The sequence below is a fragment of the Equus przewalskii genome, unplaced genomic scaffold (genome assembly GCF_037783145.1).
Source record: "Equus przewalskii isolate Varuska unplaced genomic scaffold, EquPr2 contig_12893, whole genome shotgun sequence".
NCBI lineage: Eukaryota > Metazoa > Chordata > Mammalia > Perissodactyla > Equidae > Equus > Equus przewalskii.
In genome coordinates this window covers 4,888-75,266 of record NW_027227115.1, presented here as the reverse complement: position 1 = coordinate 75,266, position 70,379 = coordinate 4,888, and the positions used below count along the sequence as shown (strand labels likewise).

At 42.8% G+C, this 70,379-nt stretch overlaps 1 protein-coding gene across 1 annotated transcript; it reads right to left on the bottom strand.

The window, feature by feature from the left end:
* Nucleotides 1-10,211: 10,211 nt before the first annotated feature.
* LOC103544746 (Fc receptor-like protein 5) lies at nucleotides 10,212-66,478 on the bottom strand. The gene is given in 15 exon segments (XM_070606758.1): nucleotides 10,212-11,215; nucleotides 11,418-11,500; nucleotides 12,490-12,517; nucleotides 13,195-13,302; nucleotides 13,762-14,040; nucleotides 16,888-17,166; nucleotides 20,156-20,434; nucleotides 26,056-26,334; nucleotides 29,185-29,463; nucleotides 32,057-32,341; nucleotides 33,907-34,191; nucleotides 34,491-34,745; nucleotides 35,704-35,958; nucleotides 37,206-37,226; nucleotides 66,324-66,478. Coding segments are annotated over 15 exon segments (2,868 nt in total). The 5' UTR covers nucleotides 66,397-66,478; the 3' UTR covers nucleotides 10,212-11,135.
* Between the last annotated feature and the right edge of the window lie 3,901 nt (nucleotides 66,479-70,379).

Sequence of the window (70,379 nt, the reverse complement as noted above, 5' to 3'; positions counted from 1 at the left end):
GCGGACAGGATTCACGCTCGTGTTTACAAACTCAAACAGTAGATGAAAGTACATGATAATAGTAACGTTCTCCTCCCTCTTGCTCCAGTTTTAGTCCTGCAATTACCAACTTCTGGTTTTAGCCACCTAGTTATTAGCACACAAATATAAATAGCATACGATATATATGTAAATTATTGCTTTATCAGCTTTAGATAGTGTCTGTTAACTATGTTGTAGGAAAGATAAAGAATTTAGGGCATTATACGACCTTCCTTTCTTCCTGCCCTCTCTGCTTGCTGGTTTTGATCTGTAATGTTACGGAGTTTTCTAGTGGTTAGATGCATGCTTAAAACGAGTGTACTTAAATCTCTATTTCTTGATGGATCGTCTTTGCACAAAATCTGTTGATGCTCCACTACCCAGAACAAGGAAATTAGCGCACGTAGACTTCTCTCCGCTCTCCCCTCCAGATTTCCCTCAGCCATACTATCCTTTCATACTGAGCGTGTTTATAGCATTTAAATACTGAAGCAACTATAATTAAGTATTCTATACTTTGGGTTGATTCTGAAAACTGAAAACCCTTAAACAGTGTTTAATGCATTCTGATTATGTAAACATCATTCACTGCAGAACCAAGTCCTCTGATTAGACTCATGGAAAAGGAAATAAAGGACCATGTAATTAAACTTTGGGCACTCAAGGACAATGTTCTGTGAATGAAGGTCTCTTTTCTTCCACTCTGTCATTTACCCACAATTACCGCAGGCTTCAGTTTGCATCAATTTGAACCATGACTTTCTTAAACTGTCTCGTTTTTCCCAAGGTTTCTAATTGCCATTTTATTTGTTGTTTTTAGAGAATCACATATATCTTCATTTTATCATTTCGAATTGACTAAGACCTGCTTAGGACCTTTATTTTGAGTTCTTATTCATGTAACTTGCATAGTGGAAATGACTTGCTTTCTGAATACAATCTGTACAGAGTCCTCTGACTGTTTTGGGGCCATTTGCTTCCTAGGGCTGCTGTGTGGCTGTCAGCTTGGGAGTTTTTCATTGCCCACTTGAGTCCCACATTTTCTTGGATCTGGGGTCATTTTCTTTTTTGGAATTCATTATCATTGCTGAAATTTAGATTTGCTGGGTGCATACTCCATCAGTGTAGCATAGCAGTTAAGAATGGGTCTGCTGAGTCTGAAATCTGTCTTCACTACTTATTAATTCTGTGCTCTTGAACAACTGTGTGCTCAGGGCCTTGGTATCCCCATCTATAGAATGGGTGGACTATAGCCCCCACACTGGGTATTTCAGGATGGGCTAACAGTGACCAATAAACAATACAAATTAATATTTTGGTGGATTCTGGGAGGGAGAGGAGTAAATTGGTGTGCTCATGTGACCATCCTGGAACCTGGCAGAGAAGCGTATTTCTGAAGTAGTCATGAAGGACTGCTCTGCCACGATGCACTCCCTGATTATCTCATGCTGTATTTTATGCCCAAGAATCCCACACGCATGTGTCCAGACCTCCCTCCCAAGCCCAGACTCCCATCGCTGTCTCCACTTGCATGTCCAGTACACATCTCAAATGCAACAATTCAGAACTAAAGTCCTGATCTTCTCCCCCAAACTGGTTCCACTCACTATCTGTTTTCCGCTGCTAGAATGACAGCTCCCTGAGGACAGAGTTTTGATCTGTTTTGTTCACCGATGGACCCAAGTGCCTAGCACGTGCCTGGCTCAGTTGTAGGCACTAAACAAACACTTGTCGAATGAATGAGTGAATGGCATTGGGGAGAGCCAAGGTTCTCCCACACTGCCTTGCTCCACTGGTGCAGCTCTTTGAAGGTAACACCTGGAGGGGTCCATCTGGTTAATAAGTCCAGAGAGCAGAATCTCCTTAAGGATAAGAGTCACAGGGAAGTGGCTTCCAGAGTGCAAGAAGGGAGACAAGAAACATGAGGATTTCCCACCCCAGCCATCACCAGACCAACTGGTCTCAAGGGTTCTCTCCAGCTCTAACCTTCTGTGACCTCACACCCTGCTGAGCTCCCTGGCCCTGGAGGTGTTCCAGCATAGGCTGGATGATGTCTCAATAAGGATAACAAGGGGGGACTCAAGCATGAGAAAAGTACCAAGAGTGGATGACCTTCAAGTTCTCCTCTAATAATAAGATTTGATAATTAGGTGACTAGCCTCCCGCTTGTCTCTGCCATCTCCCAAAGCCAGAGTCACAACCCTGGAATCCATGGCCTGCTGGGTGCTCTTGAGCCCTGTCCTGACCCTCACTACTCCCCTATTACTCCATGGTCACGGCCAAAGAAGCTGGTTTCCATTCCCTACAGAATTTATTCTATGTTTGACGAGCAATATGGAGTGTCTTTGACTGAGAGAGGACATACTGGACAGATGGAGGGGAGGCTAGAGAGGGACATCTGCCTCTCAGTCTTGCTTTTCCATCTCTTCTCCCAATTCTCGCCCCTCCTCACTGACATGGCCACATGGCCAGCTCTGGAGCAGACCTATCCATCAGGATGCACTGTGGCTCTCCACGTGGAGAGACAGGTGGACATGTGGGTTCAGAGGTGTGGAGCAAGCCTGGGAGAGATCTGGACAAGAACAGTGATGATCAGGTGGGAAGTGAAGCTGGGGGCTGGGGTGTGGAGGAACCGCCCCGAGGGTCCCATTAGCCTGAGTACTCTCATTTTGTCTCTTTTCCTCCTAGTTCTGGGTCCTTCAGCTTCCTGGTGCCAGGAAACCTAGCGCTGCAGGATATGCTGCCCCTTGCCCAAAGAATTGGTATTTATTCCAAGCCCTCTTGAGAGCAAACGGCATGCTCTTTGGTCAAGAAGAGACCTGGAAGAATGCATCTAGGGAATTCACTCCTTTGCTCTTATTTCTCTGGAAAATGGCCAGATAACACCCAAATCACAAAGGTCAATTCCTGAAATGCTAAACACCCATATTCCCACACCTCCCGCCTAATTATCCCATTCCCCTCGTGTTAAAAAGGGTACCAAGTGATTTTCCACCATTTTTCTTCTGGAGTGTCTTTTTGCCAGTTCAGCAGCTGCTTCACTGTAATGATAGGATTGGGACCAATAAAGCAAACAGAAACCAAGGCGAACTCTGTAATGAGCACATACACCTCACCATCTGCTTCTGAGGACACCTGCTCGGTGTGTACACAAACCTCCTCTCCTTCGATATGTAATCCAGTCAGCAGCTGTTATTATTTTTCCCATTTACAGATGAGGGAACCAGAGCGTGGAGAGGCTAGATGGTGAGTGATGGACCCTTACAGGAGCCAGGCCTTCTGACTCCAAGGTTCATGCGCTCCTCTGCTTCTGCACAAATGCCTCTGTCCAAATGGGACTAGCGGCCCGTGAAGCCCATCCAGGCCATTTGGTGAAGTGGTTAAGAGCATGGACCTGGGCGCAGGGCAGTTCAAGCTCCAACTTACTAATCTGTGACTTTGGGTAAATTGCTGCATGTCTGTAAACGTCAGTTTCCTCATCTGTAAAAGGGACAGCAATGGTTACTCATTGTGTAGGTTTGTTGTGAGAATTAAACGATGTATGCAGAATGCCTAGCATGATGCCTGACACATTAATTCTTCAACAAATAGTGACTATTCTTATGAGCTAGGTCTCTGTTGAGTGGGCAGAACCGATCAGAGGGGCAGGAGGAGGGGAAGACAACAAGGTTGGCTAGTGGAAGTAGAAGGACTTAAATCAGGAGACGTTGTGCAGGTCGGACAGATGTCAAAAAGAAAGATGGACTTGAAGAGGGCTAGAGGCGAGAACAGAAAGAGAAAACAGGTGCACCGTTGATATGATTGACATTCTTTTAACCACAAAGTGAGGGAGGCCAGGCAGGCACCTCTCCTCCTTGAGGAGACCCCCAAATAATGCCCCTCTTTCCTGTCAGAGTTCTGAGCCGATTGAGAAACAGACCAAAAGATTTAATGGTGCCAATAGACCACCTTTGTGACTGTGACGGTGAATTTTCTGTGTCACCTTGACTGGGCCATGGGGAGCCCAGACATCTGGACAAACATTCTGGGTGTGTCAGTGCAGGTGTTTCTGGATGAGATCAGCATTTGAATTGGTAGTCTGAGTAAAGCGGATTTTTCTGCCTAATGTGGGTGGGCCTCATCCAACGGGTCAAAGGCCTGATAGAACAACAAAGGTTGACCCTCCTCCAAGTAAGGGGCAATTTCTCCTGCCTGACTAGCTTCAAGCTGGATAATCATTTTCCTTCCCACCCTGGACTCAAACTGAAATATTGGCTCTTTCTGGGTCTCAAACCTGCTGGCATTTGGACTAGAGCTACAGCATCAGCTCTTCTGTGTCTCCAGTTTGCCAAATGCAAATCTTGGGACTTGTCATAATCACATGAGCCAATTCCTTATAATAAATCAATCTCTCTTCTCTCTCTACATATATATTCTATTGATTCTGTTTCTCTTGGGGAACCCTAATGCAATGATTAATAAAACTGAGTTGTGAGAGCCAAATGGACTCGCTAACTGCCTACTCTCCAGGGTGACCTTGAGACAGCCCACCTGAGGGAAAATTTCGGTCTTCAGAGAAGATACGCTTCTCTAGATTGCAGGCTTATGCTGGTCCTGGGTAGAGAGGAAGGAGAAAGAGAGCAAATCCTCACGCTTAGGACTTGGATAGAGTAGATTCACCAGTGAAGACGAGTGAACCAATGGCCCTCACCCACTAACTGAGGAAGAGTAAGGGGTGTTTAGAGAAAATGCTAATGTTCTGTAGCCTTTGTTCAGACCATTGTGCTCATCCATTAAGCCTGTGGTTGATCAGGGGTGAGGTCAGCAGAAAGAATATCTAGACTGACCACCTATGCAGGGCTGCTCCTCCAAATCAGATATTCCGTTTCTGTGTAGCCTCCTGGGAACGCTGCTGGGCAGGTGGGGTTTTGTCCCTAGGGAGCTCTGAAATGAGTCAGAGCAGTGAGCAAGTTGGAGTCCACTCCAGGTCATCGGCACCTGACGCTGAGCGCTTCCTCTCTGTTCTATTACCCATCCTGAGTTATTTCATCCATATGTTCCAGCCATTTATCAGAGGCTCTGCAATGAGATCCGATGACATCATCGAGCCCTCCAATCATAACATGCCAGCAGATAGATACTCTGATGATGAAAACAAACTCCATTCCATTAGGGAATCCTCAGGGAAGAAGACAGTTCAAAGGTTAAATTCCCAAGGAAATTAAAGCAAAATATTTTAAATTAAAAAGCCCAGCAGTCGTCCTCGAATGAAGTCTTATCTGGCTACATCCTTCGGGGGCGTCCCAGTGCCTGAGCCAGGCAGGGCTCATTCCACACTGGGAGTGGCAGACGGTGGCCCCCAGGACAGAGGGAAGTTCTATCGGCAACTTGGGGCGCTATCAATTCAACATTGAGCATCTGAGGGGCTCCATCCTCCCCAACCCAATGTTTTAATTACAGAATTTTCAAATTTCGGAAAACTCGAAAGAGAACAATGTAATGAACACTGGTGTGCCCTTCCTTGCATTCACCAATTGTCAATTTTCTTTGGGTTACGTTTGTACTCTTTCTCTCTCTCTCTCTCCACACACACACATTTTAAAGATTTTTACTGAATCATTTGAAAGTATTTCAAATATTTTCAAAAATATTTCTAAAGTAATGTCAGATTATCGATTCAATAGTATCAGTAATACATAGTCCATATTCAACTTTCTGTAATTATCTCCAGAATTTTTCCGATGTTTTTTCCTCTGGATCCAGAATCCAATCAAGGTTCCTCTGAGGTTGTTGCGTGTCTTCAGCTTCCCTTAGTCTCGCTGCCCTTTTGTTTTGTCTTTTGTGACTTCCGCAGTTTCGAGGAGTCTCTCTCCGAATGGCCCACGTTCTGAATTTGTTCATCTTCTCCCATAGGTTCTGGGTGAGCTTCTTTGACAAGAGCACTCTAAGGGGGAGCCTGGACTCGCCCCTGCTCCCATCAGAGGGCACATAGGGTCAGTGGCGCCCACTACGGGTGATGCCATGTCTGATCACATCATTAGGACTGGCCCTGCCAGCTCTCTCCATTGTAAAGGTACATCCCCCCTTTTGTGTTTTTTTTTTTTTTTTTTGGAGGAAGATTGCCCTCAGCTAACTACTGCCAGTCCTCCTCTTTTTGCTGAGGAAGCCTGGCTCTGAGCTAACATCCATGCCCATCTTCCTCTAGTTTATACGTGGGACACCTACCACAGCATGGCTGCCAAGCAGTGCCATGTCCGCACCCGGGATCCGAACCAGTGAACCCCGGGCCGCCGAGAAGTGGAACGTGCGAACTTAACCGCTGCGCCACCGGGCCGGCCCCAGGTACATCCCCCCTTTTGATCGACAAGTACTGAGAGTGGTGATGCATTGAGATCCTGTGGATCGCCTGTTGCCCAGCAACCTCTCATCCAGTAATTTTAACATCCACTGGTGATCCCTGCCTGAAGCAATTGTTACCAGGGGATTGCAAAGTGATTTCCTAAGGTCAACATTCCTTCAACACTTACTATCTGTTTTCTTCTGTAAAGAAGAGCTTTTGCCTACCCTTTTTTTCTTTTGAGAATAGTTATCTCATGAATTCTTTTCAAATTCAATGTTATAGCTTGTTACTACCAACATTCTTTTTCATGCTCACGTTATCCCAAGGTTAGCTAGTGGATGATTTGTCTTACAATTTGCCACATACTGAATGTTTGTGTCTCCTCCAAATTCATATGTTGAAAACTAATCCCCCACGTGGTGGTAGTAGGAGATGGGGCCTTTGGGAGGTGATGAGGTCATGAGCACAGGGCCCTCACAGAGGGGATTAGTGCTCTTATAAAAGAGGCCCCAGGGAGCTCCCTTGCCCCTTCTGCCATGTGAGCGCATGTCTATGAACCAGGAAGCAGGCCCTCACCAGACACTGACTCTGCCGGCAACTTGCCTGTGGAAATCCCAGCTTTCACAGCTGTAGGTAAGCAATTTCTGCTGTTTGTAAGCCACACAGACTAGGATGTTTTTCTTACAGCAGCCCGGGCAGACTGAGACACTATTTCAAACAATCTAGAGAGTAACTAGGGCACCCCAGACTATGCAGCACTGGCCCTAGACTCACCAACTATAGAAAAGTAACCGGTCTCAAGCTCCTGAGTAGTTATCCCAATAAAATCGTGGCCCCAGGGCCCGGCATTTAGCGTTGCCAAAGAGACTGTGTCTGAATCATGGAGGGGAGATGGAAAACATCTCTTTAATGTTGGTCTTGCCAGAATGACCACAATCTTTATATCTGTCTGGAGTCTACAATTGTAACTCAAGTGGAAGAGGTCTTTCCAGAAGAGGTTTGCTTTGCCAGGATGCAAAGGGAGGGGGAAGGAGAAGACATCCACCTGGGAGGAGCCTTCCTCTCCCATTGAGGAATTTTAACATTTCCTATCTTGAGCCTGGTGCTTCTGAGTTCCCTGAGCCACACAGAGGCTGACCTTTATTGGGTCATGTGGCCTCCATAATAGAGTGGGACAGAGTTCTTCCTCTGGTCCTGGGCTACTCTTGCCATTGGCATCTCTTGATTTGCAATTAGGCCTAAAGTCCTGCCTCCCAGGGCCTGCTTGCCCCCGCTCCACCCTTGGTTAGCTGCAGTTCTGTGGTGGAGAGCAGGTCTCTCCCTCGTACTCTGCAAGGCAGCACAGGGTGCGGTTCAGGCTCCTGTCTCTGGTGTCTGGTTTCCTTTTTGAAAGGCTCAGCTGAGGCTGGGGCAGCAGGTGCAGCACTGCCTATCTTGGCAAGAAGCTAACACCTAACAGTTTGAAAAGCTTTAGGACACGCAAGAAGTCAGCTGCCTTAGATTAAAAGCAGAAAACATTGCCCTGGCTCCCAATATGTCAAAGGCCTTTCTTGAAAAAGTTCTTTTTTATGGTTGAATCTTTGTCGCAGCCACAGCTGTTCAGGAAACCCACATCTGTTGAAGCAAAAGTGGGTATTTTTCAAGGCCCTGGCTTTGCTGAGGCTCTCACCACGCCCTCCCACTTGCTGAGGCCACATGCTGGGCATCTGACTGTTAGGTCCCACATGGCAACCATTTGGCTGAAACTCTGTGTGGCTTGAGGCCTATGGAACCTGCTGTCTTAGCTCTGGTTCCCTAGAAAATAGCCTGAAGAAAAGCTCACGGACTAACCCATTATGAGTGAGTCCAATCCCAGGGAAGCAGGAGTGAGAGGGGATGGGGAGGCTGGGGGAGAAGGAGGACACATGTGAGGGTGTGTGTACCTGACTTGGCCACAGCTTACAATAGGTTAATGGCTTGTTCTCTCAGGATGTCCTCCGAGAGGTCACATAAAGCCTTTGTATCTCTGAGTAGTCCATTGAGGAAGGGTTTAGAGTGGAGAAAAGGAGCAAAATTTATTCACTGATTGCAATATCCCATTGCTAAAGTCAACTTCTGTGCACGTCTGCACTTCAGCCCAAGAGAGGAGCCCCAGGGTGGAGCTGGAAGGTGCATGGTGTATGTGAGGGAGGTGCTGTCAGGTCATGCCTCCATGGGAGGAACTGGGACCCTTGCTTGGTAGAGGAAGCTGTCTGAATTCATAACCACAGGAACAGCGCAAGCCACATCTAGGGCCGCTCCAGCCTAAAGAGTCCAGTGCACCTGCTCACCACCGCTTAGTGGTCAGTGTGTGCAGCCCCAGCCCCAAAGCCCTTGGTCAAAGCCGGTCCAAGCTCTAGAAACTTGCCAAAGAACACTGCAGCCTAAGGCTTGGAGCTCCTCCCCCCAGTTCAGCATCCAAAAGCCCACTTCATTCCAAACAGATTGATGGCTCTTAGTCAATTGCCATGAAGAACCACAGTAAAACCCACATGGACTGTGCGGGGTAAGCACCTCCAAAGCGTGAAGGCACCTGCCCTGGCTGGAGCAGAAGCCTCCATCTCTCGCTGTGCATTTTGCTCCCCTGACTCCCCTATTTTTATTTCTTAAGGTTTGAAGCCTCATGAGTCAAATATTGAGGTTAGGATTATGGCTGTGAAACCATAAGCAGCCCTCTGAGATGCATGTCCTTTTCAAACTTAGAGCAGAGGAGAACACAAGCTCCTGTGGGCTGCTGTTGGCCTTGAGGACGGGAGACCGAGAGGCAGGGCCGTGCAGGCCCGTGTTCACCTTCTAAGCCCACTAGAGACATAAGGAACTGTTCCTCCTCTGGGGAATGAGTGAGGGCAGGAGTGTTACACTCACGGAACCCCTTCCCCATGGGAGGAAACAACAGGAGTGGAGAAGAAGACATTCCTCTATAATGTTCCCAAACTCCAGGGACCTTGTGTCAAGATCTCTTAAAAGCTTTCTCACTGGGCTTTGATCTGGGGTCCCCTCCAGGAGAGCCAGTGAGTTCCTGATGCCCAAGAAATCTCCTTGAGTGGTGAGGGACTGTCTTCCCTCCTCTAAGCAATTATCTAGGGGTCCTGTCTTCCCCTGGCTGGAGTTCAGATGGGAGGTAAAATGCCCAGCGCCCCTCACTGGATCACCATCTCCTTCCCTATCATCATCCTTAGTGAACTCTAGACATCAGCTCATAAAGGATATATGAGGAGCCAGGGAAGTGCTCAAGAGTGGTGTGGCCACTTCTTAGTTGATCCTGTGGGGGTGTGTCTAGAAGCTGCTCTTCAGAACATGTGGGTAACTATCAACTGTTGAGCTCAGCATTGGGGCTTTAAGTGTTACTCTGAGAAAACAGGAAACGTCCCATTCCACACCACTGCCCATTCATTGTTTCACTAGGAATTGAGCATCTGTGATTTATCAGACCCTGTGATGTGCATTGGGGTATGTGAGGATGCGGGGAGGATTCTAAACTAGAGCAAGTCATAACACTCGATACTGGAGAGGCTTTAAATAGTCCAGGAAGGGAAGCAGACACACACACACACACATGCACATGCACACAAACACACACACTCCTGCAAGGACTACAAGAAATGTCGATTCAAAAGGCTATGGAAACCCAGAAGGAAAAGTGAGGCTTCATTTGACATTTGAACTTGGTCTTGAAGGATGAGTGAGTTCGACAGAGAGGAAAAAAGGGAAAAGTTAGTAGGAAAAGGCATGGCATGTGCAAAGTCACGGCTGCTTGAAAGGAAGTGGTACAGACAGGAAATCGAGAGGTTTGTGTGGCAGCAGCACAGGGTGTATGTCCTTGTTGGTTCAAAGCCAGGCTGGGACCCACTACCGAGGACCATCTACCCTGAGTAAAGATGACAACATGGCCAGACAACCAGCATAGAGTCATCCTCAAAGCTGCTTACTACACCGCTGTTGTAATAGCATTTCCTCCTTGTCTTCTCATTTGACCCTCACAGTCACCCTGTGAGATGATGTGGTGGGCAGAATAGTGCCCCCTTCCCAAAGACGTCCATGTCCCAATCCCTGGAACGTGCGAAAATGGGACCTTAGAAGGGAAAAGGGGCTTTGCAGATGTGACTAAGACTAAGGACCTTGATATTTTCCAAGTGGGATTTTAAGGAGGTCTTGAGAGTCAGAGAACTCCTCCCAGCTGTGGTCAGAGGGAGATCTGACCAGGGAAGATGGTCAGAGAGATGCAACCTTGCTGGCTTTGAAGATGGAGGAAGGGGCCATGAGCGACGGAAGGGGGTGTCCTTTAGAAGCTGGAAAAGGCAAGGAAATACATTCTCCCCTGATGCTTCCAGAAAGGAACGCAGCCCTGTTGTCGCTTTGTTTCCTAGCCCAGTGAGACCTGTGTCACACCTCTGACCTACAGCAAGGTAAGATAATAAACTTGTATTGTTTAGTCCCACCAGGTTTGTGGCCATTTGCCACAGCACACTAACAAACTGATACAGATTGGGAGGGAATAATAGTTTTGTCTCATTTTCCAGATGGGGATACTGAAACTCTGAGAGGTTAAGTGACTGCCCAAGGTGATGGCCTTGTGACTCGGCTTATGCTTAGGTATCTGTGGAGAATGGAGAAAGCAGCACTCCATGGTGGGCTTGGATCAACACCTTAGTGTGGGTGGGCACCAGTTAAGAAGCCCAGGGACCCAGCGTGAGAGGCGGCTCTGTGTCTGGCTGGCCCAGACCTGTTGAAAGGGTGGAGACTGAGCAATTGGCTGGGTTGTCAAAATCAAGGGTCCTCAGGCCTTACCTGCATTTTTGTTTCCCTTCTGAATGCTCCGGACTTCCGTGTATATCACGTCTTCTCCTTCAGGATTTACTTGGAAAGAAGTTGAAGTTTGAGAGGATTCTAAGGTTCTTGCCTCTTGTCTGAGCTACTTCCTCCTCCCGCAGCTAGAGCTTGTCCTCTGTGGGGACTGGAGCCCTACATGCCTCTACATAGTCCCATCTTCATCTCCTGTCCCACCCCTTCCCGGATCAACCCTGCAGTCCCTGCCCAATGGAGGGTCCCCGCTCCTCACCATTGCTGTACACTGGTTGCAGTTCTACCCAGGCTGGTACACTGTGGTAGGTGGGCTCTTGGGGGTCTGAGTTTGAAGGGCTCCTATGAGACAGAAACTTTGATGTTTCCCAGGAACCCTGACAAAGTAGCTATAATGATCATTCCCTGTTAGTGAGTCTTTACCACAGGGTGGCTGCCAAGGCTGGAAACATAGACGAGTACATAACAAATGGGCTATTATATTATGGACTACTATGGACTAATATCCTATGAATTATGATAAATTAATATTATCTGTGTTTCCAGACTTTACGGACGCTTGGTATATACCAGGCACTGAGCTAGTTCTTGTTGATTCTATCGTTATCCCTATTTTATAGATGAAAAAGATGGAGTTTCCAAAAGGTGAAGTGACTTACTCAATGCTATGTAACGAGAAAGGGAAAGAGCAATATTCAAACCGGGCTCCAATGCCTCCACTCTCAGAGAGATGAGGATCTCAGAGAAATCAGTAATTAGAAAGGCTCTGAGGAAGCCTGTATGTTTTGGATGCTGCTACCATGGGCTTGCCCAGGGATAGTTGTGAGCTATGGTGTGCCTCCTAAAGTCAGCCTTTGGGATCCAAGATGGCAGCTTCTTCTCCACAGGCACCACCTCCTGTTGGCAGAGTGGTCTCTCTGAGTGGCCAACTTGTGTTACTCCATCCTCTTGGGTCTCATCACAATAGGTATTGGTTAGGTTGGCCATACCCTGACTTTCCAGGATGATTAAGCTAAGATCATCTGAAGACTTGGGCAGATTCAGTGGTCATAGTGATCACTCAGGCAACCAAGTAACAGTGGTACAAGCATGTAAGTTAAAAAATAAAAAGCATCAATATTTGATGCAAGAAAAGGTCCTACGTGGCTAAGGCTGTGGGAGGTCCTGGGAATTGCCTTAAGATATCCCAAGAGTGGTGGCAACGTGAGATTGACACAATCCATCTCAGTGACATGAAGCAGTGACTGTGCTCTCAGCAGTAACCAGACTCAACTCCATTTTTATACCCTGTGGTCATTTCATTAAACACAGGAATACAGCCTAGCTCTTACCTGGAGAGGTCAGAGGTAGGCCTTCTTCCTGCAAAGGAAAGCAGAGGGGCATTGGATCCGGGAGAAGGAAGACTTCACAAGGAGCACAGCTTGTAGGAGGCTCGCCCAGAACCTGCCAGGAGTCGCTTCACTCAGGTGTGAACCCTTCTTCTCTACATCCAAGGGAGGAGGCAGATTGGGCAAAAACTATGGCCCCTGACTTCCAGAGGGGTAGAGTTATAATGTGAAAGGGGAACCCACAATCCATAATCCTTCAACCTGGAGTTTGTAAAGAACAATGGTCAGTAGCTACAGGTGGGAAAGCAGACTTGATCAGCTATGAAAATAATGGACATTTAAGAAATCAGTAAGTTATCAAATCCCATTTGGTTCCTGTTTTCACTCCTGTTTCTCAGAGTCTTTCTTCTCCTCTTCGCGTTCTTTGGGGATGATCTTGTAAGTGGAGAGAGGTAAGTACACTGCAGCTTATGGTGTTGAATAAACTACATCTAATCAAGTCATCTTCTGCTCAATAGGGTTGTTTTGGAAACTGTGCGTTTGGTAAAGACAAATTCTGGGGGACCTAGAGGGAAAGTGGGGACTGTGGGACAGTGGTGGGAGGAGCTGTTGAGAGCTTGGGGGCGGTTACAAAGGCAGCAGGAGCCTGAGGGAATGGAGATGGGAAGGGCGTAGACTCAAGCACAGGTTAGCCAGGGAGTTACCCACCTGCTTTTCTTGGGAGCCAGTAATAAAACAGCAGTCCCGCAGCAGCAAGGCCCAACACACTGAGCAGTCCGCCGGTGACACCTGTGGCAACAGGGCCACTTCTGCTCCCTGTCAGCCATGAAGGTGAAAACCGGTGCATGAGCCAGAGGGAGAGGCTTGTGGTCTTGGACTCCTGCTTCCCCTGGGTCAGAACGGATGCCTGGGCATGGGGAGAGAGGATAAACCTAGGGGACGAGGGTTCCTGAGGCTAAGCAGGTGTTGGTGTGGCACAGGAAATGGCTCTTCTCTTTGTGCGGAAGCTCATCTCTGCTGATGAGGCAACGGGTGAAGGTCAGGATGGACAGCACCAGCAAAGGGCATTAAATTCAGTGATCCTCCTTGGCCCCTCTCTCCTGCCCCAGTACTATCACTCCAGAAATACTGCAGAAAACAACAATTTAAAGAACTGCCAGCTTTGTGTACCTGTGCCTGAGAAGCACTGTCCTGGTCAAGCATCAGGACGGTTATCAGAGAATCTTTGGAGGAAATATTTTCTCCACATCTATGGCATGGGCGTAGGAAACTTACTTGTGATAGAAAGTGTCACTGTGTCGCTGCGCTGGACACCCAGGCCATTGTTGGCCTCACAGGAGTAGTTCCCAGAATGTTCTTCAGTCAGAGAGAGGTTGAAGGAAGATCCTCCTCCAGTGAGGCTTGAGTTGCTCTCCAAGTTGACATCATTGCGATAAAACCGGTACTGGATCGGGGGAGAGCCTCTCTGGGCCTCACAGTGAAGCTCCACCACGTCCCCCAACACAGCCTGGGCCCCGGGAGCCCTGAGGGTGAGGACAGGGCGAGACACTGGAACTGAGGGAGACAAAACGTCAATGGAAGTTCCTACTTCCAATCTATTCATAAGTGAACAAATAACATCTCAAACAAATGGCAAAAGTCAGGTCCCAATTTGGAAAATAGACTGAAATGCATATGACAGCCAAAGCTAGTAACTTTAATCTAAAAATAGCTGTCAGTGCACAAGAACAGCCAACAGAAAAGTGTGGAAAGGGTATGAACCACGAAAAACTTCAAATAGCCGATAAAAGTATAAAAAGATTATCATCTTCCTTACTAACTGAATATACACAAATGAAAACACCCATTGGATTGACAAAGCTCACCGGGACAGATAACGCTGAGGAGGTTGTAGAGAAACAGGTGCCTTCATGTGCTGTCCATGGGAATGCAAATTTGAGACCATTCCTTGAATGGCAATTTGGTGATATCTACCAAATTTAAAATGCACGTAAACTGTGACCCAGCAAATCTACCTCAAAGACTCTTTCCTGTAGGGACACTGACAGAAGATATGCAAAGATGGTTGTACAAGGATTTCTATTGTAGGATTATTATAAAAGGTAAAAATGAGAGACAACCTAGTTGTCTGGCTAATAAAATATGAAGCATATCTGGGGTGTATTTTGTAAACTAAAGTCGAGATGTATTTTTAATTGAAAAATGCAAGTTGTGCAACTATATGTGTAATATGATTCTACTTTTGTGAAAAATCTTATGCCTTTATGTTTATAATATATTTGATTATTTCTAGAAAAATATACATGGAGCTATCAACAGTGGTGAAGTCTTGGAAGTATGTGGATGTGTCCACACAAGGAGAAAGAGGTATGTATTTTTCATATTGTCCCTTCTGTACCATGTGATTTTTTTATCCTGAAGATTTATGTATTCTTTCACAATAACAAATTATTAAAAACTCAAGAGTTTGTTAAAATGTGGCCACAAAAGATGAAGAAACCTCATACAGTCAACGTATGTTAAGACTTGGATAAGCCCATGTTTCAACCTGACTTTGTCATTGCCAGCTGGGTCTGTAAGCAAGTTACTTCACCTCTCTAAGCTTCCATTAACTCTTCTGCAAACCCTCACTGGTTGATCCTTAAGCTTAAATGAGAAGCTGCGCATCAGGTACTAAACACAGGACATGGCACACGCCAGGGCTCAGTTAGTGTTGATGATAATGAAGATGATCATGATGGTGATGGTGGTGGGTACGATGATAACAAGAAATATTCCTTTATCTTGCAGTTCTCCATGACCCGTTTTCAACTTCTAGGACTCAGACAAAATTTAATTAGGCTGGCAAGAAGTCCCTTAGGTGTGATAGCAGCCTCAGAAATAATGTGCATTTGTACCAGGCAATCATATAAGGAAAGGAGTGGGGATGAGCAAAAAAGCATGAATAGAGTGTGGGAGGTATGATGTGTTGGTCCACTGTGTTGTGAAGAGAGAGGGAGCAGCTCTTGGTCAGTGGTGCATGGTCGTGTGGTGGATGTAAACCATGTGGCAAGAATCCCCATGAATCACAGAGGAAAACTGGCTGAGGTGGATGCTGCCTGTCAGTGGGGGCAGAAGAATGACCTGGTTGAATGGAAAAAATCAAATCTGAAATCAAGTTGCCTCCTGGATGCCAAAGAGATGCCTGCACTGGCCACCTTGATGAGATGCTGAATCCTGAGCTGGCATCCCCAAACCAAGCTTCTCCTGTGGCTGTCGCTATTTTTTATTATATTCAGGCACTCAGCCAAAGCAGACTAAGAGCATCCATCTGCATTTGGCTTTAGCTATCTCCGGGGGCATTTACATGCCGTTTCACGGTATCCTGCTTTCCGGGATGTACCCCAGAAGCAGGGACCCCCAGCTATTCCTGCTCATGTCTCCTTCCAGGGACCTTTGAGTCTGAAATACTCCATATTCCCTGTGCAGCAAACTCATAGGATTCTAGGGCTTTGAGGATGGCCATAATGTCCGCCACATCTGATTTTCCCACTTTATAGGTGAGGAAATTGAGGTCAGTCTAGGGAAATATTCTTGGCCGGGGACATCCAGCTGGCTATCTTCAGAACATTTATCTCAAGCCTTTAGCATGCTTTTGCTATACCTCACATCTCCCTATACAGGAGTTTGGAGGTTGGGCCTGTAGGGGGTCATCACAAAACAGACTCAGAGCTCATAAGAAGCAGTTTTCCTTGGCGATTACACTTACAGGCAGGGGATCAAAGGACAGCTTAGAGAAGGAAGGAATTTGATTGATGGCTGGCCATTTCCACTCCACATCCTTCAGCTCTCACCTTCTCTGCGCTGGTCCCCTCTGTACCCATTGCTTTAAGAATCACTTTGAAAACTAACTTGGACTGGTTGTGTCTCCCAAAAGGCAGTGCACGCAGCTAATGTCAACATAGAATTTTTGACATGGAAATGTGAGGCCTGTTTATACCCCTAGTAATGAAAGAAACTCAAGAGTAGAGACTTGTGGGGAGTCAATGAGAGAAAAACCAGGACAAGGAATGGCCAAACATTTTTTGGAACAGGCACAGCTGTAGGCAGAATTCTTTAGTTTCCCTTTTGTATAATAACTGCAGATAGGAATACAGTGTATGTTCTAGGAAAGTCTTCTTTGCATTTTTAGTGAGTTTGGAACACATTCAGGAGGACTGCTTGAACTGTGCTGCTGGGGAGGTCTGGGTTTCTGAAACCAAAACCACAGGAAAGGTCCTAGACTTCTAAACGGAGGTTCCGTGGGCAGGAGGTCTGCCGGGGTACTTAGAGCAGGTTGGAGTGCTGGAGCCGCATTTCAGCTGCTTGGGAGAGAAGGCAGTCAGTCCCTGTTTGTGCTGCTGGTGGGCAGGACCAACTCACCTAAGACATTGAGCATCAGCATCTCACTGCGCTGGGGCCCCAGGTCATTGTTGGCCTCACAGGAGTAGTTTCCAGAATGTTCTGCAGTCAGAGAGAGGTTGAAGAATGCTCCTCCTCCAGAGGGGGCCAAGCTGCTCCCCAGGGTGACATCCTCATGATAAAACTGGTACAGGATCGGAGGAGAGCCTCTATGGGCCTCACAGTGAAGCTCCATCATGTCCCCCACCACAGTCTGGGCCCTGGGAGCCCTGAGGGTGAGGACAGGGCGAGACACTGGAACTGAGGGAGAGAAAATAGTTAATTATCACTTCCTACTGTTTACGCTCTTCCGTAGGAGAGACATTTCAAACAGGGAACTGCTTTTCTCAGTTTTTAATGACCTTGTGGCATCACTCAGAACTCAGCTATAATTTCGTCAGACTGGAAGAAACAGCAACACTTGTGTAGTGCTCTGTGGAGTCTGCAGTGCCCGGACACACAATCTCAAGTGTGTTTGGCGAATCTGAAGAGAAAGATGAAATGTAACCCTGGGGTCTGAGAAGTCAAAAGACAGCTGGGAAAAAGGAGGTCAGCTAGTGAAAAGTAAGGAACTGGAGAGACCTGTTGCTGACAAAGCCAAGGATGTAACTGAGCCTGGGCAGGATCAGAAATGAGGCCCACAAGAGAATGAATATTGATTATTTCATTTGCTCATTGTTATATTAATTCATTCATAAAAATAAATGAGCAATTAATAATGGCACTATTTTCTGGGGAATCAATAGTGGGAAAGACACAGTCCCTGCTCTCATGAAGCCTACCATCTAGAGGAGATGATAGACAGAAATTAAATTAAAAAATGTAGAAGTAAAACATTGATAATTGATATAAAATAAAGAATAGGGTGCTATGAAATGTATAATTCAGGGACTAAACATATTATGGATTAGTCAGTGAACATTCCCTCATTAAGTGACATTTGAAACTAACTAGGTGAAGAGGGATACAAAGAATGCACCAGGAAGGCAAACAGTATGTGCAAAGGCCCTGAGTTTGGAAGAAGGTTGGAACTTTTGAGTTATTCAAACAAGGTGACAACAATGCTAAGAGAAGTGTCTGAAGACTGCTGTGAAATAGAAGGCTGGAGAGCGAGACAAGGCTTCAGGAGCCACGATAAGGGTTTTGATCTTTCTTCACAGAAGAATAGGAAGTCTATAAGTGTCACTCTACAGGGGCATGAAATGATAAAATTTGTCTTTTTAAGAGGCCATTCAGACATCAGTTTGCAAAATGGATTGCAGTGGGACAGAAGTGGAGTGGAGAGGTAGTTAGAAGTGCAGTGGAGAGGTGGCATTGCAGTATAATTTGAGTGATGGTAGGTTTGACTAGGAGAGTGGTAGTGGAGATGGAAATAAGATCCAAGAAATATTTAGGAAGTAAAATCCACAGGACTTAATGATTAACTGGCTATGAAGAGCAAGGGAGAAAAATGTCAAGGAAGACTGCTGGGCTTTGCCTTGTATGTCTGGGTAAAAGCTATCTGGCTGTTATCTGGCTGTATCTTGACAGAGGTAGGGACATGTGGAGAGAAACGGGTCTGGAGGAACAAGATGAGTTCAGTTTTGGAGATATCCAGGTTCATGAGCTTTTAGGCTATTTGAGTGGAAATATGGTGTATGCAGGTGTTCAGGTGGGAGGTCTCCTTTGGACATAGAAGCTTAGGACTCATTTATAGATGACATCCTCAGGATCATCCAGAGAAAGAATACAGATAAGAGAAGAGGGTGCATGCAAGACAAAGCTTGGGAACAGACCTACACTTAGTTTGTCTATAAAAGGAGGAGCCAGTAAAGGAGACTGAGAAGGAGGGCAGAGAGACGAGAGCCAGGAGAGGGTGGAGTCATTGAAGAAATGGAAAGGAAGGTCAAGAGGCAAGAAAAGATGGACAATGTGGGCTATTTCTGAGAGTTCAAGTAAGATGAGGTTTGGAAAATGGCCATTGGATTTTAAGTTCTGGGGGTCATTGGTGACCCTTATGAGAGCCATTTTGGTAGATAGGTCAGAAGAAACCAATGGATTAGAATACAGTGGGTAACAAGGAAAGGGAGACAATCTATGCGGCTCACCCTGTTTAGAAATTTAGCCATGATAGAGCAGTGGCTGGAGGCATAAGTAGGATCGAGTTGGGGTTTTTCTTAGCCATGGGAGAGACATAGCATGTTAAATGTCAATGTGAAAGATCCTATATTGGGGAACATACAATAGAAAGGGATAATTAGTTGTGCAAAGTGTCTGAGAATGCAAGAAAGATCTAATCTAGAGATCAGGTGGAGATTTTGATTTTTCATAGGCAACAGAGTTCTCTCTTCTATACCTTAGAAAGAGGAGGGATGAGTCACTGGATGGATACAGAGACAAACACCCAATATGGTGGTGAGAGTGGAGGGTGTCATTGCCTCAGAGGGAGTAGAGGTGTTAATGAACTGAGGGTTCTGGGGATATAGGAGAAGAATAGTGATTGGAAGAGTTGAAGAAGCGAGTAGAAGGATAGGAGGTTGTGGTCAGACAATTGGAGTGCTGTGTGAATGTGGGAGTGGGTGGTTGATGTGGAGAGAATGACAAGCCATGGTGTTGAGTGGATCATCCATGTGGACATTAGAGTCATGGAATGATGGCAGAATGTAGGGTATAGACCACCTAGACTATGAGCCTGGACATGCGAGGACATGACCTGGAGGTCAGCCTATGACAGGGCCAGGTGGGAGACAGTGCTCTAGCTGAGTGTATTAGGGACATATAAGAAGTCAGGAGAATGATGTTGGGAAGTCTTTTAGCAAGGGTTCTGGGTCGGGTGCTGAGCTGCTGTGGGACAGGTGCAGGAGAAGCTAGAGAGAAACTCATGAGCCACTGAGAGAATGAGTTGGCCTTTGGATTGATTGACAGACTGTGGAAGCCCGAACTAAATCTCCTCTGAGGTCAGATATGCTGAACTTCTTAATTTCCTTCCCTGCTGATTGTGGGTTGACCGGGACGTAATTTCTGTTTTGAAAGCCTTTATTCCTATGTTAGGTGAGTTTGGTCACGATGGCTGCACACTTGCTACCAGGAAAGGCATAGCACACAGAGGGAAGGTGCAAGTTCCTGGAAATGTAGAATCCAGAACTCTCGAATGGAGGCCTACTATGATGTCACACAGCAAATGGCCCTGTGGGACCTCCAATCTTGGCTATTGGGGAAAGGGGGAGATGGTCTTTCCCCGGTTGTACTATAGTTTGGAGGGTCAACATACCTGTGACTCTGAGTGACACTGCGTCACTGCGCCGGACACCCAGACCATTGTTGGCCTCACAGGAGTAGTTCCCAGAATGTTCTTCAGTCAGAGAGAGTTTGAAGAAAGATCCTCCTCCAGAGAGGCTTGAGTTGCTCTCCAAAGTGACATCATTGCGATAAAACTGGTACAGGATCGGGGGAGAGCCTCTCTGGGCCTCACAGTGAAGCTCCACCACGTCGCCCACCACAGTCTGGGCCCCGGGAGCCCTGAGGGTGAGGACGGGGCGAGACACTGGAACTGAGAGCAAAAATGAGGTAATTGACACCAGTATATTTTCCTATTTCTTTTATTTTCATTTTCCAGAGATTAATTCTGTTGAGTATTTAGTGACACATTCTAGATCTGTTCTCTGTTTAAGAACACTCACTCATATCAACACACAAACATGAACATGCACGCACAGCACACACACACACACACAAGTGCATGGTTTCACAATATGCATACTGGTTTACAACCTGAGCTTTCCTCTTTGCAACATATCCTGGGCATCTTTCTGTGTTATTACTTAAAGATCTATCTCATTCACTTTGAAAAATCAGCTTTACTAGGACATAATTTACACAAAATAAAATGCATCTTTCTTAAATTTAGAATTTGATAATTTGGGGTAAACATTCCTTGATTATTTTTAACCATCACAAAGCATTCCATTGTGTGGATTTACTGTAATGTATTTGAGCAATTCCCCTTTAACGGATATTTAGGTTAGTTATTTTCTAATTTCAGATAATGCCACATGGAACCATTGTGTATATATATCATTTTACATTGTGCATGCTTTTTTAAGAAATAATTCTTATAGGCGAAATTTTGGAGATGAGGGATATAGGCATTTCAAATAATGATATTTAATGCTAAATTGTTCTTCAAAAACTTTGTACCAATTTACACTGCACTATTGGTTTACAAGAGTTTCAGTGTCCCAACTCAGCGATCAGCTATAGTCTTATAAAAGTAGAAGTTTATTTTCATTACTTATTCTCTTTTCCTAGTCTTAAACTCTACAGTTATTCTATCTGAACAATTCACTCATTCTGTCCATCTGAGCAGGTCACTCTAGCAGCCCTACAGTCTATTATTTGACTTTTCATGGATGACTAGTGAACTATAATCTTTTTTTTTTTTAAAGATTTTATTTTTCCTTTTTCTCCCCAAAGCTCCCAGTACATAGTTGTGTGTTGTACTTTCAGTTGTGGGTCCTTCTAATTGTGGCATGTGGGATGCCACCTCAGAGTAGCCTGTTGAGCGGTGCCGTGTCCACGCCCAGGATGCGAACTGGTGAAACCCTGGGTCACCGCAGCGGAGCATGCAAACTTAACCACTTGGCCACGGGGCCGGCCCCTATGAACTATAAGCTATTAATGATGAGTGACTGTCTGTAAAGTTTTCAAATTATTTGCAAAATATAAATTTCGAAATCTGTCATTAATTTTTCAAAATTATCACATTAATTCTTTTTTGTTCTCCTCTACGAAATAATAATTATGAGAAAATTATTGTTCTTTTATTTCTTCTCTCTCTGACCAACTGATTTTTTTGTTATGTATATTTTTTACACTTTCAGCATTAGTAATACTTGATTCCTATTCTTAACTATAATTCTCACACTTGATTAACCTTTCTTTTTATATTTGAATCAGTGGTTTTCAACCCCATTTGAACAATAGTCTCATCCGAGGATGTGATTAAAAAATATGGATTCTAAGTCCCCATCTGAGAGACTTTGAATTTAATTGGTCTGGAGAGGGCTTAGTGTAAGTTTTTTTCCAAAGTTCCTAGGTGATTCTAATATGCAGCCATGGCTGAGAACTCCTGATTTAAATAGATTCAGTACTCACATTTCATACCACAATTTCCTCATTTTGAGTCTTTTAAACTGATTCATAGCTCGGCTGCCTGGATTTTGTCATCAAGTAATTTTCTCAGGAAGGGTTAATGGGTCCTAAGTTCCCTGAGTCCCTGCGTGTTTGAGAACGCCTTTTTGCTTTGACGTAAAGTTCCCAGTTCTCATTCCTCCCCTGAAAGTGCAAGTCTGGACACCACCCCTTTCTCTTCTAGCACTGACTTCTGTGGAAAGTCTAAGACCAACAATATTTTTTCTTTCTGAGATGACGGCTGCTTTTTTCTTTTGCCATGATCACACACACACACACACACATACACACACACTATATTTTTAACCTTGAAATTTAATAACCTCATTAGGATATGTCTTTTCATCTACATGTTAAAGTTTTCTTCACTTAGGAAAAATTTTTGTTACATCTTTGAGCTTTGCTTTTCTCTTCAGTTTGGTTTTCTAACTTAAAGACTCTTAATTATCCACCTATGGGGGTCTCTGTTTTCTGATCTCCATATTTAAATTTTTTTCCTTTTTGTCTTTATTTCTGTATCTTTCTACTCTGTGTTCTGTACTGTTTTCTCAAACTAATTCTCCATTCAATTAACAGTTTTCAGAAAAATACAACATATTCTTACTGCCTCAACTTTGGGTTTCATTTCTAAAATAACTTTATAATTTTCTTTGGTTTTCCTCCTGAGCTTCACTAGGTGATTTTTTAGTCTCTTCTGTTATCTTATCACATCTTCTTTAATCTTTTAAAATTCCTGTTTGTACTTTTTTTCCCTGGAGTCCATATTTTCTTTAATTGTGTTGAGAATATCCAGAAGATTTTTTTTTCTATTTCCTTTAGCAATTCTTCTTAAAAATACTGCTTACTATGTATCTTTTCTTCCCTTTTATAATTTTAAATGCATCAATGCAAAGATTCTCATATTGGACTTGTTTTGATTATCCTTCAATAAATAAAGTTATATTCAGAGTCTTGTGTTTGCTTGAGAGTGTTGTGTGTGTGTGTGTGTGTATATATTTCAGTGACCAAGGGCTGTTGATAGAGTCAAAATGGGTATATTGAATCAGAACACATTCCCATGAAATCTCTGTGTCTTTTCTTTGGGGTACATTCCCTCAAATAAAGTAGATTATTCTGCCAGAAAGCCTGCCTGGCTCACAGTGAAGCTTTTCAGCTCACAGACAACTTGTTTGCTAATTTAGAGCTCATTTATTTGTCCAGTTGATACAAGCAGATGCAAAGATCAGTGTTCTTTCCCTGCTCTTCTCTTCCTCATCTCACCTCAAAGACCTTTTGTTCATTGAATTACAAATGCTGACTGAGGACTTCCTCTGTGCCAGACACCAAGCAGGCACAGGGATGTAGAGGAGACCAAAGCTGATGAGGTTCCATCCTCATGAAGCTTATATTCTGGTATTGAGGCAGACAGACAAGAAACAGGAAATAAAGAGGTTTTAGATATTGCTAAATTCGAGAAGAAAATAAAACGTGATAATGGGATAGAGGATGCCTTAGGGCTGGGGGCTATCCTACATAGATTGGGTTCTGGCTTTGGAGTCTGGGTCTCAGAACATTTAATTTTCTTAAATAATCTCTTTACCCAACAATTTATATGGGGAAGGCTTCCTTTGGTCATTCTTGATTTCCATGATCTGAAGCAGGAGCTATCGAGGAGCAAGTGATCCTTCAGATACATATGTTCCAAGACAAGACCATAGTAATAGGAATTCCAAATGGACTCCTGTGTTCCCAAGACCACAGACTGTTCCTGCAACTCGACCTAGTTGACAAATTCTGACCAGACCACACTTTCGGTTACAATCACACTCTCACTAATTTCTGCTTCTGAAACCCTATAAGTACCTCCCCTAATGCCTCCCTGTGAGCGAGGATGAGACTCTGTCAGGGGGATGCTCTCTCTTGCTTTGCCAGGTAAGTGAGCCCAGCTCTGTGGAAGCCACAGTGTCCCTGGTCTTCTCATATGGGACTTTGGCAAATGCTTCTCAGCCTCTTTCTCTGCCTCATTTCTTCCAGAACTTTGTGGATTCCTGGTCTTTGGGTTCCTGTTCCAGGTCAAATCCCAGAATTCTGAGGCTAGAGGGATACTAATTATTATCTTATCTAACTTTCAATATTTGTGGAAACAGTAAGAGAAATAAAGTTTAAATGTTTTGCCCAAATTATGAACTAGCTATTTTCATAGCCAGAGCTAGATTTCAGGTTTTCCGACCCATACTTATACCAGACAACCCGGGCAATGTGTTTTTCACATACACTGGTTTTCTCCAGGAGACCTCAGAGTCTCTGCTGTGCCTGGTACTTTTATTTCTTACCCCAAAAATAGTATTTTCTTAAACATAATTCATTATGTGTCATGTTGTCCCAAGTGACTCTGCTATCTTGTCCATAATTTACTGAACTAGAGGCGGGCAGTTTGTTTAAGAACAACCCATGTATTGACTTATCAGTGGCCTAGGAGGTGGCTTAGAGGCTAGGCTGCCCTACTAGTTAGACTAGTTAGAACCACTGGTTGGCAGTGAGCCGTATAGCATTGGCAGTTGGAGCAGAAGCTGAAACAGAGCAAGTAGTCATTACCATAAGCCCAAGGCAGTCAATGCTGGGGTCAGCAGAAGCCCAGAGTAAAGAGAAGTCATGAGATAGAGGGAACGAGAGTGGAGCACACTTTTAGAAGCTGCATGGGCAATGGGGCAAAAGGACAGAGAAATAAAATTGTTGATGGGCCTATGAGTAGAGAGTAATGGAAGCTTCTAGGCTCATCAGGGATCAATATAATCTGTTTTTGAGAAATAAATTATATTCTGTGAGATCTCTCCATTCTCCTTCGATTAATCTCGGTATGTCATCATTCTTATTTTTCTTACTACCTGAATATTCATACAATAAACCCTTACTCACTGGGGACACCTGGGGTCTCTGTTTTCTTGTGATGTAAAATGTTCTGAGGAACCAGATTCAGGATTTTTCTATCATACTTCTGCTTCTCTGAAAAGAAAGCTAAACTTTCACTCTACTAAACAAAGATCCAGGTGTAAACAGAAGCAATGTTGCTTTTAAAATGACATTTTTTTTATGATTCCATGGGTAACCATGAGCTATAGACCTATGAGGTATATACACTTTTCTGAATGTATGTCATACTGCAACAAAATTTTTAAAATGTAAGACAATAGTGGCTGGCCTGGTGGCATAGTGGTTAAGTTTGCACGCTGTGCTTCGGAGATCCCGGGTTTGCAGGTTTGGATCCTGGGTGCAGACCTGCACACAACTCATCAAGCCATGCTGTGGCGGTGTCCCACATACAAAATGGAGGAAGATTGGCACAGATGTTAGCTCAGCAACAACCTTCCTCAAGCAAAGAGAGGAAGATTGGCAACAGATGTTAGCTCAGGGCCAATCTTCCTCACAAAGAAAAAAAAGCAAACAAAACACAACACAATAAAATAGCACTTAGTTTAATGGATTAAGACAAGAGAGTATAGAAACCCCAGAAAACCAAGGAGTTGGTTCCCAGGAAGCCATTTCCTCCCTTCCCTTCACCTTCAGCCCTCTCCAAATCTACTGTGAGAGCTGGAACTGCTTGGGAACTCTTTGGAGAAAATAAGATCTTGCCCATGCTTTGTCCACATGACTGTGCTTGCAGCTAAGCTAATATTTAAGCATTAGTAGGGAAGTGCAAGATGCTTCTGTGCATCGAGTTAAGAGAAATTGGCTTAGGAACTGAACTTACAGGTCATGAGAAGATAATTTGAGAAAATACATTCATTTGGTAAAAGCTGGGGAATGTACTGAGCTATCTTAGCGGTCTGGCTGAGCCAGGGCTGGATGAGGACTGAGGCCCACAGATAGTTGGCTCTATGAGATAGGAGCAAAGTGGGACATCAGGTTCGTTGGGGTAGGAAACTGGAAGGTACATGAAGACTTCTGAAGGGGTTGGTGCCAGAGGGGTCAGGGATGAGTGACTGGCAGGAATGCAGGGCTTACCTGTGACAGAGAGGCTAACGGCCTCACTATGTTTGGAACCAAAGCCATTGTCAGCTGTACAGTGGTAGTTTCCAGAATGCTCTGAGGTCAGAGAGAAGCTGAAGCATGCTCCTCCTCCAGATGGAATTGAACTGCTCCCCAGGGTGACGTCCCCATGATAAAACTGGTACTGGATGGGGGGAGAGCCTTTCTGGGCTACACAGTGAAGTGTCATCAAATCTCCCTCAACAGCCCAGGGCCCAGGAGGGCTGAGGGTGAGGACAGGAGGAGACACTGGAGCTAAGAGAGAGAAAAAATTAGTCAGGAGTTGCTTCTGCCCCTTACTGTAGATTTCAACCAGTGGTCAGTGAAATGCCAGTCTCATCTCCACTGGCCTCAGGGTGGCCCAGCGGCCTCCCAGGCTGTTCGCAGCAGCTCTTTCCTGTCCTCACGCTGGTCTTTTCCTTTCCCCTCAGACCTCTGACCCCTTCCCCTCTCCTGTCTCCCCTTGGTAGGTGACCTCACTCCTGTTTACCAGAGGAAGAAGTCCTTTATCTTGCTGCCATCAGACCCACACCCTTACCTACATCAGCCCCTCGCTCCTCCTCTCTGCCCAGTGACCATGGAAGGGCTGTCCCTCCCCGCTACCAAAGGAGGATCCTTCTTTTGCTTGACCTTGAGCCCCCCTGCCTGTGTCCTGGATGTAAATTCTCTGATTCTGTTGGCTTCTTGCAAACACCATTTAGATGCACTTAACCCTGTCTACACTAGAAAACAACAAAACAAACAAAATAACCCTAACTGCATTTAATTTTCCCCATGGCCCCTTTCTCCTTTTTTTCTGTGGACAGATTTCTGGAAAAAGTGGCCTAAATTTATTGTCTCTATTTCTGTACCTCACATTTATTTTTTGTCCATTACAACCTGGTTTTTATTCTCACCACTCTACTAAAGTTGATAGCTCATGTTTACGATTATAATGATGATGCTCATAATGATAAGAGACACTTATAATGACAATGTAGTGCTTTAATATATGTGTCTGGTGTACATGTATTTGTCATATATAATTTGTAAATACATGTATGCAGATGCTAATTTAACTATCAAAACAATCCCATGAGGCAGGTACTTTTATTGTTTCTATTTTACAGATGAGGAAACTGAGGCCCAAAGGGGTTAAATTGCACAGTTAGTAAGTGGTGAGCCAGCAGTCAAACCCCAGTATTCCAGTTCTCATTTGTGTTCTTCTGCTTTTGTATTCAGTGTTTTGTGACTAAATTCAGGGGAGGTGACTTTAGCTTTCCTCATCTATCAGCTCTGCCTTATCTGAATTGGCCCACTATCTTTTGCTTAAAACACTCTGTCCTTTGGTTTCTGTGGTACACACTTCCATAGTGTCTCTTCTCTCAGACACAGTTCCTCTCAGAGTCCCTCCTTCTCAGCAGAGGCTGGCCTGGGGTTCTGTCTGACTATGCACTCTCCTCTTAGTCCATCTCCTCTATTCCTGGCTGCTCCCCAGACTGGCCCTTCTACCATCCATTCTTCACCCTGCGACTGGAGTGATGTTCCCCAATATTAAAACCATTCTCGGGCCTCAGATTACCCTTAAGAATAAAGCCCAAGCCCTTACCACTGCTTCTAAGTCCTAATAACCCGGGCCTGCCTCCCTCCCCCACCTCATCCCACCCCTTCCAACCATTTCCCTCTATGTTGCGGTCAATGAGAAAAGATCTCCTTCCAGTTCCTTGAACATTTCTTCCTTCCCTCACCACAATTCTTTAGCACGTGACTCAACCTGGAACACAGCCTCTTTCTTCCTCCCTCAACCTCTCCTTTCTTCTCCTGGAATCTTCCTATTCACCTTCAGGTCTCAGCTCACACATGAACTCTTCTAAGAAATTTCCCCTCATCCCACTCAGGTTGAGGTGCTCTCCCATTTGCCCCACAGCCTCCTGGTACTTCTCTCCCTTGGATTGGTGTTTGCCCTCTTGCTCACGCACATCTGCTCTTAGACCCTAAGCACTGTGTGCACAGGGCCATGTTGGTCTAGTCTGATGCATCCTTGGACAGCAGTACAGTCTGGCATACAGTATATATATATATATAAAACAATCATTTATTTGGTGAATAAATGTGTCATTGTATAGAACTTTATACATCTGTGAGAGCATTTGATAATAACGTCACTGCCTCCAATTTCCTCGGGCCTCTGGATTCAGGAGCACAGCCAGTCTGTCTCTTTCCTTTGATATCTCCCTCAAGGGTTTTCTGATCCTCGCCTTTGGAGTCTTTTGCACATCTGTCATGGGATAGCCTAGATTTTAGCTTGTCTCCAACCTCGTTTTGTTTTTTTGCAGAAGAGGAAACTGAAGCTGCTTCCAGGACCAACTAGGACTGGACTCTCTGCCACTAACACAAGCCTAAATCACACTGTCCCCTAAAATTGGGCTTGGAATTTGGCTGTACATAGATGCACGAAACTGAGATTCAAGGCTCAACAGAAACCGTTTAACTTCATAACTGGTTGACAATTCCCTTCACGGCCTTGGAGGCATCAAGCATAGTGAGCAGAGGTGAAGGCATCTCTGCTCACGAGGGGCTCTCTCTTGCCCTGCTTCCAACTGCTCCCCTGTCTGTTTCTCCCTCCCGCTATTGCCTAAGCAACTCCGAAAGTGCTTAAGCGAGACGGACACCTTTTGAGTAACTATGACCCTGCTACCTGTCTTTGTATCTTACATGGTTTTGTACACTGTTCGTGATCGATATCCAATATTAATTGGACAGAAGACACCTCTGTGCCCCTGGGAACTGATTTTGTAGCTACTGAGAACAACTTACTAAATAAAAAATCAGGCATCTGAGGATTCACAGACAAGTGGAGAGAAAGAGAAAAGCATTTGGCTCCTCAAAGTTTGGGGGCCAGGAGAGAGAAAGTGCCGTGCAGACAGCCAGGGGTGTAATGGTACCTGGCTGCTCAAGGAACAAGGCTCGAAAGCAGCCAACAGCTGCTTCAGTGAGCCAGGGAGTCTCGAAGGACATGGGGTGAGCCTGAGAAAGAAGCAGAGGAAACTGGAAGGTAGGAACGCATTTGTGGAGGGATTGGTGAGAGAGGCCAGGGCTGGGTGATTGGCAGAATCTAGGGCTTACTGATGATGGAGAGGTGCACTGCTCTGCTGCGCTGGGCCCCCAGGCCATTGTCAGCGGTGCAGTAGTAGTTCCCAGAATGCTCCGCAGTCAGAGAGAAGCTGAAGGAGCTTGTTCTCAATGAAGTGACTTCTATCTCCTTGAGAAATACATCTTCACGAAAAAACTGGTACTGGATTGGAAGAGAACCTCTCTGGGCTTTACACTGAAGTGTCACCTCATCTCCTTCAGGAGCCCGGTCCCCAGGAGGGCTGAGGGTGAGGCCAGGAGGAGACAAGGGAACTGAGGGACAGAAAAAATTAATCAACAGTTGCTTTTGCCCCTTACTGTCGATTTCAACCAGTGGCCAGTGAAATGCCCCATCTCATCTGCTCTGGCCTCAGGGCGGCCCAGCGGCTCCCCAGGCTTTTCTCAGCAGGTCTCTCCTGTCCTCACCCTGGTCTTTTCCTTTCCCGTCAGACCTCTAGCCCCCTTTGTCCTCTCCTGTCTCCCCTTGTAGGTGACCTCACTCCTATTTTCCAGAGGGAACGCCATGCTCAGGGAAAAAGTCCTTTATCTTACTGTCATCAGACCCACACCCTTACCTTGTTCCTTCCCTCTGCTGTATGACCGTGGAAGAGCTGCTCCCTACCTGCCAAGCCATTCTGAGTTTCTTGTCAGTCACTGTTCTCCCTTCACTGGAGTTGGCCTCAGGGCTCTGCATGTTCATTGGCAAATACAAACTCATACACTCTTCCAGGACCCTCTCCTCTGTTCCTACAGTTTCCCTGCATCCAATATGACCCTCTGCATTTACAGGTGAGTATATGGAGTCAGGAAGAGGTTAGGACACCTGCCTGTCACCACTCAGTAGGCTGTTTCCAGAGCCACACAGGACCTGGCTCTGTCTCCTGACCCTTGGTCCAGTGCTGAATAACATTATCTCCTTAAAAGTGGACCTGGAGTTTGCCATGAGTGGAGGGGATGGCACAGGGCTCCACAGAAGCTGTTTTCCTCTCACCACCACAACTACCTTTGCAGCTTTGAGGGCAGGATGGCATCAGATACTGGTACAGAAGGTGATGAAGTCTGGGGTTCTCCCTACCCCCACAATTACATCTTTGGAGTAACTATGATGTTGCTACTATGATGTTGCTACCTGTCTCTGTAACATACATGGTTGTGTACACTGGTTATTGTCAAAAATTAACTTCATTGAGACAACATGTGGATGGATGCTTCCATATCTCTGGTAGATAGAAATGACTTGTGAGCTACTCAGATTGATTCAGTACTTAAGTATCTGGGGATTCAGAGGACAAAAGAGAGAAACAGAGTTCTACAGATGTTGGAGACCAGAGAGAGAGAGAGGGATGCTGCAGACACTTTAAGGAGTGTGACAGTATCTGGGCTGGTTGAATAATGAGGCCCACAAGAGATAGACACTTGTTCCAAGATCTGGGAGCCAATGAGGACATTAGGATGGTGGTATGAACTGAACTGTTTCCCTCCAAAATGCATACGTTGAAGCTCTAACCCCCAGTAACCCCCCACTGTGACTGTATTTACAGATAGGGCCTTTAAGGAGATAATTAAGGTTAAATGTGATTATAAGGGTGGGGCCCTAATCCCATAAGACTGATGTCCTTATAAGAAGAGGAAGAGACACCAGAGACCTCTCTCTCTCTCTCAGCCCACGTAGAAGAAAAGCCATGTGAGGACACACTGAGAAGGTAGCCAACTGCAAGCCAGAAAGAAAGCCCTCCTTAGAACCAATCCTACAGGCACTTTGATCTTGGACTTCTAGTCTCCAGAACTGTGAGAAAATACATTTCTGTTGCTTAAGCCACCCAGTATTTTGTTATGGCAGCCTGAACACACTAATGCAGATGACTTGGGTAAGAGACAAAAAGCAGGTAAGAGTAGAGATTTGTTGGGTAGCAGTAAGAGAAGGAGTGAAACCAGGAGTGGCTGGACTTTTGTTGATTGACAGAAGACTCAAGGACTGAGTATTATCTAAGTCAGGTGATGCTGAACTCTGTAATTTCTCTTTGGCCAGAGATTGCTGATCTGACAGGGTTTGGACTCTAAAAAGTTCTCATAACTATGTTAGTGGAGTTTGGGTCAGACTGTATGTTTTCATGTTGATTCACTCTAAGGAATTCCTGAGTTCCTGAGAATGTGGTCACAGGGAAGAGCTCAGAACTGCCAAGTGGAGGTAACAAGCTTGCTCTGATCCCATGTGAGCCAAAGCCTGCGAATTTCAGAATTGGAGTCTCTAGACTGTGGAGAACATGCAGCCTGAACCTGGCTGTGACTTCTTGTGGTCAGTTAATTCATTTTTGATAGAAAGTGGCCTCTCCTTGCTGGCTGGATCCCCAGGCCACCATCTTGGCACAGGAGTCATTCCCAGAATGTTCTGTGGGCACGGAGACTGAGGGACACTCCTCCTCTATAGAGGTCTGGGGTCCTCAGGATTTCAGCCTCATGATAAAACTGATACAGGATGGGAGAGAGGCTCCCTTGATTTCCCAGTGAAACTCGACCACTTTCTTCACAACATCCTGTACCCTAGGGGCCCTGATGGTGAAGAAAGGATGTGTTACTGGGGCTGAAAGAGACAACAAGCTGGTCAGGGAGGGTCCCTGCACATCCTTAAATCAATGAGGCTTAACGAGAGACACAGAGCCAGATGAGACCTGGTTTTAATATTGTATTTGCTATGCCTTTATTCCCAGGAGACATTTCACTTACACTAAGAAGGAATTTGTAAAAATAAAGGGCTATTCAGAGTATTAAATTGTTGTTAACTATCGATATCCATTCCCTCCCAACTACCTTGTAGTCTTCACTAAGTTTAATAACCCATTCCTCAGATAATATCTAGCAGACGCACCTTTCACGTTGATGGTCACTGGCTTGCTGCGAAAGGAGAGGCGACCGTTGTTGGCTTCACAGTAATACTCTCCAGCATCTCTCTTTTTCACCATGGTGATCTTGAATTCTTCATTCAGGGAATTCTGAATCTTTGCTTTCATAGGCTTCTTGTTTGATGTTTTGTACCAGAAGATTCTGACAGGCCCTGGGACTCCATCTACTGAGCAGATGAGGACCAGTTCCTGCCCTGCAAATACCAACTCTAAGGCTGGGCGGGTGTGCATTTGGACGTTGGCAACAACTCCTAAATGAATAAAAATGACGTATAAGACTCTTGGCAGTGGGGTACTCATGGATAGAAAAGAGTCATAGGATCGGAAGGGCTAAATCTGCTGATCCAAGGTGAAGTATTGGCCTGGGGTGGAATTGGGCTTTTTCCTTGAGAAGAAGGAGGAAGTCGTGGAGAGACTGTGTTCCCTCCATGCTTTGGGAGACTCTCTGCTCCCTAATGATCTTGTGGAGGATCCTGCTCAATGAAAGAGGCAACCCTGTCCACTTTCCCTCATGTCCCACCTATCTCCTGGCAGAGCACAAGCCAGTCATTCCAGAGATTACATCCAGTACCCAGGCATTGCTTGGGGGAAGTGGTGGGGGTGGTGAAGGGGCCAAGGAGATCTGGCATCAGAGATGCTTGTCCTGGAGCTGTGGTCACTGCAGTGGCTAGATGGACATCAATCATTGGCATATACAATAAGTTTACCCTCAAGCAAGCACTTCTTATCCCCTCTAGCTTGTCAGTTAAATGGTCAGAGGAGGCGGACCCAGGACAGTCCTCCTAGGTGGGAAAATCTGTGATGAAAATGCTCCACTCTCTAGGTGGATACATACTGATATTGGACTAGAGCAGTGTCTTTTTGAGTCTTCCTGGGGTCACAAAGATCAAGATACCTGAACACAGTGGGAACAGAGCTAGAGGCTGGGGTTCCATTAATTCTGTTGGGGGAGATTTTATGCTAAAAATTACTGTGTTGCAAGTCTTGGGGAAGAACCTCTCCACCTTCTCTGAATTGTCATTCTTTAAACTGGTGTTGGAAGAAATACCTGCTACCTGTGATTGGAGAAGAGAAGATTATAAAATCTAGGAAGTTTAGAAGAAATAGTTATAGAACCTTTTTTTTTTTTTTTTTTTTGCCTAGGATTGGGAATGAATTTATAGAGTGTCCTACCACTTTCACTCCCTTCTCACTCAGCAAAGCATCCACCCCAGACTTTGTATCCCTTCCTAATGCTCAAAAAGATTTCCTATTAGACAGATCAAATTTAATCTGGGGAGGCAATTGACCATTGGGTAGCAGTTGTGCTTGAAACCTATACAACTTCAGAGACTTAGAGAAAAGCAAAAGTTGGTACAAAACCATCCCTGGTGGCATTAAGTTGGAACCACTTATTCCCAAAACTTCTGTCCTTTGATTGTCTTATTCTTGCGTGTTCTGATCCAGGCATCTAACATTCTAGGAATCTGTCCATCTGGCTGAGCAGAGTCCATCCAGCCTAGCCAGAGGGCTCTGCCATAGCCCACAGTTTATGCCTATGGGCCTAATAGGAAAAAAAATGGTGTCAAGGAAGACAGCTTTCAGAGGGCAAAGAAAGAGTTCTATCTCATGGGGCTGAAGGAAAAACATAACCTTTTCTTAGACTTTCTTGGTTCTAAGTTCTTCTAAGATGTCCACAAGAGTTGATGTACAGTTCCCTTTCCCATAGGTATGAGAAGCACTTTCCACATGGACCAGTGGCCCAAGAAGATGTGCAACCCTGTCTGGCTCTGGGAAGCCCCAGTCCTGGGAAATCTCAGAACCCACTGACACTCACTCTGCACATATATCTGGGATGTCCGGCTCTGTTTCCAGACACGGGAAGTCACTGTCTGTGCCTTGCACCAGTAAGACCCTGAGTCTTCTCTCCATATGGTGTTGATCTGGAATTCTGGGGAGCTGCTCCACCCTGGCCCCAGGATCTGTCCATCTTTGAAGAAGCAGAACTGGAGCCGGACATCTGACCTCTGTGGTGGGAGCTGGATCTCACAGGTGAGGGTCACCGGTTCCCCCTCAGTGGGCCAGGAGGAGTTGGCTCTCAGCACAGGATGGTGAAGCAGCTCTACAGAAAGATTACAACAGTCCCCAAAGCAATGAGGCTTGGAAGTGCTCTGGAGAAAAACGTAATTCATCCTCAGCACCGGCATGCAGAGCATACAAAAGCAGGCACAGAAAGAGATGCCACTTTTGATTCCTAGCATCCTTCAGCCCAAAGCACAGTTGCGCTTTCTCTGTTCCTTACAGAAATGCACCCGGAGGTTCAATGGTATTCCAGTCCACCCTTTTCTTCCTATTCTCCCTTCTACAACCTCAGAGACCCTGCTTCTGACTAACCCATTTCACAAGTAATGAAGTCTTTACCTTGGACTTGGATATTGACTCTGTTTGAAATAATAGAGCAACAACCTTTCTTAAATCCAGTACAGTGATATGCTCCATTGTCCTTCAGATCTGCTTGATGAATCTGAAAGTCGGAGGTGTTACTAAGGAATGCCAGCAATCCATCATTCTTGTATAGGGTCACATTAGTCAGTGCTACTCCTGCCTTTGCTCAGCATCTCAGAAACACGGAGTCTCCTTCAAACACATAAAGTGGAGCCTGCAGGATGAGGGTAGCTGTAGGAAACACAAGACCAGTTATTTCTTTCACCTCATTGTTTCTCCCTTCTTTTTGTTATTGTTCCAAGTAGATTTTATAGGAAAGAGGGCTGGGAAAAGCATTCTTAAAATAATTGTCATTTCTGCTTTCTGATTTTACATTGAACACATATGTCTTGAAAAAATTAGGAAAGCAGAAATGTAAATAAAAATCTCCTATCATCTCACCACCCAGATTTTGGCATATGCTTTTCCAGTTCTCTTTTCCATGTGCATGTATGTGAGAGTGTGTGTATTTTTTTTTATGAAATTGGAATAATATTCATCTCTTTGATAACTTGCTTTTCCCTTACTATGCCCTGAACACTTTTCTGTTATCAATATCACTACTGAACCCAGTTTTCAATGGTCATGAAGTTTCCTTCAATGGCAGCAAAGTAATTTATTTAATGAGTTTTCTTTTCTTGACCATTTAAGGTCCTGCAGTTTCGTAGGTGTATATCCATGATTGTTTCAGTAGGTAAATTCTTAAGAGGGGAATTGTCGGGTCAAAGAGGATAAGCATTTTATTTATTCATTGCTACTATACTGTTTCCTTGTTCACTAAATTAAGGAGCATTATAACTAGAGAGATACTGCTTCAAATTCAAAACAGGTGGCTTTTGGACAAAAAAGGAAATGGTTCTTCTTTTCTCCAACTCTCTATCCCTGTACCCATCTATCTATCTATCATCTCTAAATATGAATAATCCTCATGCTGCTTATTATTTCATGTAAACGATCTATTCTTAAAACCATCCATAGATCCAGGAACCATTCAAATAAATTGTTCTCAAATTTCCTTTTACTAGAGAGGCTTGTACAAAATAAAAATTCCTCAGTCCTATTCCTATAGATTCTGATTCAGTAAATATTGGGTAAGTTTTAGGTAACTATATGATTTCAAAAGTTTTTAATTCTTTCACTTTTTTCTCACCTGCAGAAAAGAGCAAGCTCACAGGGTTACTTAGGAGTGAGCCTGAGGTCTGGCAACTGTACTCCCCAGAATCATGAACCTCATGGGTGTTAGTTAGGGTTTCACTTGATATTTTTCCCTTATGGTACCAACGGTACCATGTTGCTTTCCCTGGTTGGCTGAAGTGAGGTCCATTGCAAATCAGTTTCACCTTCTCTCCTTGGGAGGCAACGGTCCATGGAGGATGGAGGGAAATCACAGATTTAGGTCCAGTTGCTGAGGAGAAAAGACAAAAAGAATCTGAGCTGAGTTGCTTGCAGTCCCCATTACTGTGGTTTGGGGGGACAGACTGGAGGATATGACTTTAGAAAATCCCAAAGAAAACCCCCTGGGAAGGTTATTGATCACTCAAGTCTGCGTGTCAGCCAGAGCACTCACCTTCCCAGGGGACAGTGATTGCTCAGGGGATGGCAATAAGCAAAATGACTTTAAGAGGGCAATAGCAGCAAGATTCACTGCCAACTGTCAATGGGAAAAAATGGCTACTTATCCTGTTATGTAACGGATCCTAGAAAAGTCACCCCTTGCCCCTGCCACTTCATCCTGTTCATAAAACCATAAGAACTTCCCAAAGAGTTATTAAAATCACAATTTTGCACTTTCTCTAAGAGGATGAACTATGTTATCTTAAGATTTTGGCACTGAGAAAAGCTTGAGAGATGAACTTGTCTAACACCTTCATTTTGTCCATGATGATGCAAATGATCAGAAAAATCCCATCATAGCTAATTGTGGCAGAGCAAAGGATGAACAAGTCATTCACTGGAGTCCAGACATGACCTAGACAAGGATGAAATTCTGCTGCAGCTGATTTTGGACAAAGAGCGAGATTTAAGAGTGTTCTTGCTATTCATAGGTCCTCAAGTATCCAAGACATTCTCTGACCGAGAAGAATGGCAATGAGAGTCAGAACTAAGAAAGTATGTGAAACAGACAATTCGTCTTCTCTCGTAATCTCCAATTTTTATGCATTTCTTCCTTTTAAGGGCTCAGTTGTTGGATGTTCTCATGCTCTCCACACATTTCCTGGAGGATTTTACTCCTGAAACTGTATAGGATGCAATATTGCTGCCGTATCTCCACAATGTGATGTTTTCAGAGGAGCTTTTCTGGCTTGCTGGCTCAGGAAAATCTTATCCCAAGCCCTGCACATTTGCAGTGGAGTGGAAGATATCTTGTCTTGTTAACTGGAGTCCATTTGCAATAGGACTAAGTGTGGGGCATGGCAAACACCAGGAGCTGCTTATGCATATACCACTTCTTCCAGGGAGGTTCAGAGGGTGATCATGAAGCTATCCTGGGTAATGTCAATAGACCAGGTGACATTGTCACATCTCTACTGGTCTTCACAAAAAGAACAGGAGACATTAGGGATCCTCAGACAGCCATTATAAATGTTTCATATTTATTAGGGAGACATTTTTATCCAGAGACACTGAAGAGCAAAAGAAAGGAGAACTCACCAAATTGTCCACTGATAGGAGCTGCAAAACACAAATAAATAAATAAATAAATAAATAAATAACCAACCAGAGGTAAGCATAGAACAAGAATTCGTTGGCTTTTCAAAGGCAATGCCTATTTTTTTTCTGTCCATTTATTATTTCTTCCATTAAAAACTCATTTTTAAAAATTTAATGGTCATTTATTAATTGTCTATACATATTAGGCATTGTGCTTGGACCTGTAAGATGAATGAAAAATGGTATCTGCTAGCAAGAATTTGATCGGTGGGAGAAACAGAAATATGAAGCAAAGTAATATAATTATCATACAAGGTGTAAGTGAAATACTAGAAACACACAGAAGGGCCGCCCATCCCAGTGTATAGGGTGTGTGTGTGTGTGTGTGGTAAACAGGATAAGCTGATCATTAAAGGTACCTGAAGGAAGTGATGCTTGAGAAAACTGAATGAGAACATAGGAGTCAGCCAGGCAAAGATGTTTGTGTGTGGCAAGAGATTATAGGGAGGGTAATCAAAGGAGAAAGGGCACAAAAGTGAAGAAATGGCATTTGTGTTCATGAGTTGGGGGTTCTGGGAAGTAGGGAGTAGTGGGAGAGATCAGATGAGAGAGTCATGCAGGGCCCAAGTCATGGATGGTAAGTAGCTCGGATTTTATTATAAAAGCAATGGAGATCCATGGAAGGGTTTCAAGTAGGAGAGTGACAAGGTCAGAATTTGTAATTTAGATGTATCACTCTGGCAGTAGGTAGACTTCAGTGACACCAGATGTAAAGCAGAGAAACTAGTTAGGATGCAGAGCAAGAGATGACTGTGTTTCATTTTCTTCAGAGTGTTTATCCGAAATTATCTTACTTACTTCTTTACTTTGTTTGTTTACTTTCCCCTCTCTAGAGTAGAAATTCTGTGAGCTCAGGTTCACCATGTATTCCCTAGGACCTATAACAGTGCCTGGCAAATAGGAGACATTCCATAAATATTTATTGAATATTTATTCATTATGTAATCATTTAATTAGAGAACTAGTTCAATAAGTAGAGATAGGTGGGTACAGGTTTCAGAATTGGGTAATGGGGAGAGAAAGGAGGCAAAATTGGCAAATTTATAAGTTGATTAGACATTCCAGATGAGGGCTAGATTTGGTTAATTTATTCAACAAAAATTTTTGGAATGCCAACCATATGCTAGGAACTGGACAAGACAATGGAAATCCAGCAGTGTGTGTGTGAGAGAGAGATATTGTTCTGGTCCACATGGGGCTGATAGAGGAGTCATCTAAACCTAAGTGTTTTATAGAGATCAATGGATTCTTTGCCATTACCTAGATATCTTGGTCAAATGGATTTTGTATTGTTTTAAATGTAGTTAATATTTTTCTGAATGCATTCTATGTGGTAGACATTCACATATATTATTTCATGTAATCTTGTCAATATCCCCATGAGATAAGTTTTATGATTGATTATCCCCATTTTACACACCAAAAATAGTTTAAGTAGACAGTAGGTGACAGAATGGAGTTTTGAGCCCATTAATTTAAACCCATCCTGTTTGACCCCAAAGCGCATGCTCCTGGCCATTACCCTGTTCTGCCTTTCTGTATTGGTGTCACACTAGAATGTACTTCCTATTTCTGAAGTATTTCATGCAGCTTCCAACTGTGGGGTCCTTTTTTATTGCATTGTGCTCCATTTCATCCCTGCCCCCTCCAGCTCCTAGTCCCCCTCTGTTTCATAAAGTCATTACCAGCTACCTGCATATACTTTATTAGCTGCTTGCACCATCTCTGGTAACTTTGCCTCGACAGTTATTTAACTGGGATCTTGTTACATAGCTGCTTCTTATACATTGGTCTTGTTGGGGGCCCTTCTGTATAAGGAGCTTCCTGAGCACAGAAATACTGCCTCCCATGTCTTCCCATTATGCTCAGCACCTAGTGAAGTGCTGTGCATAAATGTTACTAAAATTTTTTTGAGTAAATGAATAAATATTTTTTATTCTAATATTCTCCACTTTGGTGAAAACCAACCAGTTTATGTGTATGAATTGATAGAGGCTTATACACACTCACAGGCACAATTAGAATATCATGTGCTGGAAGCAAGATGGTGGAATAAGAGGTCTACACCCTGCATTCCCCCCAAAAAGAAACCAATATTTGGCAGCCATCTTCAGAAAAAAGTGGGAAGATTCCAGATCCAAGTAAGGGGGTTGTGAAACCCCAGTGGAGCCCAAGACCAAGGACAGCCACTTTAAGAAGACCGGCACATGCCCTGGTGGCAGCCTCACTGACTATAACCCCATCTGCAAACTGAAAGCTGCCCCATCCTCCTGTGGATTCAACTCTAGCCCTACTTGTCTGTGTTTCTGCCACCAGCCACTTCTGCCATGGGACCAAGGAGGAGCCATGCCTATCTATGCCCTGGTAACATGCTCACCGACCTCAGACCTGACTGCTGTTGCTGAAGCAATCCTGTGACCTTGCTCCACTCCCACTCCACTGTGGTCCAAAGGTAGTTCTTGCTCCCCAGGGACCACCCAAGTGACCCAACAGAGCTGTACTCAAAGACCCAGCAGAAATCACACCCATCCACATCCCCAGTAACACAGTTGCTAACTAAAGACCCAAGTGCAGACCCAGCAACAGCTGCAAGGCCCAGCTCCAGCCCTGCTCCATCACAATCCTGGAGGCAGCCCTGTAAGTCAAAGGAAGCAGCAGAGGATGGGATTTATCTGCCAAAACCAGTCTGTAAAGACTGGAAGAGGTGCCTGCTCTTCTAAATACACAAACACCAATGCAAGGCTGCACAGATCATGAAGAGTCAGGCAAACATGACAACACCAAAGGAAACTAATAGAGTGCCAGTAACTGACCCTAAAGAAATGGAGATCCATGAACTACCCAACAAAGAATTCAAAATAGTTGTTTTAAAGTAGCTCAATGAACTACTAGAGAACCCAGACAACTAAATAAAATCAGATAAACAATACATACACCACATGGAAATTTTAAAAAGGAAATAGAAAACATAAAAAAGAACTAAACAGAAATCTTGGAACTAAAGAATACAATAACTGAGCCAAAAAGTTTAACAGTAACCTTCAATAGCATAATCAATCATGCAAGAGAATGAATCAACAAACTCGAAGACAAGTCATTTGAAATTATCCAGTTAAAGGAACAAAAAGAAAAAAGAATGAAAAAGTGTAAGAAAGCCTATGTGACTTATGGGTACCATTAAAATAACCAGTATACACACTACTGGAGTCCCAGAAAGAGCAAACGACAAGGGCATAAAGATTATTTAAAGAAGCAATGACAGAAAACTTATCCAATCTGAGGAGGAAAATGAACACCCAGGTTCATGATTCTCAAAGTACCCCAAATAAGTTGAACATCAAAAGATCTAAACCAAGACATATTATAATCAAATTCTTAAAAGTCAAACACAAAGAGAGAATTTTGAAATCAACAAGAGAAAAATTACTCTTCACGTACCAGGGAGCCCCGGTAAGACTTAGAGTGGATTTCTCAGTAGAAATATTACAGGCCAGGAAAGGGTGGGATGATATATTCAAAACAGTGAAAGAAAAAAACTTCCAACCCCAAGTACTATACCTGGCAAAGCTGTCCTTCAAAAATGAAGGGGAGATAAAGATTTTCACAGGACAAAAAAAGCTGGGAGAGTTACCATGAGAACTGCCTTACAAAAAAACTAAAAGGAACTCTTCAAGTTGAAATGAACAGACACTGATTAGCACATGAAAACACACAAAGGTATAAAACTCACTGGTAAAGGTAACTGTGTAGTCAAATTCAAAACTCTCTAATCCTGTTTCTTAGTCCATTCAGGCTGCTATGACAAAAATGCTATAGACTGGGTAGCTTATAAACAACAGGTATTTATTTCTCACAGTTCTGGAGGCTGTAAAGTCCAAGAGCAAGGTACTAGTATATTCGTATCTGGTGAGGATCCAGTTGATTGTAGACAGTCATCTTCTCACTGTAACCCCACATAGCAGAGTGTGTGAGAGAGCTCTCTCTGACCTCACGTATAAGGGCACTAATCTCATTCATGAGGATTCTGCCCTCATGGCCTAATCACCTCTCAAAGGCCCCATCTCCTGATAGTATCAACTTAAGGGTTAGGATTTTAACATGTGAATTTTTGGGGACACAAATATTCAGACCATAGTACACTATAATGGTGGTACATAAATCATGTTTAACTCAAGCAGAAAAGTTAAAAGAAGAAAAAAATATTAAAAACAACTATAACTACAATTATTTAATGTACAAACAGTATAAAAATATATAAATTGTGACATCAAAACAAAATGTGGAAGGAAGAGAAGAAAGAGGAGAGTTTTTAAATGCGATTAAAGTATAGTTCTTAGTTTAAATTGACCCCTTAATTATAAGATTTCTCAGTAATTATGGTAATCACAAAGAAAAAAAAACTACAGTAGAGAGTGACATCAGCATCATGGCAGAGTGAGTTGTTCCCTTTGCTTCTCCCCTCTAAGTCACATCCAATTGGACATATTCTCATATCCAACAATGAGTTCAACATCCATTGACCAAGAGAGGATTCCCTACACAGCACAACAGAATGCATAAGAAATCCAGGCATCTATACAGCTGAAGGTGGGTGGACTGGACCCTTGGAAGGAAGTGGAACTAGAGAGAAGCCCCCTCCTGCCTGCCTTAGCAGCAATGATTAAAGGCACAGATCCCCAAACTGGTCCAGAAATTTGCAAGGATACAAGCGTGGCTTGCTTGAACAGTCTGGCAAGGGCAGAGAGTGTGGATCAGAGTGCTCCCTGCCTGTCTACCAGCAGATCCAGTGTGCATACCCCTTACCCCTTCTAAAGCATTGGCCAGGTCTTTCCAACAGTGGAGATAGTATTCAAAGCTTGATTTCCCAGCTGGGGTGGGACACTCTAACCTGAGTTTTAAAAACACACCAGCTACCACTAGAGATCAGAAGCTGCACAGTGAGCAACCACAAAAACTTAAACCTGCTTAGCCCCTCCTCCCCCCAGTGGTAGCAGGTGGAACCTATGACCAGATGCTTCAGAAACCACAGCAGAACTGGTGATCTAGCCCCCAGTCATGGCATCACCAACATCAGCTCCACCAACAGTGGGGGCTGTGCACAGTTCTCCAAGTCCCTTGGCCCAAGCAGTGACAGCAACACCTATGAATCCAGCACCCATGATTGCAGTGCAACCAGAAATCACAGAAAAGCCAAGAACAGCAGCACAGGTGGTGCACAGGGCAGCAGCATCTGAACCCAAGAAGAGCCTCTGGAGAACCACTTGAGGAACACAAGACCAAGGTGACCACAGAAATATTAGAAATGCTTGCAGCCTGGTGACCCTGGTAGTGACACTTGAGACTAAAGGAAAGGCATCAGCAGCCACAGAGGCATGAGCTGCACAAGGAGGGCACTGATGATGCCCCTGGCAGAGGCAGTGGAGAGAGGAATGTGTAGGCTCTCAAATATAACCCAAAGCAGGACAGAAACAAAGTAACCAAAGCCATACCTAAATAAGAAAGGTGATTAGTATCATAAAAGTGTTAGCAGAAGACCAATTCATCAAACACCTTGAAGAGCTACAGTAACATGGCAGAAGAGAAGGAGAAGGACTGCTCTCCAGAAACCAAACTTAAAAGTCACAGATTACAATCTGACTGACAGAGAGTTCATAATAGCTGTCATAAAGAAAATGAGCTACAAGAAAAGTCAGAGAGATAGTTCAATGAGGGCAGGAATAAAATTAGTGAACAGAAGGAGTACTTCATCAAGGAAATTGAAACTCTAAAAAAACAAAAAAACAGAACTTCTGGAGATAAAAAACACAATAAGTGAAATGAAAAATAATGTAGAAAACATTAAAAACAGATGAGACTATATAAAGGAGAGAATTAGTGAGCTCGAGGATAGAAACCTAGAAATGAGTCAAGTGGAGCAGGAGAGGAAACAAAGACTTAAAACAAAATGAAGAAATTCTTTGAGCAATATCTGACACAATTAGGAAAAATAACATAAGGATCACAGGTATCCCAGAAGGAGAAGAAAGGGATAATGGAGCAAAGAGCTTGTTCAAAGAAATAATAGCTGAGAATTTCCCAATCCTGGGGAAGGAATCAGTCTTACAAATACCTGAGCCAATAAAACTCCTAATTACATCACTGTAGAAAGATCTTCTCCAAGGCATATAATAGTAAGACTGGAAAAAGTCATCGACAAAGAAAAAATATTAAGGGCAGCAAGGAAGAAGAAAGTGACCTACAAAGGAACCCCTATCAGGCTTTAGAAGATTTCTCAGCAGAAACCTTACAGGCTAGGAGAGAATGGAATGAATATTCAAAATACTGAAAGACAAAAACTTTCAGCCAAGAATACTCTATCCAGCAAAACTATCCTTCAGATATGATCAAGCAATAAAATCTTTCCCAGATAAACAAAAACTGAGAGGCTTCATCACCTCTAGACCTCCCCTACTGGATTGATTAAGGATGCTCTCATATCTGAAACAAAAAGGCAAAGGTCTACAAGGCTTTGAGCAGGGAGATAAAGAGACAGACAAAATCAGAAAATTGCAGCTCTCTTTTAGAACAGGGTAGCAAACACTTAATTATAACTTAAAAGATAAAGGGAAGGAAAGTATCAAAAGTAACTATACAACACTTCGACATAGTCACAAACTCACAACACAAAACAGAAGAATTTGTGACAACAGTAACTCAGAAGGAGAAGAGGGAAGGAATGGAACCTGCTTAGGTTAATATAGATAAGATGCTATCAGAAAACAGACTATCTCTTTTATGAGAGCTTTTATAAAAATCTCACAGTAACCACTAGACAAAAAAAATCAGAGCAGAACCACAATTCCTAAAAAAAGAGAAAACCTCCACAGAAACCCACCATAAGGAAATACAGTGGAAGAGAAACAAAGGAAATATAGAACAATCAAAATAAGAGGTAAAATGGCAGTATTAAGCCCTTATATATCAATAATCACTCTATATGTAAATAGATTGGATTCTTCAATCAAAAGACAGAGAATAGCTGGATGGATTAGGAAACAAAATCCAACAATATGCTGCCACCAGGAAACATATCTCAGCTCTAAAGACAGACATAGGCTCAGAGTGAAGGGATGGAAGATGATCCTCCAAGCAAACAAATGGCAAACATAAGAAAGCAGATGTTGCCATATTTATATCAGACAAAGCATAATTCAAGATAAAAAAGACAATAAGAGACAAAGAGGGGCAGTATGTAATGATAAAAGGGACTTGCCACCAAGAGAACATAACACTTTTAAATATATGTGCACCTAACACAGGAGCATCATGGTATATAAAGAAACTATTAAAAGACCTAAAGGGAGAAATTAAAAGAAATGTAATAATAGTAGGGGACCTCAATACCCCACTTACATCAATGGATAGATCATCCAGACAGAAAGTCAACAAGGAAATAGTGGATTTAAATGAAACACTAGATCAGATGGACTTAATAGATATAGAGAGAGCATTCTATCCAAAAACAGCAGAATACACATGCTTCTCAAGTGCGCATGGGACATTCTTAAAGATAGAATATATGTTGGGAAACAGGGCAAGCCTCAATAAATTTAAGAAGATTAAAATCATACCAAGCATCTTTTCCAACCACAATGCTATGAAACTAGGAATCAACTACAAGAAAAAGGCTGGGAAAGTCATAAATATGTGGAGACTAAACAATATTCTACTGAACACCCATTGGATCAATGACAAAATCAAAGGAGAAATTCAAAAATACCTGGAGACAAATGAAAATGAAAATACAGCATACCGACTCTTCTGGGATGCAGCAAAAGCAGTTATAAGAGGGAAACTCATAACAATACAGGCCCACCTCAACAAACAAGAAAATATCAAATAGGTAATCTTAAACTATATCTAAAAGAACTAGACAAGGAAGAACAAGTGAAGTCCAAAGTGAGCAGAAGGAGGGAAACAATAAAAATTAGAGCAGAAATAAATGAAATAGAGACTGAAAAAAAAAAAAAACAACAGTAGCGTGATCAATGAAACTAGAGCTGGTTCTTTGAGAAGACTGACAAACCGTTAGCCAGACTCACAAAGGAAAACAGAGAGAAGCTCAAATAAATAAAATTAGAAACAAAAGAGGAGAAATTACAATGGATACCACAGAAATACCAAGGACTATAAGAATACTATAAAAAACTATATGCCCACAAATTTGATATTCTAGAAGAAGTAGGTAAATTCTTAGACTCAAACAACGTCCCAAAAAGAAAGAGAAAATCTGCGTATATCAATCACAAGTAAAGAGATTGAAACAGTAATCAAAAACCTCCCCCAAAACAAAGGTCCTGGACCAGATGGCTTCTCTGGAGAATTCTACCAAACATTCAAAGAAGATTTAATACCTATCCTTCTCAAACTATTCTAAAAAATTGAAGAAGATGGACTGCTTCCTAACTCATTCTAGGAGGCAAACATTACCCTGATGACAAAACCAGCAGAGACAGCACAAAGAAGGAAAACTATGGGCCAGTATCGCTGAAGAACATAGATGATAAAATCCTCAACAAAATATTGGTGAACCGAATACAGCAATACATTTAAAGGGTCATGCACCATGATCAATGATTTATACAACGGACACAGGGATGGTTCAACACGTGCAAATCAATCAATGTAATACACCACATTAACCAAATGAGGAATAAAAATCACATGATCATCTCAATAGCTGCAGAGAAAGCATTTGACAAGCTCTAACATCAATTTATGATAAGAACTCTCAATAAAATGGGTATAGAAGGAAAGTCCCTCAACATAATAAAGGACATATGTGACAAATCCATAGCTAACATCATACTAAATGGTGAAAAACTAGAAGTCATCCATCTCAGCACAGGAACAAGACAAGTGTGCCCACTCTTGCCGCTCATATTCAGCATGGTACTGGAGGTTTTGGCCAGACCAATTAGGCAAGAAAAAGAAACAATAGGGATTCAAATAGGAGAGGAAGAATTAAAACTGTCAGTATTTGCAAATGACAGAACTCTCTATGTAGAAAACCCTACAGAATCCAGCAGAAAGCTATTAGAAATAGTCAACAACTACAGCAACGTTGTAGGGTACAAAATCAACTTATAAAAATTAGTTGTATTTCTATACACTAATAATGAACTAGCAGAAAGAGAAGTCAAGTATACAGTCCCATTTACAGTTGCAACAAGAAGAATAAAATATCTAGGAATAAATTTAACCAAAAAGGTGAAAGACCTATACACTGAAAACTATAAGACATTATTGAAAGAAATTGGCGGCCGGCCCTGTGGCCAAGTGGTTAAGTTTGTGCGTTCCACTTCAGCAGCCCAGGGTTTCACTGGTTCGGATCCTAGCACTGCTCATCAAGGCATGCTGAAGTGGTGTCCTACATAGCAGAACCTGAAGGACCTACAACTAGAATATACAACTTTGTACAGGGTGGTTTTGGGGAGAAAAAGGGTAAAGAAAAGGAAGATTGGCAACAGATGTTAGCTCAGGTGCCAATCTATAAAAAAAAAAAAAAAGAAATTGAAGAAGATGTAAATAACTGGAGCATATTTCATTCTCATGGATTGGAAGCATAAACACAGTTAACATGTCCATATTACCTGAAGCAACCTACTGATTAAATGCAACCCCAATCAGAACACCAATAACATTCTTCATGGAAATAGAACAAAGAATCCTAAAATTTATATGGAACAACAAAGATTTTGAATAGCCAAAGCAACCCTGAGAAAAAGAACAAAGCTGGAGACATCACAATCCTAGACTTTGAGATATACAATAGAAGCAATAGTAATCAAAACTGTGGTACTGGAATAAAAACAGACACATAGAACAATGGAACAGAATCGAAAGCCCAGAAATAAACCTACACATCTATGTCCAGTCAATCTTCAACAAAGGAGCCAAGAAGATCCAATGGAGAAAGGAAAATTTCTTCAATAATTGGTGTTGGGAAAACTGGACAGCCACATGCAAAAGAATGAAAATAGACCATTATCTTGCACCATACACAAAAATTAACTCAAAATGGATTAGACTTGAATGTATGACGTGAAACCATAAAACACCTGGAAGAAAATATAGGCAGTATACTCTTTGACATTGACCTTTGCAGCATTGTTTCAAATACCATGTCTACTCAAGCAAGGGAAAGTAAAGAAAAAATTAACAAATGGGGCTATATCAGACTATGAACTAAATGGGAAACCATGAACTAAATGGGAAGACAGTCTACCAACTGGGAGAAAACATTTGCAAATCATGTGTACAACAAGGGGTTAATTTCCAAAAGATGTAAAAAACACATACTACTCAACAACAAAAAAATGAACAACCCTATCCACAAATGAGCAGAGGATATGAACAGGCTTTTTCCAAAGGAGATATACAGGTGGCCAACAGGCACATGAAAATATGTTTAACATCTGTAATTCTTAGGGAAATGCAAAACAAAACTGCAATGAGATATCACCTTACACCTGTCAGAATGGCTATAATTAACAAGACAAGAAATGACAAGTGTTGGAGAGAATGTGGAGAAAAGGGAAACCTCATACACTGCTAGTGGAAGTGCAAACTGGTTCAGCCACTTTGGAAAACAGCATTGGAATTTCACAAAAAAATTAAAAATAGAAATACTATATGATCCAGCTATCCCACTATTGGTTATTATTGGATATTTATCCAAAGAACTGGAAATCAACAAGTCAGTAAGATGTATGCACCCCTATGATCATCACAGCATTCTTTACAATAGGCAAGACATAGAAGCAACCCAAGTGTCCATCAATGGATGAGTGGATAAAGAAGATGTGGTGTATATATATATACAATGGAATAGTGCTCAGCCATAAAAAGGACAAAATTGTGCCTTTTGTGACAAGATGGATGGACCTTGATATTATGCTGAGCAAATAAGTCAGACTGAGAAAGACAAATACCATATGATTTCACTCATATGTGGAAGATAAAACAAACAATCAAACACACAAATAAGGAGAATACATTAATGATTACCAGAAGAGAAGGGGGTATGGGGAGGGTGTATCTTAAGAGAAACAAATATGGAAACATAGTATACTAAAATGTATGAAATATAGCAAAAGTAACACTAAGAGGAAAGTTAATAGCAAGAAATGCCTACATTAAGAACAAAAGAAAGCTTTCAAATAAACAACCAAATTTTATGTCTCAAAGATTTAGAAAAAGAAGCCCAAAAGTAGCAGAACGAAGGAAATCATAAAGATTAGAGCAGAAATAATCAAATAGAGAATTAAAAAACAATAGAAAAGATCAATAAAACTAAGACTGGTTTTATGAAAAGATAAACAAAATTGTCAACCCTTTATCTAGACTAAGAAAAAAAGAAGACTCAAATAAAATCAGAAATAAAAGAGGAGACATTATAACTGATACCACAGAAATATGAACAACCAAGGAGATTGCTATGAACTTCGTAGGCCAACAAATTGAATAACCTAGAAGAAATCAATAAATTTCTAGAAGCATACAACCTACCAAGTCTGAATCATGAATAAATAGAAAATCTGAACAGGACAATAACAAGTAAGAAGATTGAATTATTAAAAGAAAAATCTCCCCAAAAGAAAAGCCCAGGACCAGATGGCTTTCCTGCTGAATTCTACCAAATATTTAAAGAAGAATTAACTCCAATCATTCTCAGAAACTTCCAAAAAAAAAAATTAAGAGGAGAGATTACTTCCAAACACACTTTATGAAGTTAGCTAAACAAGTACACTACAAGAAAACAACACTACAGACCAATATCCCTCATGAGCATAGATACAAAAACCCTGAAACAAAATACTGGCAAACTGAATTCAACAATATATTAAACACATCATACACCACGATCAAGTGGGATTTATCCCTGGCATGCAAGTAGATCCAACATATGCAAGTCAATAAATGTCATACACCACCTTAACAGCATGAAGGATAAAAATCATACAATCTTCTCGATAGGTGCATAAAAAGCATTTGACAAAATTCAACATGATTTCATGATAAAAACTCTCAACAAATTAGGTATAGAAGCAAATTATCTTAACACACTAAAGGCTATATATGGCAAGCTCGCAAATAACATCATACTCAGTGGTGAAAAGCTGAAAGTGTATCCTTTGAGATCAGCAACTCCCTGGTTTTTAGCTGGAGGTTGCCCTCAGTTCCTCACCATGTGGGCCTCTCCACAGGCCAGCTGACAACATGGCAGATGGTTTCATCGGCTGGAGGGAGAGAGACAGTGCGAGCAAGATGGGTCACCTTGCATCGCTAAGTGACATCCCATCACCTTTGCTGTATCCTGTTCCTTAGAAGCAAGTCATCAGGTACAGACCACACTCCAGGGGAGGTGGTTACAAAGGGTGTAAACATGAGGAGGGAGGGCTCCTTGGACCCACTTTGGAACCTGCCTCCTACAGATATGCGCTTTATATGTGTCAGAAAATACGCTGACGCTTTTAATTCTTGAGCTCATTTAATTCACACTATCATTTTGAGGCAGGTAGGGAAACTGCTGGTTAGCAAGTTAAGTAACCTGTTCAAGGTTACACTCCACTGGAACCAGGACTTGATTCCAGAATTGCTTCAAATTCATCGTACTAGGCTGTCCTCCAGGAATCAAGGGAGTGTATTGGATGGATTTCATTTCAAAAGAGGTCCTGTGGTTCTCTCTTTTATCCTTGATCAAAAAACACTCACTTTCCTGTTTCCAATGCCCTGGTGTCCGCACCACTGGGATCAAGATTTCTGGAGCACATGGTTCTGCACTTCAGGATTCTGGAGCCTACATTCCTCTGAAGGGGATCCAAGGAGGTTCTGTGTTGTTTCATGTGATCAAGGAGCCAGGAACAGATCAGGAAGAGATCTTGTGGGGCTTTGGGCCTGACTTAAAATGGAGAGCCATGCTCAAAGTCCATAGTGGGACAGAAGAGGCTCCACCCTGGATCTGCCTCCAGGACAAGTATGAGCAGAGGGTCTATGTGCCCAACATGACATCCCTGAGAATTGAGAACTTGACCCATAAGTACAGTGGGCAGTAACGGGCTGTAGCCAGCTTAACTGGAGGGGTGGAATCTAGCCATATTTTTCAACTCACTGTCTATGGTACATGACACCCCCTCACCTCAATCCCATGGCTACTGTCGTCTTTTGTGCCTAAGAGTGTCACGTGGGCCCTATTTTGCAGGACTCCTTTCAGATACCAGCCATCAGGCTCTATTTTCCCTCTTGAAATTAGGATAAGTGGGTTCAGCACAAATGGAGAGCAGAGCTGAGACTCATACCAGGAATAAAATCACTTCAGTGTTTTGGGAGAGGAAAATAGAACTTTGGGGGAAATGGAATGTTTGCCATAACACCTATTGCTATTTAGAGGATTAAGTTGATTTATTTTGTGTATTAGTTTTCTATTGCCGCTACAACAAATTACAGAAGTACCCCATTATCCACGGGGAACATGTTCCAAGACCACCAGTGGATGCCTGAAACCATGGATAGTTTTGAATCCTTTATATACTTTGTTTTTTCCTATGCATACACACCTATGATAAAGTTTTCATTTATAAATTAGGCACAGTAAGAGTTTAAAAACCATAACTAATAATGAAATAGAGCAATTATAACAATATACTATAATAAAAGTTACCATAGATTTTAGCAACCTTGGCATATGGGTTTTTTTATTATTTCTTATTAAGTCAAAAACTTTCACCTTTTCACCTACAGGAAGCACTTTTTGGCTTCTATTTGGCATATCCAAATTGCCAGCATCACAACTCTTGTTCTTTGAGGCCATTATTAAGTAAAATAAGGGTTGCTTGAACACAACAACTGCAATAATGCAATAATCATCTGATAACTGAGATGTCTACCAAGTGACTAATGGGCGGGTAGCCTATAAAGTGTGGATAAACTGGACAAAAGGACAATTCACATGCTGGACAGGATGAAGTGGGATGAAGCGAGATTCCAACACACTACTCAGAGCAGTGGGCAATTTAAAACATGAACTGTTAACATCTGGAATTTTCCATTTAACATTTTTGGGCTGCAGTTGACCTTGAGTAAATGAAGCCAGGGAGAGTGAAATCTCAGGTGAGGGGAGACTACTGTACTACAAACTCAGTGGCTTAAATTGACACAAATTTATCTTACCGTACTGTACGTAGGTCAGGAGTCAGAGACGTGTCTCACTGACCTAAAGTCAAAGTGTCGTCAGGGCTGTGTTCCTTTCTTGAGGAGCCAGGAGAGAAATATTTTCTTGCCTTTTCCGTCTTCTAGTCGCTGCCTACGTTCCTAGCTAGTGACCACCTCCCTCTATCTTCAAAACCAGCAATGGTGGGATGAGTCCTCCTCACTTTGCATCCCTCTGAACTCCTCTCTTTCTTCTTTCACTTTTAAGGACCATGATTACATTGGTCCCATCAAGATAATCCAGAAAAATCTCACTATTTTAATGTCAACTGGTTAGCAACCTTAATTCTTTCCATTACCTTAATTCCCGTTGGCCATTAACTTAAGATATTCACAGGTTCTGAGGGTTAGGATGTGGACATCTTTAGGGGGGCACTATTCTGCCTACCACAATTCAGAAATCTTGTATAGTCCATCCTCCTTGTCTCCTGTGCTCTTCCTGAGCCTCAGCCCGAGGCCAGCCTCACTCACAAAATCCAGCCCTAAGAGCCTCCATAGATATACGGGAAAGTCTAGCCTGCCACACTTCTTAAGAACCTCATTTAGTGACTCTTTCTTTCCTTACAGTTTCTCTGCATAGAGAAATACCCTGCTGTGTAGACAGTGGCTTTGACAGCTTTAGGTCCCCATGGGATTTCTATGACTGGCTTGTAAATTCCCCACTCCACTTCCTCTGTGTACCATAAGTCTAGTGGCATGTTCTAACCGCACGTGGGGTTGTCATTCCCAGTCACTACAACTGCATCTCCCACAAATGTCTCTACTTTGGGGCCTTCCTCTGGACTCCCAGAGCTGGCCAGATGTCCTTCTTCCCCATGTGTTGTGTAGTACCAGGCATCATCTCAGCAGGTGAAGCAGGAAGAGGTCCCTGAATCAGGACAAGTCCTTCATTCCCTACTTCCAGAACAAGTCCTTCATTCCCAACTTCTTCTCCTTGAGGAGAAACCCAATTTCTAAAAGTAATGGGCCTTGGGTAGGTGGACTGCAGGCTTTATTTTCTTGTGGGAGATTTTTAAGACTTGCTCAGTCTAGTGTAATCACATAAGGTTTAACTCAGTGGCTCCCTTCCTTCTTGTCTCTTTCTATGTATTTAGCTTTGGGCAAATTCTATTTTGTCTACAAAATGTCTCACCTTCTGTACAAGGAGGAAACCAGAGCTTCAGTGAGATAATGGATCATAATGTTTGTAATGTAATTGTAATGTTCTCCACTCACGTAAGGCTCCATTCTCTTGACTGTCCTACCCCAGAACCTGTACCCCTTCCCAAGATCCTGGTCTGGTCACTGTCCATCACACCCAGGTGGAGTAACATCACCCTGGAGTGCAGGGCTGTGGCAGTCACAGAGCACCTGAACATGATCTGGGAGAGCTTGGACTTTAGAGTCAGCAAGACTTAAGCTCCACTTAAGTTGAAGTCCAGGTCCTCCATTTTCTGGCTGTGTGGACTTGAGCTGTTATCTAACCTCTCTTCCTTTCTCATCTGTGAAATGGAAATATTAACAGTGCTTACCTCACAGAACTATTGTGGGGATTTAAGAAGATAAAAGCTTTCAGCACAGTGGTCGATAATTGTTCCATAAATATGTTCCTTCACATTATGATGACGATTATTCTTGACCAAGCCCACCTGGCATCAGAACCAGACATTCTCAGGTCCCAGAGTAGTGCCCTTTCCTCTCCCCAAGCTGTCCCCTCAAGGGTCTCCAACTGGGTACAGTGATGGGCTTGTGGGGGCCTGGAATTGGCCACCCCAAGATATGTCTCTTTGGCATGATGATTATTTGAGGCTGGTTACTTTGCAGACAGGAAAGCAACTGAAAAGTAGAATTTACTTACCCTTTGTAAGACAATTACATTGTAAAGGAAATCTCCATCTGTAAAGATATCTCCCTCTCTACCAGGAAGAAGCGGGGATGACCTCATCTCTAGAAAGTCTTAATCAATGGGGAAGGCAAGGACTTAAATCTGCATTTGTTTATTGTGCTTGTCTGGTAACCTCCTGTAACTGACTTCCTCCACCCCCAACATCCTCCTTTGTCTTTAGCTGGAGATGATATTTAAGTGGGGACTTCAGCCAATTTGACGAGTTGCTCAGCTTGCCTGACATCTCCCATGTATACATGTTATAAAGCTTTGTTTAATTTTCTCCTGCTATTCTGTCTCATGTGAGTTTAATTCATCCTCTGGACAGACGAACCCACATTGGGTAGAGGAAATGTCTTCCTCCCCTACAGGCTCCAGGGAGTCAGACACCCATGGGTGTGATCCCATAGATGGTTGTAGGGAGTCAAAGTCTACCCAGGGCCTTCTTGTTTTCCAAAGCCCTCAGACTGAATGGAAGTTTATTGCTGTGTCCAGAGCAGCTGACTTCCATGGCCACTGTCAACTCCCATGTTGCCAGGTACCCAAGGACATCTGTGCTGCCAGGGAGAATGGTAAAGATGGAGGAAAGACAGGCTACATGTTATCTCAAGCTTGAGTTGAGAAAATTTATATTGTTCAACTCAATTTGATGTGGGCATTTTCCCCTTTCTTTAGTAAGTTGCTTTGTAATTGTAAAAGTATAATGTGTTCATAAAAAACTACTATATAGATTATGGAATTGATCCAAGTAAAAGTTCAAAGAGTGCCTCCTCCCAGAGGTAAGCACTGTTATTAACATGTATCCCTCCAGACCTTTCTCTATGTAACCACAAATACCATAAACTCTGTAAACACAGGGCATCTGTTTGTAAATTCATTCTGAAACTGAGAACTAAGGAGTTAAAAAATCCTCCCTAGAGCCAAAATGTTGAGATAGGCTTTGCTGACTGCAGCTGTGCATATTCAACATGGTCAACTGTTGTTCAAAGCTAACCAGGTCTTCCCGTCCCTCCTTAGCATATGAGTGAGCTGTCTTTCCCAGGAAGTCAAGGTCCAGACATCAAGATTCAGCCTCCCAAGGCCAAACACAGACTTAAGATGAAAACTGATCAGAAAAGTCCAGACAGTGAATGGAAAAGAAATTCAGTCTTCAAAGCCAAATGTAGGCTGGTGGGAAGACACCAATGAGCAAGGCCACGTGCACCACATCCTGCCTAAAACCCCAGATAAAAAACCCTCTCTTTTTCCATTTGAGGAGGTGGACCTGAGTTCTAACTCCAACCCCTCGTCTGTCTGCCTTTCAATAATAATAAACCCTCTTTCCTTGCCACAAGCCTGATTTTTCTGTTTTGGGCACTACTGTGCAATGAGTAAACGAACCTATGTTTGTGTTCGGTAACAATTCCAACATTTGTGATGACTTATATGGGTGTGGTCTCTTACTCTTCCTTTGAACCAGTTCCAATAGGCTACTGGTTCTCTCATTAATTAATGAGTGAAATCAAGGTATTTTTTAACACCTCAGTCAATCACGGCATTCCGAGGTAATCGCATGTTGAAATATGCAGTTTTGGGTACAGCGATAGACACTAACCATAAACGCTCTATTTAACCTGGTCCTCAAAGGAACACCCCGGTTCCAATGGGGAAATGTGCAGATGGTTGTACTGAGAAACAGCATTTCAGTTTCCAGTGTGGCACCTTCCTAAGGGATTTTCACCAGCAATTCTGACCATACAACGTTTGTCTATTCCCCCCGGCATTGGTAAGAGGGGGTCAGTGCTGGGGAACAGATAGAAAGAAATTGGTATTTCTTGCTCAACAGACAGAAACTGAGAAGCTCTAGCCGAGGTTCTCAGTTAACTGCTTCTGAGTAGCACTGCTGTAGCATGCTTTCCTGAGCAGGGTTTGCAGATGTAGTCCCACACACTGGGGGAAGAAGATGATGTCCTTCCAGGTGGCCTTGAGACTCCTCTCAGGAGCAGAGAGAGAGAAAACAGAGGGCCAGGCTGGATCCCAAAGAAGAGGCTTGAAGAGGAGGATTCCCTCTCTCCTTGGAGGGCTGAGGAAGTGACCACAGGGACTGCCAGGGGTCTTCTCTTTGAAGGTGCTCTAAACAGGTTTACCAGCTGGCAATCCCTCTTAGGCCACAGGAATGGGACAAGACAAGATGAAGAGACAGAGGGAGACCTTGAAGTAGCCACAGGAGAGTCCTGTTTGGGTGGATGCATAAATCTCAGCATGTCATAGCTGGGAGGGGACTTAGAGGGAATTTGAACAGGCCCCTCCTTTCACAGGGCGGGAGGCCCCTTGATGGATGACCATGTCCTGGATCACACAGGGCAGAGCCAGACCTGGAACCTGGATCTCCTCTCTTCCCACCCAGAGCTTCTCTCCTGCAGGAGATGCCCCTCAGCTCTCCCACCCTTTCCCTGTCCTCCCCAGGGCTCCTCTCTCCCAGGACTTTGATCACCAGGATCTCAGCAGGTCTTGTAGTCTCATCCTCCAACTTCCCTCTCCAGGGAAAGGGGAAGCCAGTACTTTCAGGGGTTAGCAGAGCAGGGACTTCTTGCTAGGGAAGGGTTAAACAGAAGCCCAGTCAGACTCCCCAGTTTCTAGAAAGGGGGGGACCCAGAGAGAGAGGAGGCTCGGCTCTCAGGCTTCAGGGGATGATCTGCCCCAGAAGCTGGATGGGGAGCACCAGCTGTGAGGAAGATGGAAGAAGACTTAGAAAGAGGAGGAAAGCAGCAAGAGCTCTGGGGTCCACAAAAGATCGAATCCTGAAGAAGAAAATAAAGCCATGGGAAGGCATGATAGTCAGAAAGACAGAGTTAAAATTCAATCAAATGATATAAAATTTAACACTCAAAAATCATCATAAATGTCCATTTTTGTGACACTTCCTGTTTTTCTTCCTCTCTTTTCCTCCCTACTTCCTTCCCTCCCTCCCTTTCTCCCTCTTTTCTATATAATTTTACAACCCCAGGGGCAATGGAGAAAACCCTATATAATTTAACATATTTCTCCATTTGAATAAAACTGAAGAAGTGGAGAAAGCCTACATTTTACTGTTGACACTAGGTTACATAGTTAAAGGGGTCTAATGCAAAGCTCACTGTTAATTCAAGACATCCTGTGCACAGATGCCCTCTAATCCACTATATTTCATATAATTCCCTGCAACTTCATTTAGCAGATGGAATATTAGGACAAAACACAACAGTGAAAGCTTTCACAGCTTTCATCTGAATTCCTACTTCACTAGTTGTTATTTTGTTCCCATTAGTTCTAACAAGAGATTTTCACATATTGAGGTATATGAAGTAACTATTTTTGTTCAAAACTGATTCAGCTTGAACTAAAGAAACCTGACTTGTGGCCTATCAAACATACATTGTATTTCTGCTTTAAACATTAAATTAGGGAATGCAATCTCAAGATAAGAATGCATACTTCCCCTCCTATGCCCTATTGTTAATGCCCAGATTAGTCCCTTTCCTGACCTCAGGGTCAAGTTGACCTGCTAATTTGCAACTAAATACCTCTTTGAAAGTTTGACGAAAATGTATCCTGGGTGTGTTTAATATGTACGTTCTTTGTTCTAAAAAGATACAAGACTGTAATGAAAACGATCCTTCTCTGGAATGTTTTCTAAGGCCTTGGTGGGATATAATCCTCACTCTGGCTCAAGTATAACTCATCTTATTTCTTTTATCTATAGAATGGTTATTGGTTATTTTGCATCGACATTTCTTCGCATAGTGAGGCAAGATTTCTGAGAAACCCACTGGAGACCACCTGGAATACACTTTGAACTGTTGCTTGGTGCCACTATGGCCCACTGAGCTCTTCTGGCTTCACTACACAGTTCAGGTGGCCCTTGTAAGTTTTCCTGAAGCCTGGACCTCTTTATTTAAGCTGTAGATCCTGACTCCTAATTGAGCTGCTTCAAGTCTTAAGACAAGGCATCTTAAGGGACTGCTGGTACATTTCCTAGGTAAGAGGAATCTATGGGGAATTCCCTAGGCAAGAGAGACCTAGGAGGAATTTCCTAAGCCAGGGGAACCTAGGGGGAACTTTGGAATGAACAGAGCGGGCTGGCCTGTTTAATTTGACTTTAAATTGGAAGAAATATTGTCTATAAAGTCTGAACAAATTGTTTAATAGGTCCTTAGAAGTTGTTCAGACTTTGTAGTAAAACCATACTAAAAGAAAATGGAAAGTCACACTTCTAAAAGCTGTCCAGCTCCCAAAAGGCAGCCTCCCCTGGAACTTCTGACTGACTTCATGTACAATACATTTGGTGGAGCAGATACTTGCAAGTGCTTAACAAAATGGAGACAACTGTAAATGGTTGGATCCTTGGATCAAGATAACCTGGGATAATTTAAAATTACAGTAGCCACTTTGGGGCTCCTTTGAGCCTCCAAAACTTGTACTTTGGCCATTAGATGGAATGTTCCAATTAAGTAAGATCACTTAAGAAGTGCATTTATTAAGTCATGGCTTTAAGGGCATCCTCATAACCTACCTTCAAATGAGGACACGATATGAGCCTCTCTCAGGGTTAATAAGACCCTGAGAGATTTTTCTGGGAAACTACTACCTTTAAATAGTTAAGGGGAGACTAAGATTAAAAATTAGTGGAATTGTTTAATGCAGCCAGGTATAGTTACCGTTTGTCCCAGCGAAAACTGACAAGATATTTGAAAGGATTTAGTAACTCATGATCAGAAATTTGGCCAAGTTAGAAGCTGATCTTCAAAGCCTGATAGGAGTTTTTAGGCCTTCCTGCCTAAATTAAGATAAAATTAAGCACCCAGAGGGAAAAAAGCAAATTAAGGAAAATGTAATTGTGTGTGTGTGTCAGTCTTTTGATAAGTAAGTAACCTCCTCTGTTTTTCTCAAAGAAACTTGTGACCTCTCTGGGATCTATTATCTAGACTATCCTAGATTCCTAAATCTGGAGAACAAAAGGGGGAATTGGGGAGGGAGAATCTTTTGGAGATACAGACTGCTACAAAAACACCCTTACCCAAAGATCTAAGGAAAATTTTTTAAATGAACACTATAAAATCTTTGTTGCATCAGTCTGTGTGTTTATGTGTGTCTCTCTATATATGTTATATATGTGATGATTTTTCTACCTCTGGGTGGCATAATTTCTAAAGAAGATCTATTTAATTGGTTTAAAGTAAGTGCTTACATTAGTTATCTCTAAATTTAATAGAAACTAACCAAAATATCTCTCAAGTTAATATAATATGAAATAAGCTTTGGTAAACAAAAGCTTGTTTAAATAGGCATGTCCCCTGAGTCATCAGTGTTCGAATGATGCAGACTCGCATCTCAGGTTTATTAGTCAAATAAGCTCACATACCTCTGTACCATAATTTGTCAGCCAAATAGTGTAGAATGAAACTCAAAATGGATCAAAGACCTAAAGATTAGGCCTGAAGCAATAAGTCTTCTAGAAGAGAATATAGGCAGTACACTCTTTGACATCAGTTTCAAAAGAATCTTTTCGGACACCATAACCCCTCAGACGAGGGAAACAATAGAAAGAATAAACAAATGGGACTTCATCAGACTAAAGAGCTTCTTCAAGGCAAGGGAAGACAGGACTGAAACAAAAAAACAGCCCACTAATTGGGAAAAAATATTTACAAGTTATTTATCCGACAAAGGGTTAATCTCCATAATACATAAAGAACTCACACAGCTCAACAACAAAAAATCAAACAACCCAATCAAAAAATGGGCAGGGGACATGAACAGACATTTCTCCAGAGAAGATATACGGATGGCCAATAGACACATGAAAAGATGCTCATCCTCACTAATCATCAGGGAAATGCAAATCAAAACTACACTAAGATATCACCTTACACCTGTTAGAATGGCAAAAATATCCAAAACCAAGAGTGACAAATGTTGGAGAGGCTGTGAAGAAAAAGGAACCCTCATACACTGTTGGTGGGAATGCAAACTGATGCAACCACTATGGAAAACAGTACGGAGATTTCTCAAAAAGTTAAAACTAGAAATACCTTATGACCCAGCCATCCCACTACTGGGTATCTATCCTAAGAACCTGAAATCAGCAATTCCAAAAATCCCATGCACCCCTGTGTTCATGGCAGCATTATTCACAACAGCCAAGACATGGAAGCAACCTAAGTGCCCAGCAACTGAAGATTGGATAAAAAAGATAGGGTATATGTATACAATGGAATACTACTCAGCCATAAAAAAGGGCAAAGTCATCCCTTTCACAACAACATGGATAGACCTTGATGGTATTATGTTGAGTGAAATAAGCCAGACAGAGAAAGACAAACTCTGTATGACTCCACTCATAGGTAGTAGTTAACATATAGACAAAGAGAACTGATTGGTGGTTACCAGGGGAAAGGGAGGGGGGGAGGGCACTAAGGGTGAAGTGGTGTACCTACAACATGACTAATAATAATGTACAACTGTAATTTCACAAGGTTGTTAACTATCAAAATCTTAATAAAAAGTAGTGTAGAATGATAGCCGATTTTGTCTAATGTCTCATAAACTTTTTGTAGGCAATCTAAATATAATTATTGGAAACAAGTAAACCAAATGGATGAGAAAAGATAAAAGTTTTGGGGTGAAATTTTAACAATAATTATGTGCTATGGTGTATGTACTTAAAATAACTTCAAAACATTTTGATGACTTGAAACCTTAGAGTTTTGTTAAATTAGCTTAAATGATAGAAATTTATTGAGTATCTTGGTCATTTCCATATGAGATAAAATATTAGATATTCATTACTAAATATAAGTTTATCTACTTTTGCCTTCTTATTACAGAGAGACTAAAAGATGTTTGGGTCTATTATCAAACAAGTCTTTCATTTTATTAAAAGATTGTACTATGAAGTAGCATTCTTCTAGAAATTGTAAAAAGTATTTATAAATTTGCCAAGACACAGAATACTAATGCAAAAGACAGTTTATAATTGCCTACTTCTTGGTTTTCACTAAAAATTAGGGTCTGTAAGGGTTAAGAAACCTAATTAACACATGTGATTAAAGCTACTAAAAGTTAGTAAGGAAAACATCTTTGCATTCAAGGAAAGTAAGATGTATGTTTTCAGTAAAGAAGCTATAAAGAAAGGAAATATTTTTGTTTTGTTAAGAAAGATTATTTGTCCTAAAGTACTAGGGGAAAAAAATGAAGGCATGGGACAAATTCTGAATGTACAAAGAAATTTATAGAAGGTTTGCAAAAAAGGAACCTTGAGAAAAGAGTTTTATGCATGGTCAAGCTGGCTAAGAGTGGAATAAATTTAACTAAGTAAATGAGTGTAAATATCAAAAGTAAGCCAATGAAAAATCAGAATTTGGTTTTCTCTTTCTTGAAAGGCTAATTTTCCTGAACTTTTAGTCTGCTGTTGATAATAAGATTATAAAGGGTATTTCCTTATTTATTTTGAGCACCTCAGTGCTCAAAAGAAGTCTACCTAAAAAACAGACATTCTATGTTTTGTCAAAATAATTTCCTATGTTCTAAAAGGCTGAAATACCTCTGTTAAAGGATCTAAGGTGTTTTTTTTAACTGTTTGTCTTTAAAATCTGTTGCACTGGGGCCAGCCTGATGGCACAGCGATTAAGTATGCATGTTCCGCTTGGCAGCCCAAGGTTCGCTGGTTCGGATCTTAGGTGCGGACATGTCATCGCTTGGCAAGCCATGCTGTGGTAGGTATCCCACATAGAAAGTAGAGGAAGATAGGCACAATGTTAGCTCAGGGCCAGTCTTCCTCAGCAAAAAAAGGAGGATTGGTAGCAGTTAGCTCAGGGCTAATCTTCCTCAAAAAGAAAAAAATCTGTGGTGCTTTGGTTAAGTGGATAACTAAGTATTATTTCACAGCAACCAGTGTTTCAGAGCAACACAAAATCAGCAAAACACCTGATCTTATTTGATCATGTTTTAAAACCTTTTGATATTTTTGACAAGCTTCTCCCAAAACTCAGATCTTAAATGAAGTCTTTGTTTTGACCTGAAATAAATTGTTTCTTTGAGAATTTTCAAAGGACCCCTGGGACTTCTTGAATAAATTTGTCCTCCCTATAAAGGGGGAGATACTGAACTAATTAGGCTTGTTTGATATGCTAAATTGCATGGGTAGCATTAAGTGATGACAAACCTTTTCAGGTTACATTTCATAGGCAAATATTATTCATTATCTTAACCCTGCTACCTTGCTTCCAGCACCAGAGGAGGAAACAATCATAACAGCACTATATTATCTGATTTGGTTTACAGATGGGTCTTACCTAAAGGATAAGCAAGGACATTATCAAGCAGGATATGCTGTCCAGCCTCAAGAATGCCCACTACTTTCTATTAACTCTGCTAACCCAGTCAAAGATTTCCTTCTCCAGGCTCACGAAATTGCCATGGAAGAAGAGAAACAGAGGTGGCAACAAAAGGGGGAATTTTTGACACCACCACACAGATGTGGTTCCGGTTTGATAACAAACCACAGTGCCTACTGGAGCACAATTTCCACTGCATCATGATATGCATCAATTTCCCATTGAGCACCTTAAAAGATGATTTTGTGGGGAAAACAATAGTTTTTGAAACTTTCTCCCACAGTGGTTCATAAAGCATATGCTCATTGTATTATATGCCCTAAATATAAGCCCAGGAAAACCCTTCATGGGTCAAATGGTCACTTTTCCCTTCCTAAGGGACCCTTTGAGGTATGGCAATTGAACTTTGTTCAAACACGACCATCTCATGGGTATAATTATCTTATTAATGACCTGTTTATTTTCATATTGGGTTGAGGCCTTTCCCTGAAGAAGAGCAGTGGCTTTAGTAGTAGGTAAATTATTGGAAGGAATAATTCTGTTTGGGGAATTCCTACTGAGTTACCCAGTGACCAGAAAACTCATTTCACTGGACAAATAATTAAATCTATCTGTAACATTTGGCCGATAATGCAACATTTTAACTAACAGTATAATCAAAACTCAATTGGCAAAGATTTCAAACATTTAATCTCTCATGGCCAAAAGCTCTTCAGCCAGTACTTCTCAGTCTTGGATCTACACCTTTTGGTAAATATCAATTGTCTCCTTTTGAAGTAATAACAGGACAGCTTATGTAATCAGATGAGGAAATGTATGAACCAACTTTGCTTAAGGGTGATATATTACATTGTTGTCAGTGTCTCACTGAGGTGCTTAAAAGAAATGAAAGCTTAGTAGCTGATTTCTTTTACAGAGAGCTCCTGAGAGATGAAGACCTTAAGGATCATGGACTATGACCTGGAGAACTTATTTACTGGAAGAAGCATCAAATAAAAGAGTTTCAGCAGTTCCTTTGGAAAGAACCATAACAGGTAATTTTAACCAGTCCTTGTGCTGCAGAAATAAACGGCATAGACTCATGGGTTCACATCTGTCGTTAAAAAAAGGCTCTTCTGCCTGAGTGGATTTCAACTCCTGTTTCTGACACCTGACTTCAACTGACCAAGATGAATACCTCCAAACCAGGATGAGAAGAAGATGGGATCTGTTGTAGACACCTGTCCCAAGACTCTGGACCACACCTGTATTCCCAACCTTCTATCTCATCATTTAAACCCTTGTAATGCTGAAATCATATACCCATTTTATAATTGTTCCATTTAAGGTTTTCATAATACTATCATACTCAAAGAAAGTGATTGGTTTGGAACAGACTAGTCTTGAAGGCCAGGCATTTATTAGGTGGCTCCTAATGGAACTCAATGGTTATGTGGAACAAATCTCTGGCCTTGGCTACCACCCAGATGGCTAGGGCATTGCACCCTGGGTTTCCCTTGGATGCAGAGAGGGACTTGCCCTGAACCAACAATAATTGCCAATCTTCTTTCCTTAAGGACAGTTGGGCTCATTCATTGTTTCCCTGATATGGCCACCTAGTGGCTATATTTGCTCTTTCTTTGGGGCTAGAAGATGTCTTATCACATATAGAAGCCTAGACTAAATTTACTCAACAAGCCCTTAATGATAGTCAAGCAGGAATAGCCTTATTAAATACTGAAGTGTCTTTAATGAGAAAGGCTGCCCTTTAAAATAAAATGGCTTTTGATATTTCAACTGCATCCCAAGGTGGTATGTGTGTAATCATTCAAACTGAATGCTATGCTTTTATATCTGATGAAGCTTACAAAGTGTCATCTCTGTTACACCACATGAAAAATTAGGTGAATGCCCTAAGGGTCCCTACACCAAGCCTTGATTTGTTTAGTTGTCTCCTTTCCAGTATTGTCTCACTTTTGCAATCTGGATTGTAATTCCTATTTCTACAACTCCTTTTTTTTTTGAGGAAGATTAGCCCTGAGCTAACATCTGTTGCCAGTCCTCCTCTTTTTTGCTGAGGAAGATTGGCCCTGTGCTAACATCTGTGCCCATATTCCTCTACTTTTTATATGTGGGACGCCTACCACAGCATGGCTTGACAAGCAGTGCCATGTCCACACCCAGGATTCAAACTGGCAAATCCTGGGCCGCAAAAGCTGGCTCCTCTACTACTCCTTAGAATTCTTGTATTAGTCATAATATTCTAACTAATTATTTTTTTTCTTTGCTCAGTGTTGTAAGACTGGCATGCAGGCTAGAGTAATGACTGCTCGACAAATTGAGATGGTTGATCAATCTTACAGCTCTGAACAAATTTCCTTTTCTTATTAAGACTATGCCTAAGTATTCATTTTTAAGTGAATCATTCTAAGTATTTGATTGCCTGTTCAATAATTGTTTTAAACAATGTAACTATCAGAAGTCATGTAAAGCACATGTGCAATGTTTGTGTGATAATCTAAAAATAGATGACAAGTTACATATCCTATGAAATGCTTCCCCTATTAATATGTATGTCTATGCTTGTCCACTATATCTGAACTTTTCCCCTCAACATGGATAACTGGGAAAACTGATGAAATAAAAACCTAGCACCAAGGGACATGATGGACCCAGGGCAGGCAGCAACTACACTGGCACCGAGGGACAATATTTTGGTCAGCAATGCTTTCTATTGAAAGATTATTGATCAAAAGGGGAAAATGAGAAGAGATTTTCACATATTGAGGTATATCTGGTAACTATTTGGGTTCAAAACTGATTCAGCTTGAACAAAAGAAGCCTGACTTGTGGCCTATACATACATTGTACTTCTGATTTAAACAATAAATTAAAGAATGCAATCTCAAGATAGGAATGCATCTTTCCTCTCCTATGACCTATTGGCAATGCCTAGATTAGTCCCTTTCCTGACATCAGAGTTGTGTTGACCTACTAATTTGCAACTAAATACCTCTCTGAAACTTTGATGAAAATGTATCGTGGGTGTGTTTAATGGATGTTCTTTCTTCTAAAAAGATATAAGACTGTGCTGAAAATGATGCTTCTCTGGAACTCTTTCTAAAGCCTTCCCTGATTATAATCCTCACTCTGGCTCAAGTAAAACTCACCTTATTTCTCTTATCGATAGAACGATTATTGGTTATTTTGCAGTGACAGTTCTTTATTTAATTTTGTTATACATAAACACAAATCTCAAAGTCATAAATGAGATACTCGGCCCTCCATAAGACAGTCTTTCTTTCAATTCTCTTTCTGCTTAACCCTCCCTCATCTCTACTTCCCCCTCCTCAGTTTCCTCCTCAAGATCATCCTCTCCAGGAATCCATTTTAGCAGTCTGCTGCTTCCTTCCACATTTTCTCCATTTATAAATGTGTGGCTACAGAGATATCCTTAAATTTTGAAGGCTCCTGTTCACTTACAAAATTAGAATTTCATCATATTCAGTGTCCTGTATCTTGCTCATGGAAATTCATGCATCTGAGTTCATGGAAACTGGAAATCCCATTGAGACAACTGGTACATTTGTTTTTTTATCCTCCATGTTATTCCATGGTACACATATTCCTCACTTTGTTCAATCGTTCCTGAACTGATGTGTATCTTCTTTGTTTCCAGGGTTTTTATCTAAAACAGTGCCTTCAGTCTGGCAGTAGGAGTTGCAACCCACAGGGATGAAAAAGGGCATCCTCCTAGAGGATCACTTTACTCAAAGATAAATACTTCTTACCTTTTTATTTCTTTTTGAGGAAGACTTGCCCTGAACTAATATCTGTGCCCATCTTCCTCTATTTTATGTGGGACGCCTGCCACAGCATGGCTTGATAAGTGGTGTGTAGGTCCGCACCTAGGATCTGAACTGGTAAACCCTGGACCACCGAAGCTGAACATGCGAACTTAACCTGTGCACCACTGGGCTGGCCCCACTTCTTAACTTTTTCAGATGAAAACTATAGTGGAATGCAAAATTCACAAGTAATCTTAAGTTAAATGTGAGACTCTCTCCTTGGTGCTTAGAGCTGAGCCTCAAACACAGGTCGAGTGTGTTTATTCACTCTCCTTTTTCAGAGGAGAAGCCCAGACTAGAGCTGATTCCTCCAGCTCAGACACAGGAGTGCTATGTCAGCCCCCTCCTCCACGTGACACTTGAAGAGGCCGTCAGATCTCCTCTGAGTTCCAGGCCAAGAGTGCCTGGTTCCCACTCTCTCTGTCCCCAGGAGACATTTCTTTGTCTGTCTCCATCCCTCTCCCCAGGCAGCTCCAGGCTCTCCTGCCTTACTGCTATGGCAGCAGAAGTGGCCTCGCCTCCACGTTAATGGTCTCTTAATGCAGCCAAGGCTGCTCTAGCTCAGGGTTCCCAGACTCCCCACAACCAAAAGGCCATTTGTTCTTTCTGTTCACCCCTGGACTCTAAACCAAAAGCAGTGCATTTGCTAAATTATAAGATTTATTTTGTCTTTTTGTTCACCAAAGACATAAAACAGGAAAGGAAGACCCTGCCTCTCTGTTCCATCCAACTGCCCCCCCTCCCAGGAGCCCGGACAACTCACTGAGGAGGAGGCTGGTGATTCCCAGGAGCCAAGCGGCCCAGCAGAGGTGGCGGTCTTCTGAACGGGGCTCCATCTCAGTCTGCCTGCCAGCCTGTTCAGTTGCAGTGAAAACATCTAAGAGACAGAGACAAAAGAAGATGAAAAGCTTCACTCAGAGAAGCCCCTTATGCACTTCCCCACCCCAAGGGCGGAGCTAAATATTTTTTATAGGATGGCAGCCCGATAGTCAAGAGTAACTCATTCAGCTCTTTCATATCATCCCCAGCACCTACAGTAGGACCTCGATCACGAGTGCAGAATAAATTATAAACAGCCTCACTCTATGATATGCCAGGCCCTGTGTTGGAGAGACCCCTCCCTGTGGCAGTGATCTCACCCTTTCCACCCCTACAGCTGCTCAAAACCCATACCAGCTTCTCTTGGTTAACAGCCTGCCCCAGGCAGCCCTGCCCACCAAGGCCAGCCTATGGTCAGCTCAGAGGTCACTCTATTACAGCCAGGCTGGACTAAGCCTTTCATGTCCTCTGTTCCTATGCTGTTTAATGAGTCAAACTTCCATTCAGATTTTCCACAAATTTCAACTGTCAGTTGCCTAAATAAGAAGCTCTGAGCCAAAAAGCTTTTTGTGGGAAACGTCAAATCCCTACACCCCCAAAGCACATGTTGCCGTTTGCCTATTGCTTGCACCTACATGGCTTTCTTACCTGCCACTAGTGCTAGTGATGCTCCCCACGCAGGACAAAGACAAACCCCCAGTGAAACTGATAGGCTCTGAGCTGCACCAAAACCAAGTATTTCCTTTTAAGCCTCTGTCAGCTCTGCTCCTGCCGTCACAGAGTGGCAGGGGTGCACATCTGCACACTCCCCCTGGCCACAGCCTCAGGTGCCTCAGACTCACCATCATCTACTGAGGGTCAAGCCCTGGACCCTTTTCTCCAGACTGGATACTCTGCAACATCTAAGAACTCTTGCCTCCTGTAACCTAGAAGAGCAGCACCATCTTGCTAACCCCGGGCAGTGCCTCCTTCTCCTCCCCACTGAGGCTTCCCCCTCAGCTGCCCAGATAGTACACCCCAAGACTGGAGCTGCAGCACTGGCCCCATGACCATGCACTCAAGGTAGTCAGGGCATTGTGTACTAAGCCCATTTATGGATGTGAAACCCGAGTCCTAAGGGATTGTACAACCTGTGAAAGGTCACACAATAAATCAAGAGCCAGGGTCCAGACTCTTAATAAACTCTGGAAAAAAGTCCCCAACATGACAGTTGTGGTCCAGTCCTACTACTATGGCCTCAAGTAAGTGATCCGATTCCAGTCAGTGCATCCCCTAAACTGCTCTTCAGCATCCCAGACAAGAGAACATTCAACACTGGCTTGGTTCCCCACAACCCCACCTAGTAATGAGGAAATTACTTCAAAGACTGTCCATGAGTCCTGTGGTCAGAAACTTCTTGTATGGAGTGAAAATCTGGGCAGCTCCTCCACTGGTCACTCTCAGGGTGATGGGTTAGGAGGTCTCTTAGGTCCCCCTCCCCTATGTCCCTACACCTCTTGTGAGAGCACTCTTCATGTGAGAATGGTTGAGTTACAAGAAGCAATTGCTCAAGGGGGGTAGGGAGGTGGAGCCTAGAGAGAGGGAACCAGCAATGTAGGCACAGGCCAGGGACACTGCAGAGAGCCAGACTGGAGACTTTTTCATGCTGGAAAAATGCCAGACATTTTTTAAAAATCCAGATATCTAACCTCATTTCTACATCCCAGCCATCCTGTGCCAAGGCATAACACACAAACAAGCACACATGCCAGCTGCAGGACCTTTGGTAAAAATGTGATACACACAACTACCTGATGCCAGGAACATTTGAGGAATTAGAGAGGGCACACCTGGATCTACAGCAGCATAATGTGTGTGTCAGGAAGGGCCAGGTAGGAGAAAAATGTAGAGTTCAGTGAGCTGAGCACGCAGGAAGAACAAGAGATCTGAGAGGTGACCAGGAGAATAAATTCCTAGGAAGTCACAGAAATTGTAGGGAATTCTTTGGACCTCCAAGGGAGTTGGTGGGTGGTAATGTCTATTTTACTGGAATTCTACAGGGCAGGACACCCTAGTTGAGAGAGGGTCATGTGAAGAATACATTTATTGAATCTCTACATGCCAGAGACTTTCCATGTGTTCTTTCCACTAATCCACAATATATGTTTAATTAAATCCTCATGACACCATATTACCTAAGCATTCATTGACTAATGAAGGAGCGTCCTGAAAGTCCAAAGAGATTAAGTAACTTGTCTAAGGTCATATTTTACATAAATGGCAAAGTGCTCACAAGCTGACATCATCATTCCAGCCATGGATATGCCTCAGAGGAAAAAGAGGGTGTAGATTCTGAGAAATCCGAGTCATGACTGTGAAAGAACCTGGGCAGAAAGAGATTGGCTGCTTTATCATGTGAGGGGAGCATGTATCCCCAGGAGGAGGGGTAGGTGTTTGGGTAAAGGAGAGTTTGGATGAAAAAATTTAATTATGGCCTTTTCCCTGACCACTCCTCCTGGGTGAAAGAGAAGAGCCACCTGCCCAGCCATGAATGGTTTGTAACAGAGCAGCCAAGCAGCCCCAGAGCTGAAGTGGAGAGAAGAGGAGACAGCAGTAGGTGCAGACTGATAATCACTATCATTTTTCACCCTTCCCTCTTCCTCTATAATCCAACTAACTATTTGCTGGTAAAAAAAAAATTATAATTAATATTTTTATTAAAAGTAAATAGAACTAAAACTTTTGAAAGTAATAACAGGATAATGTTTGGTTCCAATGGGTGATTTAGTGAGAAGTATGTAAATGCTGAACAACTTTAGTCATAATTGGAATAAAATTAATAATTTACAAGGTATGTTAAAATGTGAAGGGTAGAAATGTAAGAGTAAAGACCTTCAAAAATGCTCTCCTTCATGAAAAGCAATGAGAAAACTGCCCTGCTTAAAGAACTTTGTCAGAATACTGGAAATTAACTAATTGCATATTATAACCTAAGGAGCATTTATTCCAGAAAAATGGCTTCATCTCAATAAGAACAGGGAGCTTTGTTTTGTTTTTCTCTTTCCCTAGTCGCTTCTCTGCTCTCTAGCAGAGCTCTATGCTGGGAAAATAAATGCCTGTGTTCTTAGTGAACACTAGGAGCCTTTCAGCCACTAGAGGGAGCACTTTCAAAGCTTCATTCCCAGTAAATAATTATGACCTGTCTTGTCTGGTCATACCCTGAAGACCCCACTTGCAACAGAGTCTGCATTTTCCTTAACTTTGAGCTTTCCTACTGTGAGCTGCCCTTTACCCAGCAGGCAATTGTTTAACTTCAGGGCTGCCTGAGGTAGTGGATAACAGTGGATGCATAGAGACTAATTAAAACTTTATAAGGGATGGAGCCAACCCCGTGGCACAGCAGTTAAATGCACACATTCCACTTCAGAGGCCCGGGGTTCACTGGTTTGGATCCCGGGTACAGACATGGCACTGCTTAGCAAGACCATGCTGTGGCAAGAGTCCCAGATATAAAGTAGAGGAAGATGGGCACAGATGTTAGCTCAAGGCCAGTCTTCCTCAGCAAAAAGAAGAGAATTGGCAGCAGATGTTAGCTCAGGGCTAGTCTTCCTCAAAACAAAAACAAAAACAAACAAAACCTTATAAGGGAAAGCTGGAAAGTGAGATATGTGTGGAGGCTTTGAAAAGCTCTGACATATTCCTGGAATTTAGAAATCTAAGCACATGCATATGGCTAAGTGCATGCTCAAAAAAGGCCTAAAAAATCTTCATCCTAAGACATGGCTAACACTCAGGCTCTGTGCAAGCTGGAATTGAACTCTAAAGGCACAGTTGTCAAATCCCTGGATGAGTGTGGACGACAAGACCAACATGCACACAGAGAACTTCCCTCAGCAAAGATTGGGAGGCTTATTGGGCACAGGTGTTAAAGCAAATTTGCAAAACATTAGTTGATTACCAGGCTAAATGAGCAGAAACATTAGTAGCCACACACAACAAAGAATGCAAATAAGAAGAATGA